This window comes from Simochromis diagramma, unplaced genomic scaffold, assembly GCF_900408965.1.
Source record: "Simochromis diagramma unplaced genomic scaffold, fSimDia1.1 OVJJ01000371.1, whole genome shotgun sequence".
NCBI lineage: Eukaryota > Metazoa > Chordata > Actinopteri > Cichliformes > Cichlidae > Simochromis > Simochromis diagramma.
In genome coordinates this window covers 3,428,009-3,488,956 of record NW_024386920.1, presented here as the reverse complement: position 1 = coordinate 3,488,956, position 60,948 = coordinate 3,428,009, and the positions used below count along the sequence as shown (strand labels likewise).

The 60,948-nt window shown below is 41.0% G+C and overlaps 1 protein-coding gene across 6 annotated transcripts; it reads right to left on the bottom strand.

The window, feature by feature from the left end:
- Positions 1 to 9,097: 9,097 nt before the first annotated feature.
- wu:fj29h11 (protein NO VEIN) lies at positions 9,098 to 55,883 on the bottom strand. Of its 6 annotated transcripts, none has more exons than XM_040036713.1 (48): positions 55,538 to 55,883; positions 55,013 to 55,183; positions 50,406 to 51,223; positions 48,789 to 48,978; positions 48,336 to 48,694; positions 47,746 to 47,865; positions 47,469 to 47,666; positions 47,189 to 47,329; positions 46,411 to 46,671; positions 44,469 to 44,649; positions 44,197 to 44,363; positions 43,906 to 44,046; positions 43,643 to 43,821; positions 42,937 to 43,109; positions 40,921 to 41,145; positions 40,719 to 40,828; positions 39,980 to 40,195; positions 38,244 to 38,370; positions 37,909 to 38,128; positions 37,660 to 37,807; positions 36,838 to 37,015; positions 36,528 to 36,705; positions 35,785 to 35,911; positions 35,555 to 35,674; positions 34,860 to 35,010; positions 34,658 to 34,770; positions 33,979 to 34,129; positions 32,792 to 33,040; positions 32,272 to 32,484; positions 27,359 to 27,540; positions 27,056 to 27,239; positions 26,476 to 26,618; positions 24,757 to 24,938; positions 21,706 to 21,965; positions 21,369 to 21,606; positions 21,102 to 21,285; positions 19,558 to 19,684; positions 19,283 to 19,369; positions 18,224 to 18,409; positions 17,881 to 18,143; positions 17,565 to 17,713; positions 16,243 to 16,327; positions 14,939 to 15,053; positions 13,576 to 13,707; positions 13,243 to 13,488; positions 10,132 to 10,273; positions 9,867 to 10,023; positions 9,098 to 9,788 (listed from the first exon to the last, which is right to left on the bottom strand). In XM_040036713.1, exons 3-48 carry the CDS (start codon positions 51,210 to 51,212, stop codon positions 9,375 to 9,377), a joined length of 8,919 nt encoding a protein of 2,972 aa, XP_039892647.1. In that variant the 5' UTR covers positions 51,213 to 51,223; positions 55,013 to 55,183; positions 55,538 to 55,883; the 3' UTR covers positions 9,098 to 9,374. The 6 variants fall into 6 exon arrangements, with proteins under 6 accessions (XP_039892647.1, XP_039892650.1, XP_039892648.1 ...); XM_040036716.1 differs by lacking the exon at positions 55,538 to 55,883 and having other exon boundaries at positions 50,406 to 50,453; positions 50,550 to 51,223; positions 55,013 to 55,515; XM_040036714.1 differs by lacking the exon at positions 55,013 to 55,183.
- Positions 55,884 to 60,948: the final 5,065 nt, after the last annotated feature.

Below are 60,948 nucleotides of genomic sequence, written 5' to 3'. Positions count from 1 at the left end.
GGAAAAACTCACTTTTAACAGGAAGCAACCTCCACCAGAACCAGGCTCAGGGCGGGACGGCCTGGTTCTGGGGGAGGGAAGAAGAAAGGACAAAAGACACAAGAGAGCTAGAGATTAATAAAAACTAACAATTAAATATAGCGTGATGTATAAACACATAGCGAGTGTAAAAAGGGTGAAAAAGAAACATTCAGTGTGTCATGAGAAACCTCCAGCAGCATAGAGCTATTGATGTGTAACTAAGGGAGGATTCAAGGTCACCTGATCCATCCATAACTGTAAGCTTTATCAAAATGGAAAATTTAAGCCTAATCTTAAAAGTAGGGCGAGGGTGAGAGGGTTCCTGTCTCCTGAATCCAAACTGGGAGCTGGTTTCACAGAAGTGGGGCCTGAGAGCAGAAGGCTCTGCCTCCCATTCTACTTTTAAATACCCTAGGAACCAAAGGTAAGGAAGCAGTCTGAGAGTGAATTGCTCTTCTGGGGTGATATGTTACTGTGAGGTAAAGATGGGCCTGATTATTCAAGACTTTGTATGTGAGGAGAAAGATTGTAAAATTGTTACATTTAAATCACTTGGAGACAGAATGTTTCTAATTTTAGAGATAGTGTGTATCACACAATGGAAATTTGTATTTGTCTTTTATAACTGGTATTATTTGTGAGCGTAGATCTTTTTTGGATTATATTGGACGTTTTTAGTGTTTTTGTATGATTTTTTTTTAATCCACTGCGGCCTACTAGCTGTCAAATGGACTTGATAAAGAAGTTGGTAGGCCCAGATATGAAAAGGAAGGAATGCGTGGAAGCCCGATTGTCAGGTGAGACAGCTCGTGTGAGGATGCCGACCCAGTCCTGACAGCAGAAATGGCGACAGTGGGAAATAACGCATGCGATCGACAGTAGGGCAGAGGTGCACAGCTGAGCTGTGAATGGACGAGCCCGGTGGAGGGACGACACAGAGATGGGAGGCTTCTCCTTGTGCTCCAAAGAGAAATTGCTCGCCTGTTTTCAAACACAAGGAACATTCGCCCTGGCTTTGTAGGACAGTGCATCGCGGGACTGTGGGGAATTTTAGTGCACAAAGAACTGTCTCACATAAAGACATCCCCAGGAAAGGAAGACCACGAGTCACCTCTGCTGTTGATCCGACTCATCCGAGTCACCAACCTCAGAAATTGCAAGTCAGAGACCAGATAAATGCCACACAGAGTTCCAGTAGCAGACACATCTTTACATCAACTGTTCAGAGGAGACCGCATGAATCAGATCTTTATGGTCATATAGCTGCTAAGAAACCACTACTGCTTGTTGCTAAGGAAAAGCAATAAGCGAACAGATTTGTTTGGGCCAAGAAACATAAGGAATGGAGATTAGACCAGTGGAAATCTGTGCTTTGGTCTGATGAATCCAAATTTGAGATCATCAGTTCCACCCGCCGTGTCTTTGTGCGACACAGAAAAGGTGACCGGATGGTCTCTACATGCATGGTTCCCACCGTGAAGCATGGAGGAGGAGGTGTGATGGTGCTTTGGTGGTGACGCTGTTGGGGATTTATTCACAACTGTGGTGTGCAAGATGGCCTGGCCTCCAGAGTCACCTGACCTAAACCCAGTCGAGATGGTTTGGGGTGAAGAGAGAAGGCAAAAGGGCGAACAAGTCCTCAGCATCTCTGGGAACTCCTTCAGGACTAATGGAAAACCATTTTAGGTGACCACCTCATGAAGCTCATTGAGAGAATGTCAAAAGTGTGCAAAGCAGTAATCAAAGCAAAGAGCAGCTATTTTCAAGAGTCTAAAATATAAAATTCTGCATTATTCCATATGTGTTCGTTCGTGGTTTTGATGCCTTTAGTGAAAATATACAATGTAAATAGTCATGAAAATAAAGAAAATCTTAAATGAGAAGGTGTGTGCAACTTTTGACTGGTAGTGTAGATCCAGGAAATTATAGGTCATCCAGGTCTCCTCAGCCTCCCTGGGAAAGTCTATGCCAGGGTGCTGGAGAGGAGAGTTCGTCCGTTAGTCAAACCTCGGATCCAGGAGGAACAATGCGGTTTTCGTCCTGGTCGTGGAACACTGGACCAGCTCTTTATCCTCTCAAGGACACTCGAGAGTCCACAGGAGTTTGTATGTGGAATGTGTTATGAAGGCATTCGACCGTGTCCCTCGGGGTGTCCTGTGGGGGGTGCTCCGGGAGTATGGGGTGTCTGGCCCATTGCTACGGATCATTCAGTCCTCATACAACCATTGCAAGAGATTGTTCCGCATAACCGGCAATAAGTTTGACTCATTCCTGGTGGGTGATGGGCTCCGCCAGGGCTGTCCTTTGTCACTGATTCTGTTCATAATTTTTATGGACAGAATTTCTAGGCGTAGCCAAGTGGCAGAAGGCTTCCACTTCGGTGGTCTCAGGATCTCATCTCTGCTTTTTGCAGATGATGTGGTTCTGTTGGCTTCTTCGGGTGATGGCCTCCAGCTCGCCTTGGAACGTTTCGCAGCCTAGTGTGAAGCGGTGGGAATGAGATTTAGCACTTACAAATCTGAGGCCATGGTCCTCAGTTGGAAAAGGGTGGAGTGCCCACTCTGGGTTGGGGACGAGTTCCTGCCCCAAGTGGAGGAGTTTAAGTGTCTCTGGGTCTTGTTCACAAGTGACAGGAGAAGGGAGCGAGAGATCGACAGATGGATTGGTGCAGCAGTCGCAGCGATGCGGATGCTGGACCGGTCTGTTGTGGTGAAGAGAGAGCTGAGTGTAAAAGCGAAGCTCTCAGTTTACCGGTCGATCTATCTCCCTACTCTCACCTATGGTCACGAGCTGTGGGTAGTGACCGAAAGAACGAGATCGCTGATGCAAGCAGCGGAAATGGGCTTCCTCCGAAGTGTGGCCGGTGAAGTTCTGCCATTCGGGAGGGGCTCAGAGTAGAGCCGCTGGTCCTCCACATTGAAAGGAGCCAGTAGAGGTGGTTCGGGCACCTGATAAGGATGCCCCCTGGGTGCCTCCTGGGTGACATTTCTGGGCATGCCCCACCGGGAGGAGGCCCCGGGGCAGACCCAGGACACGCTGGAGAGATTATATCTCTTGGCTGGCCTGCCGAACAAGCTGGAGGAGATGGCTGGGGAGAGGGAGGTCTGGGCTTCTCTGCTTGGGCTGCTGCCCCCGCGACCCGGCCCCGGATAAGCGGAAGAAAATGGATGGAACTTAGCAGCTGACTAGTGAAACCCTTAACCCAGCTCTTAGATCAGGGCTCCGGGTTGTGAGCTGTTCTGATCAATATTTGTAGGGACTTAACAATGTGACAAAGCATTGCTTTGTTATGACATTTTTCTAACTGAAAGCTTCCCCCTGGAATTATTTTCAGTCTAAAACAAAGATGTAAATAATCACACCACAGGGGAAGTCTGGTCACGTACCTTTTCGCCATAAGAATAAAAATATTGCCCTTTTTAATTCTTTAAAAAATTAGGCTGGTACCTTTAAGGGAATACAGTGAAAGTACATGTGGATACATTTAGGTAAAAGATTCATTTTAATTGTGTTAACTCTACCAATTAAGGAGAGAAGAAAATCCAGCCACCTCTGCAGCTCTGCTTTAGATTCATGAATTAATGACATATAATTATCTTGGTAGATTCTGTCAAGTGAGGAACAAGCAGTTATACCGAGGTATTTGAAACTACCCAGGCAGTATCTGATCTGTTCTGTCATGTTAATTGGAAATGCTTCACTCTTAGTGTAATTAATTTTAGAGCCCGAAACTGCACTGCATGATTTGAGGCGTGCAAGAAAAAAATGGAAAGGAATTGGTCAGTTGAGCTATAAATACTAATAGATCATCTGCATAAAGTCCAGTTTATGCTCCTCGTGCCTATTTTTATGCCTGTAATGGAGAATTTTGAACAAATAGCAATGGCTAATGTAGGGTTTTTTATGAGAGAGAAGACAAATATGCTCCTATTATAAGTTTTCCCAATTTATAAACAAAACGGTTAGAATTTCAAACTAGTTTTACATGGCACCATGGACCTCCTCTCTCTGGCTCAGAGACAAAAGGCTGCCACGCCTAGGAAGTGAACACTTTTCAGTTTGTGGAATAAACAGGATACTAAGGTGATTGGTCAAAACAGTTTAGGGTGGGCTTAGGTCTGATGTTGGCTCACGTTTCTTCTTCCGCAACTTTCTTGGCATCTCCTTATTTGGAGATGCCTCTTCAACCATTACCATGGCAACCACCTCTTACCCTCCTGTCAGACCTGCATAAAGAGAAAGGCAGACAGTTACGACTATGTTTACCTTCTGGTGCCTTCACTCCTCCTTAGAGAAGGGGGCTCCTCTACTGTACTACTATACTAAACTATAGTATAGCCACCTACTTCTAATACTACTCTACAATGTTTAACTGTGTGTAATAAAGTATAAAACACAGTTATGTGATGCTAATTATAAGATATTAGCCTTAAAGATGAAAATAAATCCCACCTTTAATGGCTCTGTAACTATGTAAAACAAGGCAGGCGAGCTTGGACATCCGTGCCTACAACCACGGGACAATGTGAAGGCGTCCGACAGAACTCCATTAGTCAAAATCCAGGATCTGGGACCATTGAAAAGCTTTTTAACAGATCTAATAAAGGAGTCCCCAAAATTCATGACCGTTAGTCTCAAAAAGAGAGCTAGGTTCAGTTCTGTTGAACGCCTGCTCAGCATCCATGGATAATATCACCAAGGGAAGCTCTCATTTTAGAAGTTTCAATTAATTCAATTCAATTCAATTCAATTCAATTTTATTTATATAGCGCCAAATCACAACAAAAGTCGCCTCAAGGCGCTTCATAGATACAGAGAAAAACCCAACAATCATATGACCCCCTATGAGCAAGCACTTTGGCGACAGTGGGAAGGAAAAACTCCCTTTTAACAGGAAGAAACCTCCGGCAGAACCAGGCTCAGGGAGGGGCGGCCATCTGCTGCGACCGGTTGGGGTGAGAGAAGGAAAACAGGATAAAGACATGCTGTGGAAGAGAGACAGAGGTTAATAACAGATATGATTCGATGCAGAGAGGTCTATTAATACATAGTGAGTGAGAAAGGTGACTGGAAAGGAAAAACCCAATGCATCATGGGAATCCCCGGCAGCCTACGTCTATTGCAGCATAACTAAGGGAGGATTCAGGGTCACCTGGTCCAGCCCTAACTATATGCTTTAGCAAAAAGGAAAGTTTGAAGCCTAATCTTAAAAGTAGAGATAGTGTCTGTCTCCTGAATCCAAACTGGAAGCTGGTTCCACAGAAGAGGGGCCTGAAAACTGAAGGCTCTGCCTCCCATTCTACGTTTAAATACTCTAGGAACAACAAGTAGGCCTGCAGAGCGAGAGCGAAGTGCTCTAATAGGGTGATATGGCACTACAAGGTCATTAAGATAAGATGGGGCTTGATTATTTAAGACCTTGTATGTGAGGAGCAGGATTTTGAATTCAATTCTGGATTTAACAGGAAGCCAATGAAGGGAAGCCAAAACAGGAGAAATCTGCTCTCTCTTTCTAGTCCCTGTCAGGACTCTTGCTGCAGCATTTTGGATTAGCTGAAGGCTTTTCAGCGAGTTTTTTGGACATCCTGATAATAATGTATTGCAGTCGTCCAGCCTGGAAGTAATAAATGCATGAACTAGTTTTTCAGCGTCACTCTGAGACAGGATATTTCTAATTTTAGAGATGTTGCGCAAATGGAAGAACGCAGTCTTACATATTTGTTTAATATGTGCGTTGAAGGACATATCCTGGTCAAAAATGAATCCAAGGTTCCTCACAGTGTTACTGGAGGCCAAGGTAATGCCATCCAGAGTAAGAATCTGGTTAGATACCATATTTCTAAGATTTTCAGGGCCGAGTACAATAACCTCAGTTTTATCTGAATTATATGAAACAGCCTCCGAACATTATCAGCTGCTTGCCTGTTTTTAGCAAAATCTGTTTGGTCTGCTTGAATCATTTTAGAAATAACTTTTTCTATTTGAAATGCTATAAAAATTAGGCAATACCTTATAGTCTGACTCGAGGAGGTTGAGGGGCCTAAAATTACCTCTGTGAATCCTTCCCAGGTTTGGGAAGTCATATTATTGTTGCAGGCACAAAAGACCGAGGGAGTGCCGCCTTTTGAAAAGTATTCTTGATCGTGTTTGTGAGAGGGGTTAGTAGATTTTTGTTAAGTCTTGAAGTATTCAGTCGGAAATCTATCGGGGCCTGGGGCTTTTTTGTTTTGTAACAATTTAACAGCGAGAAGAAACTCGTCCTCTGATGTTTCTTTCTGTTGTGCTAATCTTTGGCAGAGGTAATTCACTTAGAAATTGTTTTATTTCAGTACTGTCACTATCATAGTCGGTCTCATATAAGGCTTGATATTAGTTTTTAAATTCCAGATTTATATCTTTTGGGTTTTCTAAATATCTGCTGTAGTTTGCCAGTCTTATTACCAAATTCATAATGCTATCTAGTTCTGGCCATTGCAGCTTCAGCTTTGTTTGTACACATATTAGTGATTCTGCAAATACTTGTTTTGTTCTCGAGTGATCAATTTCCAAGGTCCTTATGTTGCTATTACTATGGTGGTGGCTATCCATGTGTAGCATTTCATTCCAAGACTAATTTCATCATGTGGACAGCAAATTATAAAAGAAAACTCCGCTTAGTATTTGTCATGTGTGGCAGGCAGGATGGACCCAAATGCAGGACTCGTACACGGAACGCAAACTTAAAGCAGCAGCTTTACTCGCTGAGAAAAATCCTCCATAAAGTAACTTTACAAAAAACAAACCAAAACCCTGAACATGGAAACTAGAATCAAAGAAAATGAGGCGCACAGAACTAAGAATGATAGAAACCAGAAGCACAGCGAAACTTACAGCACATGGGATGGTACAATGCAACAACGGACAGAGGACAACACAGGGCTTAAACACACAAGGGAGTAAGAGGGAATGGGAAACAGGAGGGAAACACAGCTGGGTCTAATCTGACATAACAAGACAGGGAGGAAACAAACCTGGATGCACTGAACACAGGACAAGGAACTATCAAAATAAAACAGGAAACATGAGACCTTCACAAAGACGCAGACTAGACACTGTGAAGTGGAGACGTGACTGATAAGGGGAACAAAGGGAACATGAAACACGGAGGCGAGAGTAAGTAAATGTGGAACAGAGGGAAGATACAGTGAACTAGAAACTATAAAAGTAACACAAGCAGAAAACAACAAAGAAAACCAAACCCATGAAAAACAATAAATCAAAGAATATAACTTAAACCGTGACGGTATTATTTGTCTTATGGATTCTATCTTTAAAAACAAGTCTGGAGTCGGATACAGATCTAAATGGTATTTTGCTGAGATCCAAGTGGCAGTATGCCCCATGCTTTAGCTTACAACAGCAACCATAAAAACAACTGAATGTTGAGTTTACAAGCTACACATGAATGCAGCATGAGTCCAGTACAGAGGGGGGCAGCTATGCAGTGCAAGAAGAGTCCCACTTCTAATATCAATGTGTTGTTTACGAAAACAAACATCACCTGCTAGTCATCTCCTTCTTGACTCATGCCTGTGGCCTCATATCACAAAACATCAGCACAATATTCAGCTCTGTGCTGCACGATATAATGACAACACTCAAAATACTTTATTGGCCCTCCAACAGAATGTAAAATGCTGCAAAGGATTGTAGACAAATCATTTCAGGACCCCTTTGCTCCTTTACAGGAATAACCCTCTACTATTGATTTATTTTGTACATTTTGTGCCTCAGTGCTCCCCGTGACTGATTCTTTGCAGGAAACAGCCCTCTGGTTACCATAAGGTTGCATCATGAGATGAAAATAGGGAGGTGCCGTTTCCCCAGGCTGTTTCTGATCTCTCCACTAGCACTCCTCACATGCCTAATAAGTGTCCTGCTTTGGAGATATTACTGTCCTACAGAAGCTACACAGGGTGTGGCTGTCAAAGAGGGGGTCCAAAGACCACCGTAGCAGGCGGGGATTTCATTAGCTTCCCTTTGCAGTAATGGTTGAACTAGACAGAATATCAGGGCTTAGTCAGACTTCTAACTATATCAGAATGAATTTGAGAGGTGAGCTCAAAACCAGAACTGGCTTAGGTACAGGCAGCCATATTACTTTAAGGCTGGACAATGTAATTCCAACTGTAATTCAGGCTGTTCTAAAAGTTCCTTGAAAAGTCTTCAGTTGGCCAAAAATGCCGAATCACAGTTACTAACATGTACCAGAAACAAATAACGAGAGGTTGTATTTTCCTCATATTAGTGCCTCTTTGTTGCCGCCTTGTTAAGTTCACACTGTTGGCTTACTTGTGGTTCTGAGTTTCTAACCAGCTTCCAGTTAGGATTTAGGAAACAGAGATGTCCTCTTTTCTTCCAAGATTACACTTCAAACTTTCCTTTTTGATAAAGCTCAGAGTTTGGGCTGGATCAGGTGACCATGAACCATCCCATAGCACAGGGTCAGACTGCTGGGGGACTTTGCCTGATGTTACATGATGGGTGTCACAAAAGATCTTTTAGCTCAGTGATTCCAAATATCAAGTCTCCAGTTATTGGTCTGACCCAAAGGTTGCCAGTGGCTTGGAAAAACATGGAAATCTGTCGTCCAACATTAAGTATTATGTAAGTATTATGCCCCTAGTCTGGTTGTGATCTTTGAGCTTTATTTTGACACAATGAGCACTTTCTTTTGGTTGAACTATTTTAAGCACGTTGTAACTGTTTTGTAAAGTGCTGTACAAATTAATGTTTTATTCTGATGCACTTACCTTCACTCGCCTCTTTTCCCTCCTCAAACATATACTACTGAGTCATTAACGTTTGTCTTCTCTCTCCTGTAGTTTCTGTTTAATCCTCTTTGGTGTTCATAGCCTCACTATGCTCCTCTTTGCATCCTCCTTTCTTGTCCTTCATCTTCCACTTGAGGTCACTTGTTAAAAGGGAGTTCTTCCTCCCCACGGTCACCAAGTGTTTGCTTATAGGGAAACATTGGATCATGGGTTTCTCGTCATGTAAACATATGAAGTACCTTGAAATTCAATAAAAGAAACTCTTCAATAGACACACTTTTATTATTTCAAAGGAATAAAGGAATGGTACAGAAAGTAAAAAAGGTTAGCAGATTGCTTAACTTCACTGAATATGGAAAACAGTTGACATTAAAAGGAGCAAAATGTATCTTTTGCTCAAAAGCAGGCAACACATTAAACATAAACGGCACAATATACAGCTAAAAGGACTCAAATCAGTGCATTTACTACAAACATTAAAAATTACACAAAATTATTTTAGGCAACTTGTGCAAATACCTCCACAGATTTTAAAAGGAACTACACAAACAGATAAAGAGCTAAGTCTTTGGTGTGGAGATGCTGCGCTAGGTTCTGAATCCGACAAAGGCGTACGTTCTGAGCATCTCCAGTGCTGTACACTCTGTATATGTGGTATCGTTCCTTCTCCTTCAGTGCAAAGTCCAGCTCGTTGGCAGACATGTGGATAAATGACTTCTCTTTCTTTATAGTCGACTTCACCTCCACATACACCACCTCAGGCTCTCCTGTGGATCCGAAGGTGAGCTTAAAGTCGTATGGCTGACCGGTCTCCCCGCTCTGATTGCACCACATGATGTGCGTGGGTCGTCCAGGGTCGCTGCTATCTCTCCAGTGGCACAGGAAGGAGTTGACCAGCTGCTCCCCCCATTCGCCGATCGCTGCCACATCTATCTCGTCTTCTGATAAGACCACCTACAAAACAGAGGAGCTATTAGGAAAGACTTGATAACCAGCGACTAGGAAACCAAAGCTTGCAGTCGGTATACTGACGGTGGTGGGTCTCTGGCAGGTGAGCTCCATGTCTTCAAGTGTGGCCTTGGTTTTGTTCCAGTGAGGAAAGTCCAGGTTCAGAGGAGGACGGATCTCTGCAGCAGCTGCTGCAGTCCCCTGGAAAGTACTAGAAAGCACCACAGCCTCAGGTACAGCACTGACAGAGAGAGACAAAGGAGAGAGATTAGAAATACATACTCAGTAAGAGTGAAAATCAACATTTTCTGAATATTTTACATATTTGGGAAGAGGAGAAGAAGCCTACAGGCTGTTTGGAACGGGCTGGCTGCTGGCTGTCTCAGCAGGTGGTTCAGATGGAGGACTCGGTGGAGGTCTGGGAGCTGCAAGGCTTTTCTCTCCACCTTCAACTGTGTCAGACCGAGTGGTCTCACTCTGCTGACGGCGCTCTGTTGGTGACAGACAACACCAAATGGAAAACGTTAGTTTTTACAGGATGTGCTGTAACAGTTTGGGAATAATGACACAACGCAGAATTACACAAGAACTTTCTGTTTGTAGTGTTGTGTCTTTGCTCACTAACAAGCTAAAATCAACATCTTAACTGGCTGAATATCTTCTTCGCCCGCTTTGAGACCAGGGTACCGGAGGTATTGGAGCCACAGCAGCAACACGCCACCCATAGCAGCACCACCCTCACCCTGGAAGAGCACGAGGTGAGGCGCATGCTGCAGGCTGTTAACCCGAGGAAGGCGGCGGGTCCTGATGGTGTGCCAGGTCGAATATTGAGGGATTGTGCAGAACAGCTGGCTGGGATCTTCACCAGGATCTTCAACAAATCCCTCGCACAGGCGACTGTCCCACTCTGCCTGAAGTCCTCCACCATAGTCCCCTTGCCTAAGAAGCCCCACATCACCGGCCTGAATGACTACAGACCGGTGGCACTCACCCCAGTGGTAATGAAATGCTTTGAGAAGCTGGTCCGCAGACACATCACAGCAGCCCTGCCCCGCAGCCTGGATCCACACCAGTTTGCCTACAGAGCAAACCGGTCCACGGAAGACGCTGTAGCCACAGCACTCCATGCTGCATTAACTCACCTGGAAGAGCATGGTAGCTATGTGCGGATGCTCTTCGTGGATTACTGCTCAGCTTTTAACACCATCCTTCCACACAAACTGGTGGCCAAGCTACAAGACCTGGGGCTTCCATACAGCACCTGCATGTGGATCAACAGCTTCCTCTCGGGCCGTAGACAGAGAGTCAGAGTTGGCCATCACACATCCTCAGCCCTGAGTCTCAGCACTGGCTCACCCCAGGGCTGTGTGCTCAGTCCACTGCTCTACTCTCTCTACACACACGACTGCACTCCTCGCCACCACAGCAACATCTTTGTGAAATTTGCAGATGACACCACAGTGGTGGGGCTCATTTCCAAGGGAGACGAGTCTACGTACAGAGACGAGGTGGAGCAGCTGACGTCATGGTGTAAGGCCAATAACCTCCTCCTCAACACTTCAAAAACCAAAGAACTCATAATAGATTTCAGAAGGAAAAAGGCAGAGATCCAACCACTATTCATAAATGGGGACTGTGTAGAAAGGGTGGCAAGCTTCCGCTTCCTGGGAGTCAATATAGAGGAGAACCTTTCCTGGAGTGTGAACACCTCCGAGCTGCTGAAAAAGGCCCAACAGAGACTGTACTTCCTGAGAATTCTCAGGAGGAATAACATCACACAGAAACTGCTGGTGTCCTTCTACAGAGCCACCATTGAGAGTGTTCTAACTTACTGCATATGTATTTGGTACACTAGCTGCACAGGGGCTCAGAGGAAAGCACTCCAAGGGATCATTAACACCGCCCAAAAGATCACTGGCTGCCCTCTCCCCACACTGGAAGTTCTACACAATGCCCACTGTTTTAAAAAGGCCCAAAACATCATAAAAGACACCTCACATCCTGGCCACTCCCTGTTCGAACTGTTGCCCTCAGGCAGACGGTACAGGGCAATCAGAGCAAGGACTAATAGACTCAAACACAGCTGTTATCCAACTGCAATAACACATCTGAATACTACAAAAAAAATGTCCATCACGCCACTCTTGTGTTAATCTATGCATGCCCTGAAGCATGTGTGTGGGAATGTATGTGAATGTTTTATTGTTACATCTTATTAGTATTTTAAGTATTCTATCTATTTTATTTATTGAATTTTATTGTTTTATTTATATTTTGATATTGCTAGGGCTGATGCAATGATCGGGGACCATTCTTCATTTCGTTGTTCTCGTGACAATGACAATAAAGTTTCTGATTCTGAACTGATAATGCAAGATGCAGCTGGTTAAGACAATAAAACTAACTTATTGTGGACGATCTTTTAATCTACCTGCCTCTCCCTCTCTGTAAGTATTTTCAGTTTCTTGTGATTATCACAAACTGAGAAAGACGGTTCTGTGTTACCATTCTGCCCTGTGCTGAAAATATAATTTTGCAAAGGTAAAACACTTAAAGCTGCACACATTTATTCTTTGTCCATTTCTAACACAAACAGCCTGAGCAGAGGAAGAAGAAAATCATTTTCATATATATCTCCTGTCTTCCTTCTCTCAGCCAAACCAGTCGCGGCAGATGGAGGTCTCTTCCTGTTAAAAGGGAGTTTTTCCTTCCCACTCTCGCCACAGCGCTTGCTCATAGGGGGTCATATGATTGTTGGGTTTTTCTCTGTATGTATTATTGTAGGGTCTACCTTACAATATAAAGCACCTTGAGACGACTGTTGTTGTGATTTGGTGCTGTGTAAATAAAACTGAATTGAATATAAATTGCTAACAGTCAAATCCATCTTAAAACTGTGATGTTTTTTGTTTGTTTTTTGTGAAAATCTGACTCACTTGTGTGTCAGATTCTAGTAAACAGAAGTGTGTTTATTTTTGGCTTCAGTTTTGTTCTATAAAATTTAGTTGCATTTGTTGCTATTGACTGAAAAACGAAAAAGTCCTAAGCTGTTATCTCTCATCCAGAGGCCCTCGCTATACTGGAAACCCACAAACCTGCCTGCAGCGGCAAAATCACTAAACCACCTGAAAGTTTACTAGATTAGGCTGGTTAATAACTCTTTTTTTTCTGCTGCAGCATAAATATGGAGAAGTGTCACCTCTGATATCAGAATGTTAACTGGTGCAGGAATCTAATTATTCAAGTGGAGGTTTCTTCCTGTTAAAGGGGAGTTTTTCCTTCCCACTGTCGCCATGTGCTTGCTCACAGGGGGTTGTTTGATTGCCGGGGTTTTCTTTGTATTATCGTACGATCTTTACCTTACAATACAAAGCACCTTGATGTGATTTGTTGTGATTTGGTGCTATATAAATAAAACTGAACCGAATATCTGTGTTTTTAAGGATCTTGAATGTGTAACCTGGCGGTGGTGGGGTGTTTGCAGCAGCAGCAGTTGTGTTAGCTTGCTCTGGATGACTGGGAAGCCTCTGAAGGCTGGGTTGGTCTGCAGGTCTGTTGGTGCTGCTGCTGCTTCTGGGTGGATGGTTTCCTTCGTGGCTGCTTCCTCTGGGTGCGACTTCCATCTCCAGGCCTTGTTCTTTCGGTCCAGCTGGAGGAGGCCACATCTTCATGACAGCCTCCACCACTTTGCTATCTTCCTGACCTCCTGACAAATGTGACAAATGAAACATGCACTTTTTATACCGCTAATATAAACAATTTTTTCTTTACTCTGAGCATCTGCATTAAGTACCAGCTCGACTGCCTCCTGTGCTGTGTATTGGTGCTCGAGGAGGCCAGCAGACAAGCGTCTGTTCCCCGTCCTCTTGTCCAGGGTGAGATGGCTCGACTGTGGAGCTGGTGGAGGAGAAACTCCTTGACAGCACTGGAGGATAATAGTTTCAGTTAAATCCAAAGAATATAAAGGAAACATTGAAATGAAACCTTAAATAAAACACCAATCATACACAGTGTGAGCCTGTCTCAGAGCTGTTGTGCCATGAAAGCAAAATGTGTAATGAAAAAGTCTTTGATCATATTAATCCTTGTAAAATGTGTGTGTATGTGTGTGTATGTGTGTGCTCTCTGCTGCAGTATGGGATCTGCTCCTCTTGCTCTTTGAGCCCTGGCAACAGCTGCTCTTTTATGTCACCACACACAAGAGTGAACAAACTCGAATTAGCATATGCGAGAAACACACCAGTTATGTGCACTGTGTGTGTGTGTGTGTGTGCCGAAGGAGAGTGTTTGTGTGAGGCTGAGACTGCGAAGAAAAACACTTTGAATATTATGAAATGATAATGGAAATGGGGGCAAGTGTCACAGAGAGAATTGGAGGAACTGCAGATGGAAGCGTGAGAGGAAGCAGCAGTGAGTTTTAGGATTCAGCTCGTGTTGCAGTTGTAGCACTGAGCTGATATTCTGCATCAAACTGTGATTCTCATGCACATCAACACTGGGCTGAACACATGGATTTTTCAGGCTGTTTTTCAAACATTCTGCAATTTCACAAAGGTAAGTAAATCAGTGAGGAGCACTATAGAGTAACAAAGAACCTTATTTACCGATATATATTTTTGGCACTATGGCTCTGTTGTGGGAGAGCAGGTGTTAATGACAAGTCCGACCCATGCAGACAAGCCAAAATGAAAGAAAAACATTGGAGTGGCGCTGGGTTGCAAAGCAGCTTGCGGATGTGCAGCAGGTGTGGCCAGGTTACAGCAGCTTAAATCGCATGGTGTGTGTGAAAATAGCCAATTAGAGGTGTAGAAGAGTGTAAAAAGAGCCATCGCAATGACATCAAGCAATGCTACGTTCAATTAAATTGTTATTTTAATCAAACCTATTTCGCTTTGAGAGTTAATGTGTCTGTTATGGTGGATAAATGAATGGAAACAAGTGGAAGCTTTGACTTTTCAACTTTCACCTTTAGTATTCTGTTCGATCAAATTCCATCAACATAACGATAACCTATCGGTTACGCTGTTTTTCCAAAAGGTTACTACCTCTGTGGCCTAGGGCGTCACTGTTGTCCTGACTGACAGATATGTTCTGATATTAATGTAAATCCAACATTTCATGTGAGACATGTTTTTTCCACCATGTGTCTTCTGTACCTCTTTCAGGGGGAATGTCTGGTTTGTAAGGCTCTGGGACCTCCCACAGTTCCTCCTCACTGGGCAGCTCTCTGATTTCCTCTTTGGCCAAGAATCTCTTCAGGGCTCTTGGGTCCTGCATATGTATTTATTATAGTTATTGTAGTTATTATAGTATACACGGCATACACATAATATTAGGCAAGGTTGACAGACTGTATAAAAAAGATGGACGTAGCAACATGATATCACCAGTGGTTTGTGGACTTTGTATTTTAAAACTAAAACACTTACATTTTGCCTGCTGCCATGTTCTTTTTTTTTTTACATCCAGAAATAACCATAATCAGATGAGACACAGGAGTGCTAAGGTAACTGCTACAGCTAACTAACATAGCTAACAAGCTGCATCCGTAAACTGTACCAGGTGCAATGTACAGACAAAGCCTTAGGAGCCTGCCTCAAATGGAAGGTACTGCAGTTTTGGCACGTCCGCATGCTTCATGTTTATTGTTGCCTGGACAGCATATAGCATTTGTTTTGTATCAAAGAACAAAACTAACTGCATTTCATTATTTTATTCACACTGGAAGACCTGTGGGACTTGCATTTGAGTTATTTAGGAGGAACACAGAGGTCTGATCCATTCATCATCTGTCTGATTCTCCCTGTTCCTCCTTATAAAATCACTACATAATAAGACCAGTGCTGACTAGATCTGAGGTCTCTCTTTTCAGATTCTCTTGCCAACAGTGGCAACGACAGACATTCTCAGTAAAACTCTGATGTCCTAATTAACACGAACTTCTAGTCATCAACTTCCTGGGATACTCTAAGTAACAAGTGAATATAATAAGTTGGGAGCCAGATTTCCCCTAAGCCTCTCATATCTGTCTGACTGCAGTGTAAAGGGATGTTACGCTACAGAATCATATCATTTAAGCCTTTAATCAGACACTGAAGAATTTCATTTTATTGACTTTGGAAAATCCCAAAATGGAACCTAAATCAAACATATGATCCAGATGTCAAAACTGATTATATAACGCAGCTCTGTTCTACTGGAAAACCAGAAGAGAATGATCAGTGGAGCAGGATCAAAGCTGAGGCCAGATCTGAGCATCTTTTGCTGCTGCACTGCTCTGTGAGTCGGCAAATAATGCAAATGCAACTGCTCTCCAAGGAAACGGCCGTTACCCGGCGCTACGGTCAGCTATGTGGTGAGTTTGTGCAAGTGGCAGGATGAAAAAGTGCAAATGACTAAAGACTCTTTTCACTGGTTGTGGATTAGTGATCGATGCTGGAAGGAATAATATATCACTTACACTGCGCGAGGTTATCAGGCCAGAAAGGAAATGTGTCAGCTCCTTTTGGTGGCTGCTCTCTGTGCAAAACAATTTCACCACCTCCCTGAAACACACACATCATTGCAAGCTACTGTAAGACAAATGCCAAAGCATGTACAGGGTAAGTCTATGAACAGCTTACTCAGGATATGTTCTCTTTATGAGACTTAAATGCATGTGAGGGAAGGACTTCTGAAATTCAGCAAAGATCAATATGAGTCTTCATCATATTAATAAAATCATGTGGATGCATGGATCTCAACTGACAGCTAAGACTCGATGCCATATTAAAAATTAATTGTAAAATAATCTGATAATAAAAGGGTTTATTAATTCACTTATATCTCAATGAGAAACACTCTGGGGAAAATGGCTAGAACGTCAGTGCCAGAGCTTGCAGAACTTAATAGTTTCTGTTGATATTAGTATTTCTTTAATAGCTGTTCACATGTTCTGAACACACATTACGTGAATGATGCTTTGTTAAATTACATCAGGTTGGTCCAAATTGCACCTGTTGATCACTTAGTAAAAATCCAAAATCCAGAATTGCATATTTCTTCTTCGGTCACCTTTCTCACTCACTATGTGTTAATGGCCTGTAAATGGTAAATGGCCTGTATTTGTATAGTGCTTTTACTAGTCCCTAGTAAAAGTTCCTTAATAGGCCTCTCTGTACTGAATCATACTTGTTATTTATCTCTGGCTCTCTTCCACAGCATGTTTTTTATCCTGTCTTCCTTCTCTCACCCCAGCAGATGGCCCCGCCCCTCCCTGAGCCTGGTACTGCTGGAGGTTTCTTCCTGTTAAAAGGGAGTTTTTCCTTCCCACTGTCGCCAAAGTGCTTGCTCATAGGGGGTCATATGATTGTTGGAGTTTTCCCTGTATGAATTATTGTACGGTCTACCTTAAAGTGCCTTGAGGCGACTGTTGTTGTGATTTGGCGCTATATAAATACAACTGAACTGAATTGAATTGAATTAGAACAGAACGTGTAAATATGCTATAGTAATGCATATAATGATGAGGTTCTACTCTGTGTTTCCCTCCAAATTCAATTCAATATTTTTCTAATGACTACACATAAAACTGCAAAACGAAGGAAAATAAAATAGAGTTCTGTGGAGTTCATAGAAAAATAGTTGGACACCAACATTTAACACTGAACTGTTCTACAAGACTTTTCCTGACTTAGTGAAGGTTGAAAAACATCACTGATTAAGACATTTAAGACATTTAAGACATTTAAGAATCATTTAGATGGAGAAACTAATTTCTGAGACCGTCCATCACACACAAACCTGCAGATGTCCAGCTCAGCTGAGAGATTATCTTTCTGGATGTAAAGCTCTTTTTTATCCTTCAGCAGACAGATGACATCCACCAACTCAATCACAGGGTCCTCATCGTCAGCTACATCCAGCTGGTGGCGAATGTATAGCTTGCCCACCTGTGAATAATCAGACAGAAACAAAAGAGTGCATATTTGTTGTCATTGTTTTCATGCTTTCTTCCTTTCAGAGCTTTAGGTGTTGTGGATGCACCTACAAGAAGACTCTTAAGAGGAAAAAATAAGACAAATTAGGGTTGACAATTCCTTCAGATTTATCCTCTTACCTGTGCAAAGGAGAGGTGCTTGATTTTTCCTGCTATGTTTTGTTCAGTCAGCTCTGAATAGACTTCATTCAGTTCGTCATGGTGATAGAGAAACCTCTGAACGTAGGGAACAATCCAGCGCACCAGGCTCTGCATGGACGGACAGGGCCTCAGGTTCTCAGTCAGAGGCTCACTCTTGACACATTTGGAGAGCTGACGAATACCACAGATGTCCAGAAACAGTTGTCTGTCTTTCTCACTGAATGCAGTTCGATCTGCCGCGTCTATTAAGAGAAAAAAAATCATAAAAGTATCAATCACAGTATATTCTAACGCAAACAATAAAAATGTAAAAGCACTATACCAGAGTTTCCTGTCTTGTTCTTGAGCGCCGTCTTCTTCTCTGGTGGGGGCAGGTTGAGCAGACGCACCTGCTTATGAGGTTTGAAGATCTTCTCCAGCTCTTTGCTGTCACTGATCATAGGCTTATGTGCCAGACTCACCCAGTTGTTATTCTTAGTAGGGAAGACCTTCTTATCAGACACCATCCCTATCAGACATGCACACAACCATATAAATCAGACACGTAACACATAAACAGCAAAGGTACACACAGAATAAGCTGTAGACATTTAGCATGACTTTTTTTCTCATTGTACTACAAAAACTGCGGGTTGGTTGTAAGAGGTTCACACTAAATGCAGAGTTCGATTTAGCATTTCATCTCCCATCCACTCATTTGAAGCCAACTGTCTTTTGGTTGCCCGGCAGGTGGGCGGGACTTCTGTGCTGACCATATAAAACATATCTGCGGTCAGCATCATATAGACACAAAAGTAGAAAGAACTGCCTGATGTTGACTGTTAAGTTGGTTCTCTGTGTGCTCATATTTTAATGATTTATGATGCAAGTTGCAGCAATCTGCACCAAGGTTTACTTTAATTGACTGCTTTATTAACTTTGACACATGCTGTTGTAACTGCTGACCATACTGGTGATCCAAACTGCCATAACAACTTTCCATCATTTTAAGAACACTAGCATGCACCCATGTCTTTTACCTCACACAATATCTTTGCGTCACATCTTTCACCTGATGCTTACATTCAGCTTTCTGCACATAGGATCTGCTGAGTATTTATATTGTTTCAAGTTTATCATCTGAATAAATATTTTTCCGCAGGTACTACAAGAGTATTGCTAAATGTAAAAAATATAAACATTCCCACTCCAGACAGTGCAGTCTGACTGTCTTCAGTCCCAAGTTCAAAATGCTTTAATGCTGCAGCAACAAATTCATCCCAGCTGCATTTAAAGCATGCGGCACACTGACAAATGGCAGATAATGCTGGATTTCCAACAGAAATTCTGTGTGAACAGGTAAAGAAAGGTGCGTTGTTTTTGGAATAGATACATGACTCACCTTTCAAAGTGGAGCAGTAACTGTGATTAAGTTTGGACTGAGGATTTCTTTCCTGGTCTCCGGACATTTTGGACTTACAGTTTTTAGCTGTTAAAACAAATACAGCTAAATTAAAATATTTTATGTAAAGAAAAACAGAGGAAGGATCAAGTATCAAATTAAGCTAGTCAATGGAGAGACTGTTGGGCAGGAAATAATGAGCTGCTGGCAGATGGGACATCAACAGTAAACAAATGTATGAGTCAATGAAAGAAAGGCAATCTAAATGTTCTTACCAAGTCTGGCATAGAGGATCGAGACATCCTGTAGCACTTCAGCAGTTGGTATGGGACAGGAGGAACAGATCAGTTCCAACAAGCCAACATACTGGTTCATGTTGGGGTCGTTTTCCACATTCAGCAGCTATGCATGAGAGAAAGAAATGCAGACACAAAGAGTTGAATTAGTATTAGTATTATTATTAGTATATAGTACTGCATTTTTGTTAACAGTCGGTCCTCCTTTATTTTTTTTAAACTCAATTTGATTTATATCAAATTGCCAAATCACAATTCATTCAAGGTGCTTTAAATTGTAAGGTAAAGACCCTAACAGAGAAAACCCCGAAAGTCATATGATCCTCTCTGACAGGGGTGTCACCAAGGGGAGGCCAAGGCAAGCACTGGCTGCCACCTAAAATTTGCTTCCCGCCCTTTGGCAAGATGGTCCTCTGTTGGTAATAATTCTAATACACATGAGCAAAAGAGAAAGGAAGACACCCTACAATGATTTGAGACATTGACTGCCTATTTTCAGTGATATCATCTTTAATAGCAAGAAATTAACTAGGCATATAATTATTTTCTTTCTCTCTTTTTTGTCATATTTTTTCTAGTAACCTAAATTTGACAAGAGCATAATAAATCTGGAGATTCTGTTGGTGTGCCACCCCAGTGTTTTTAGTTGCCCCATATGGCACCACTAGGCACCCCTGCTGTATGAGCAAGCGCTCTGACGACAGTCAGAGCAAGCCATCGCTCAGAGCAAGCCATTGTTTAAATGGCTAACTAGCTAGCCAATAAAGTTTTACTTAACACAATCAGTATTTGCTATGTAGGAATAATGGAGCTGCTTTACTTTAGTTATTAAGGAAATCTGAAGACAAATCTACAATAAAGCAGACAATTGTGATGAAAATTCCCACTCTGAAATTTTATAGGTAGTACTCAAAAATAAAAATCCAATGGCTCTCTAGCCCAAACACAATACAACCACACAATCCTTTTCAACAACTACCCTCTAGGTGACCTACAGCCAATTCTAGCACAAGAACAGTAACAGAAAGTTTAAGACTTTTAAATGGCTTTTTAAAATTAATCTGAGTTTGTATACAATGATATCTTAGTTATACCAGGAAACCTGACAGTTGCACCCCAAATGCTAAGTACACCAATGGACACCCAGACTGATGGGAAGTAAACAACCTCTCTGTAGATAATCAGTAGGTCATATTTTACACCCCGAGAAAGAAAAATCATGTGAGCTTTGTTATTTGAAAAATGACTAAAGCATTGAATCCATACCAAAATACCATTCAGTATCCTCAGAACTAACTCAGAGCATGGCTACACAATCTGTCTCCACACTGATCTCACTGTGCTGAATAAAACCTGCTTTCTTGTTAGCTTAACAGAAGCAAATCTGCATTATTCTCATGTATTGATTCAGTGCTTTTACTGATTGACAGTAAAGCTGAAAAGCTGACAGTGACATCAAAGGGAAAAAAAAGAAAACAAAAAGAAACCTTATGTTTCTTTTCTTCTTTAGTAGGGCAGCTTACCCTGACGAAGAAGTCTTTCATGTCTTCCAGACGGTGATAGAAAGGAAACAGGACTTTGGGCTCCCGGACAGGGCTGTCTGGTCTACGTGTGAGCTCTTTGTAGCGCTGGAACATGTTTGTTGGGTCGCCCCAGCACACCTCTTTCAGGTGGTAGAACCGTCCAGTGCACCAGTCCTCACTGCGCCTGAGGAAACAAAGTACTGCTTGTGGTTTTCAGGTACTTTGAGAATAATCTGAAAAGGTATGCTGAAAATGATGATAATGTACCTTTCGTTCTCTATAAACACAGCAGGTGTATGCTGGAAGAGCTCCTTCAGGCTGCCCTGAGAACAGTTTTGTTGCAGGTAGGTGTAGACGTTGTGGATGTGCTGAATTGTGGAAGTGAAAGTTCCCCTTTTTGACTCATCCTCAGGGAGCCTCTGCTCCTGAACATCTTCCTCTGGTTTGACGCACCACTCTTTCAGATAGTTAATCAGAACATCCACTGAGATTGTTTCTCTCATCCCTACAAGAGCAGGAACACAGTTACAGACTCCTTTACAGGACAACCAACAAGAATAGCAATGGACAAAAGTAATCTCCACTGTAAAAGACACATTTTTACCAAGAGCTCTGCTGAAGTCGCTGGAGCTAATGTCCACATAGTCGACATGGGTCCCCAGCAAGTTGGTGACTTCAGGTGATGACAGGTAGACAGAGCTCGGACAGAGGTACTTTCTGTCCAGCTGGCCTCCTTGTTTTGGGCGATAGGCTGGCACCCATTCAAGACGACACAAGGAATGGTAGAAGGAAGACTTGGTGCTTTTGATTGGTTGCCCATCACTGTCGATCACCTGGGCTGTGAGGTACTGAGAGTAGCAATGTCTGACAGAAAGAGACATAGAAAGAGACTGTTTGAGATGTTTTCAACCCACTTCTACAGTGGATTGAAAACACCACACGTTACAGACTACCCCACGCGACACCATTAATGTGGGGCCATTACAGTGCATGGTTGACAATTCTCCAGCTGTCCTGATTTAATGACTCAGAAAAGTGACAGAAGTGTGTGACCTACATTCTCAGCAGCATTGTGAGATAAATATACAGATAAATTTTCACCAACCTGATCAGTGCAATAGATACCAGTTAAAAAATAGTATTCTCTGAGTCAATCTCATATATGCTGTGGAACACTTTCCCCATCCTGTTACCCTGTAGAAGGTAGATATTGTTGCTTAAGCATTTTCCACGTGCCTTTATGGGAATTCTCCCACCTATGGGTGCTAAATATCCTTGGGCAAGATACTAACCCCAAGTTGCTCTCCGAAAAATCCACTGGAATGTGTGAATGTTAGATATGGGTGAATGAGGCAAGTTGTGTAAAGCGCTTTGAATGCTCAGATAGAGTAGAAAAGCTCTATATAAGAACCCGTCTATTTACTGTTTTAATGGTTTGAGGTGAACTGAGCTTCTTGTCTTAAAGTGATGTTAAACTGATACATTCATAGGTGTGTGAGATTGTGTGTATAGCATAAAATGAATAGAATAAAGCACTGCATGAAGGAGTGCATAAGTAGGTAAACATGGCTAGAAAAGTGATTTATAAATGCCAGTCTATTTGACTTTCTTTATTAAAGTGGACCTACTATGCGAATTTCCAGCCATTTGGACTTTACTAGACTGACTTTGGATAATTCATCATTCAAAAAATCCAGATTTTTCTTACATTGGGCCTTGGTGAAGCCCCTCTGTTCACCTACTTTCTAAAACAAACTGTTTTGCATTTAAGCCAGCATTTAAGCCAGCTTTCAAGTCAGCTTTCATCTGGTTGGCTGCCCTTTCATGATCAGAAATGATATCACCATATTAGGGTTATCCACTCACTGACATCATACAGGGCAAAGAGTAGAAAAAGCAGATTAAAATAGGAGGAAAAAGAAAAGAATTACACCAGTTTCTAGAGCTAGTGAATGGTATGGTATATATAAGGGACATGTAGTACATTAGTACTAAGTATTTATTTATTTATTTTTACTCATTCAATATTTGGAATTTGATTTAAAGATTAATTGTTAACTATTCATTCATTCTATTTTCATGTGCTTTAGTCCCTTTTTTCAAAGGTCACTGTTTTGAAACTGAAAATGACACTACTGTGATGCATTTGAGAACTGTTCGGGAGCCACACCATCTAAAACAGTGCAGTTGATAAGGACTACAAGCATAAACAAAGCTGCTGATAATTCAAACGAAGGAGAAAAAGCAAAAGTAGACACACAGACAGGCACAACGAATAGCTGTAATTTAAAACCTATAGGGTAGTGCTTGGCAGTCAGCCAAAGTCTAAATGATAAATGAGTTTTAACACGCAAAAACAATTTCGGGATCCTTTAATTATTCATTGAAATGTGATGTATAGCAACAGCTGGTACGAAAATCTACACGAGAAATAATTCAGCTGTGTGCTGCTCACTGGCATGAGTTTGGGTGACCTCCTTACCTAAACTGCTCTTGTCTGTTCCCACACAAATATAACAGGAACTCATGAGATGGGACCGCACTAAAAGCACCTAAATCCAGATTACGAATGTTATGCCTGTGTGAGCTCAAGCCCAAACAAAAGCTCGGTGTGTCACTGCTTTTTTCCCTCAGGAAGAAATGATTTTGAACTGCTGGTGCTGGGGAGGTCAGCTCTGTCACCTCACAGCAACAGGTCCAGGGCTCCAATGTATTCTGGGGTCTTTTACACACAGAGGCTATTTAATCCACTTTATATTAAAGACTTCATAACACCATATAAACCCAATGGTGCACTTGACTCTGAGACTGCAGGTTTACTTGTGGATGCTAGAATGCCAGCTCACAGTTTGGATTCAGGAGACAGACCCACTCTCTACTTTTGAGATTAGGTGTAAAACTTTCATTTTTAAAAGTTTATCTTTAAGGCTGATCAGGTGACCCTGAATCCTCCCTTAGTTATGCTGTAATAGGCCTAAGCTGCTGGGGGCTTCCCAGGAGGCCCGACTTTCTTCCATAGTGTGTCTTTTGTCCTGTCTCCCTCCCCTCACCCCCCTTCCTGAGTCTGGTTCTCTTGGAGGTTTCTTCTTGTTAAAGGGAGTTTTTCCTCCCCACTCTCACCAAGTGCTTGCTCATAGGGGGTCATCTAATTGTTAGGCCTTCCTTTGCATTATTGTAGGCTCTTTACTTCACAGTAAAAAGCAAATCTAGGCAAATGTTGATGTGATTTAGAGCTTTATAAATAAAATGAAACTACACTGAATTTCGGTTTCCTCCCACAGTCCAAAGACATGCATGGGGTTAAGTTAACGGGTAATTCTAAGGATAAATGTTGTCTGTCTCTATGCTTTAGCCCTGTGACAGACTGGTGACCTGTCCACGGTGTACTTTCTCTCGCCCTAGATAAGCTCCATTCTCCCCACAACACTGAACTCAATAAGCGGAAGAAAATGGACGGATGGATGCCAAACAATGTCTGCACTCTAACACAGTAATCACTTAATGGCCACAGTAGAAACAATAGGAATTGCCACCTGATGCTGACTAATCCCAAACCCATTAGTCTGACCATTTGTTTCCTGAAATTGGGCAAAATCCACTGGAAAAACATTACACAGGAGGGGGAACATGGTGTGTTTCATGGTGTGATTGTTACCCAGTTTCCCAGTTGGCCTCCAGCAGCTCCAGCAAAGCCATTCTCTGCTGCAACAAGAGGGAGCCAGGCAGTTCTGCTGTGGCCAGAGCGTGAAATTCCTCACACGGGTAGTCGTCGAGTACATAGCCTTCCCCTGGGACTTGGCGCCACGTTGCACTTTCGACTGACCAGGGGCTGGAGGCCTGGTGGAGGAGTATGGCAAAAAAGTAAGCTTTAGCACTGATATCGACATCTCTTTTAAATGTTCAAATCCATCTGAAGTTAAATCGACTGAGGTGTCCTGCATGGGCTTACAGTAGCAAACTGAATGTGTCTTCTCTTAGGTTGTTATCTACTAAAGCCAGAAGAAGAAGAAGGAAATCTGATCATGTCCAAGGAACACTGATCGCTGGCGGCACATACAAAGCCAAAACCAGTTTTTTTTGATTGGTCCAAAACCTGCTCGCTTTAATAATTAGTGTTTACTTTGTTTTGTCAACTTTTATACAGTTACAGTATAAGACACCAACAAACAGTTGTTAAGACTGTTAGATTTATGTGTTTCAGGTTGCCTATAGTTGCAAGTAAAGTAATCATAGACAGTTTTTTTCTGCTAACTTGCTTGACAAATGGCTTAATGAGATAAATCAGTTTTAAAACTACTGTGAATCACTTTTGATTCTGACTGTTCAACTGACAAAAAAACACAAGGTCCAGTTCTGGTTCTGCCAGAGGTTTCTTCCTGTTAAAAGGGAGTTTTTCCTTCCCACTTTTGCCAAAGTGCTTGCTCATAGGGGATCAAATGATCGTTTGTTTTTTCTCTGTATGAATTATTGTAGGCCCTATAATGTAGGGTCTACAATAATACATCTACCTTACAACTACCTTACAATATAAAGCGCCTTGAGGTGACTGTTGGTGTGATTTGGTGCTGTACAAATTAAACTGAATTGAACTTAATTGAATTAGCCGTTTGAGTCAGATAATTTATACATTCACAATCCTACAACAAGTGGGCAAACTCTACTGCTAATAGGCGGCATAACACAACCAACAGCTCTAGAACAGTTACTAAATGGATCTTCTGGAAGGATTTCCTATCATGGCCCTAACCACAGAATGAGCAAAGCCTACTTTTGCTTTAACATAATTAACAATAGCATAAAAAATCCTTAATGTAATGACTTGTTAATAGCATCTGATGCATACAGTGTTTTTAAACAGGAATGATGTTATCACAATTTTCCAGCATTGTATGTAGGTAGTATCAGTCACACCATGACTGATAGTATCATCACAAATCCTCATACTTTCCACTGTAGCTGTGGCTCAGTCTAAAACAGGCGTCAGGAATGTGTGAGCTGCACACCTCCGACTATGCCTGAGTGACATTTCTCAGCAGCCACCTGTTTTTCTTCTTATCCTCAAAGCAGCCATTGATCTTCCTAGTTCTGGTGCGACTCATAATTGTTAGTCTTTTCGTCCTTTAATCACTACCTTACTCATCACGATGACTCACAGATGCAGACATATGATCTGGTCTTCCTCTGGTGTCCATGGAACCACTAAATATTTTGCCCTTACAAAACACATCCATAGCCTTTTATCACCTGTGCTTACATGCAGAGCCATCGTGACCTTTGTCTGATCTTTTTCTGCCAATCTGACTGGATCAGTGCAGCGTGAGCTGTGTGTCATTCTTTTCTAGCTGAGGTAACAGTTCAGGAATATCGTCCTCACCAGTTCTGTAGCAGTGAGTGTTTGTCTTTGTTTGCAGATGATGAGACCATCTTTGATTCCCAGTTTACTGAACAGCTCTCTCCATCCTGCCACATCACCGTCTGTCTGCACATAGCAGGGACTCAGCAAGATCCAATCATAGCCTGGTGAAAGGGAAACACAACAGTCAGCAACACGAAGGTTTACAGAAGGAATATCAACAAAGAAATGCTGAACCTGGTAACTGAAAATGTAACTGATTAAAATGAGTTGTTCAGTCATACAAACAAGGTACCTGTGATGCATGGGCCTTTGTTACTAGAATATTATAAGAATAGTCACAGGAACACTGATATTTAGATTTGGTGGCAAGGCTGCTGCTGTCCCTTTCACACGGCAAGGGGAGCAGCAGCAAGACCCGAGCAGAGAAGAGAGCAGGTATTATTGACAGCAGACTTAATCAGTGTTAATTGATTATGTAGGAAACGTCATGAAAAGGATAATTTGATGTGAAGTTGGGTTGCAAAGTGGCTTGCAGTGTGCCTTACACAACACAAGCTGTTATTCTTTCTTTTAATAAAAGCTGTGGGATTCTCCTTACCAGGCAGCTTCGATGGTAAGTTGACGTTTCCGTACTCTTCAGAGAAATGCACCCTTTCATTGGATGGGCACAGCAGACCCCTGGAGGTGAGGACGGGTACTGCGGTGTCTGAGTACTCCTGGCTAGAGGACGAGTGCTGCTTGATGAAAACCAAGTAACTCACAACCACAGGCGTAGGCTTTGACTTCAATGAAAAGGGTAAATAGAAATAAGAGAAAGAAGAAAGAAAATTCATCCAATTTTTTTTTAAAAAAGATCACTGATCATTTTTTTTTTCTCATATTCATTTACAGTGTTTGTTACCTTCCATTTGTTGTTCCTTATTGTAGGGTAGATGTGCTGCTCCAGCAGCTCTTGAGGCTCTAGCTCATGAACCCCAAGTCTTCTGAGCAGCTCATGAACCTGCTGACTTTCCAAAGGCTCCAAACAGCTCAGCAGGGACGGGTGAACCACACTGACATCCTTGTACAATGCAGCCAGTGGTCCTGTGAGAAGAAAAGTACAGGTTATATCACCAAACTGGTCACAAAAACAAAACCTACTGCATGCTCCTCATTTACTGTAGGGTTATATGTTATATAATAACCACCCTGTTTAAAGTTGAGTTCTTTTGAGTGAACCTTTTCATCAGACTCTAGAAAGTGTCACTCCAGTTCATTTCATTTCATTTCATTTCATTTCACAGACTCGCCCTTCAGAGACTCGCCTGTAACAGATGTGAAGAGAGGCAGAAGACTGCTGTTGTGGCAAAGTGCTAAATGTGGAAGACGTTTTTTTCTGAACAGGCATCTAGTCTCATTTTGTCCTGGATTTGGGAAATACACAATTCTTGGTAAATCTTGAATTACTCATACACTGTCTTAATTTTTAACACAATACTACAATAAAACACAGCAACTACCTTTAAGTAAAAACCTCCAGTGACCTACTTTTCTTCCTTTTAAGGCTTGCATCTGAAGGAACGCTTTCCCACTGATCTCTGCGCTGCTCAATATTTCAGAAGAACACTGTGTTTAACTTCGCTGTCTCTCTAAACCCATCACACTCATCTCTGTTCACCTCGCCTTTGAGCAGAGCCTGAGGTTTATGCTGCACCGAGGCTGATTTAATCTACAATCACTGACCCGAAAAACCAGCTAGAGTAAAGATTTCACTCTGACTTTTATTATTTCCCCATCAACTTTCCAAACATTCTTTATTGAGTCTGTTTCCAGTGACAAAAGCTTTTCATAATTATGAATAGGAGCCTTGCACTCAAAATCATGTTTTTCACTAGCCAAGAATTTGTCAAACTTTATTGTTCTCAAACACCGGTGGCGTGCACTGGTGATTTAGTGCTCTTACATGAAGCAGTCGACCCACAGGAGGCAGATCAATGCCCAAAATCAAAGCCAGCCTTACTGTTAGTCCTCGTGCAAGACCATGCTTCTGGCAGCAAATCCTAAAATCTGAAACCTCACTGGTCACACACTTTCTGTCAGACTTACTACACAAGGCGAATTACTGTCCACAGTGTTCCTATATGCTAATTAACCAACACAGAAGCAGCCAGTTCATTTCAATAACAACCAATGCAATGCATCAAGAGCGGCACAAATTAGCAGGTCAGATGAGGTAAATCTACCAACAGCACAGGTTCAGCTGTGCGACTTCTAATGTGATGCAACTGTTTCTCTCTGGAAACGACACGGCAATTCATACCAAGGAGCAGGAGTGGAAAAATAAACGTTCTGACACGAGTAGCACGAGGGAAATCTTCCTTCAAAAAGTGAGAGGGGCAGCATGAGGTCTTTAAGGCAGGAAAAGTTTATGTTTGGATGAAATATGGGAGCCCAGGTGCAATGGAAGATTTATCCAGAGAAGAACTGCTTTATTAGAAACGACTTCCCTGTATTGACCTGAAATCTGTGTCTAACAGCTGACCTATAGGAAGGAACACGATTGATTATCAGATCCAGTGTACTATCTACTCTTTATATGTTTTTTTGTTGCATTCATTTTTTAATGACTCACGACCAGCTGTGTTCTAGATAAATATGATGGATCTGCCTCCCAAATAAACATCTGGTGCAAAAAAGCTATTTTGTAATATTTTTTGGTCTTAAAACAATGGTGGAATTTTCTATAAACTTGATAAATTGATCCTTGGCAAGCCAGATGTCATTCTTTTAAATGCCCCCCCCCTTCTAAGGAAAGTAAGATATTTGTCTAATCTAAACAATTTTGAAAGACAGACATTGGTGATGCTTATGTGAGCCACAGATTCCAGAGAAACACGACAGCAGCAGAGGGAGAGGGGAACACGAGCACTTTGGCTCCTTAAAGAAACACTAAACCACTTAGACTGCACATCTATTAAAGCCAGCAAGCTGCAGCGGCGGGATGCTTACATCAAAGTGTGAAAATCCATTATTCATGCTCGCCATTCTAAACGTCTGCTTTGGGTACCATTTTCAAATACGATGACGCACAACACAACACCGGTGCCGTTCCTCAATGCTTGTGCGAGCGTGCTCCGACCTGAGTGGCTACATGCCTGCTTATTCTTGGAAAGAGGTCAACTTCATCTGCAGACTGTACAAGTTTGTCATACACCTACTTGGCTAACCTGCATGTCTGAGTCTGCTGACTTTGAAAACAGAAGACAAAGCTACTGACGCAGATCCTTTTAACCTTTTCGAGAGCTCAGAGTCTTTCCCCCTATGCCATTTCTATATCTACTCAGACATTAAAAAAGAAAGTTTGAATGTGTTCTGTAGTCTGTTACCGTGTCTGTTTACTTAAGTGCCTTGATTCAAATGTACCAGGTAATGCACTGTGCTATTTTTTACTCAGTTTATGAAGCTCCACAACAATTTCCAGCTTTGCAAGGATTTCCTGGCTGAGGTTTGTGAGCACAGATGGAGAGTGTTACATGTGCACTTCTCACCATCAGCAAGGTGATACTTATTTATCCGTTTTTGTTTCTCCTACATCAGTTTGTTACATTTTTAGAAAATGAAAACCTGTGAAAGCGTACTGTTCTATATTCTCACTGCTTTCCTTTCTCCATCTCTACTGCTGGTTCACTGTTTTTTGTTTTGTTTTTTTCACGCTTGTTTTAGCAAAGTGCAATCATCACATGCGTATCTATAAATTCTCTGCAGGTGCAGAGCAATTATCTGCACCAAAGCAGCAAAAACACAGAGACATTGCTGCTGACTCTTTCACAATTCTTCTTTAATTCTACATGCAGCTGTACACTGTATGCTGGGCCTGTCTTTTTATCACAATACTGCAGCTATTCATCTGTTAAGAAACAGTATTAAAATATGCAGTAGTTTTAATTTTACTTATGTATGTAAAACACAAGCTGATGTGGCCATTGTGAGGTTGCCTATTTCTTTGTGGATTATACTTTTAAAGCCTTTTACTCTTCACATTGGTTTTAGGAGCCAGAAGTTGCCATATTTGGATATGAGTGTGCAAGGCTAAGTTCTCAGCTAATGTTAGCAAATTTGTTTAGCAACCATTGAAAGAAAAAAACAAGCTAGGTATACAGCTAGGAACTAAAGGCGCTTGTCCTTGTGTCAGTACCATAATAGCTTCCACTTTTTTACTCACTCCATATTTCAAGCTGAAGCTGTTAGTATTTGGTCAGTGCAATGTATTTTTTTTTTGTATAGTCAAAGATATCGTATTTAGAACAGCGCTTGGAGTGATAAGCTATCAGCTAACAGGCTAATTTAACAAGTGCACAGAGACACATATTTGCAAATTATAGCAAAGTAACAGTACATGAAATAAACAGCTCCACACACTGCAGAACTCACATTTCCTTATTTATTGCCTCTAGTAGTGTATGATGTTCAAGCACATCGTGTAAGAATCGTTTAACCTTTTCTATATTAAAAAATAATCACCCCCGCACAGTTGTTAGAGGGGCTGAAATTAACTTTTAAGAAAACAAGTGCTATTTTTACTTGCCTGTAAAAATGCCTGCCTGTTTTTTTATGCTAAAAGTAGAAAATGGAATGCCTTGTAGGGGTGGGTTTTTATAATCGATTCATCGATTAAAATCGATTCTGGCTTGGATAATGTAAAATCGATTCATTAAAATCCTGAATCGATTTTTTAATATAAATTTATTTTGTCCGAAATGCCAGAATCTCTGGTGACATCTCACAAAATTTCAAGAACCACCAAACAGTAAATGAGAGCAGGTACAGGGATTCTGCACATAGACTTAAACACACAGCGCGACTCGCGGATCAGAATCAGTTAGATGTCGCCTTTCTCACAGTCGGGGCTGAAAGCCGACAGCTCGCTGATCCGGGTCCGCGCTTTGTGTTCACGCCCTTTATGCGCTGATTCTAAAGCTGTTAGTTTTATCTCTCTCCAAACAATATTGACCGAACCAGCAGCAAAAGAAGATCCAAACGCTTCACATAAACATCGTCATGAATTCACTCTTTTACTGTTTTGTTTCCATTGCGATGCGCAGCTCTCTCTCTCTCCCTCTCTCCCCCCCCCCCCCTCTCTCTCGAACAGTTTCGCTTTCTTCATTATTCGCTTGCTTGTTACGCACCAGTCTACTGTTGCTTACAGCGCTGTCGGCCGCTGTTTTTTTCCCTTTTACATTCTTCCGAAAAGAAAACCTCATTTCTGCTGTTCAATACTGAACAAATTGAAACTTTTTAAAATTATTCAAAATGCAAAATGCTTAGCCGTGTCTCTAATAAAACCGCTGTAACGTCAGAGGTAATGTTCATTAATTAATGGTTTTCTTTTGTTTTTGATGTACTGCAGAATATTTTTATAAAATCCCAGACCAGGAAAACCACCTTCATGTTTTTCTGTGTTTTATCTTCAGCTACTTTGACACAAAGGCATCTGCTGTGATGCTCACACCTTGGATAAAGTCTTGCGAGTGTCAGCTTCCTTTTTATAGATACAAAAATATGTAAATGTTCTGATCTGAATTCTGCTTTGGAGCAGCCTCTAGTGGCCATTGGAGGAAGTGAAGCTGTTTGGACTTCTGCAAGCTTCACTTTTCAGCCCCAAACTTTAGGCTTTTCCTATTCTATTCTTTGACTTAAAGCAAGGCAAAGTTATTTCAGAAGGACACACATAATCAAGATATCGGTTTGCAATTTAATCACCGATCACATTTCACAGATCAAGCCTCTTAGCCACTACATACTGCCACTAATAGAGTTATGAAGTCAGAGTATTACCTGTCTGTGCTTGAGCTTTCTTTTTCTTGGTCTTGCTCTCTTCCATTGGAAAGAACACTCCTTCCACACTTAGTGCCACCGCACGTCCGTCAGCTAGAGGGATTATGGGTAGCTCTCTGAGCGTCTGCAGGATGGAATCTGCCTCTCCGTATCCATGCTCCAGAGCTCGGAAGTTACAAACCAGCAGCCTGGCCAGCTGATGTAGACCTGCATCTGAAAGTAACACAATTCAATTCAATTCAATTCAATTCAATTCAATTTTATTCATATAGCGCCAAATCACAACAAAAGTCGCCTCAAGGCGCTTCATAGATACAGAGAAAAACCCAACAATCATATGACTCAGTCTGGTGTTCAGATTTGCCATTGGATAGGCAGAGAAAACATCAGTTTGTTTCTACTGAATGAAAAAGAAATAAAATGGAATATTTTAAAGTTTAGCCATTTATTATAATGACAATATAACTATGCAGCATCATATTGCCCTCACTGTGAGATGCCAGGGTTGCTCTGCACACACCTGAATGGATACCTCCCACTGTCATCAGCTCCTTGGCCATGGCTGTGGTTACTATGGTAACATCCGTTCCCCGCAGGTATCGGACTCCCAGGTGAGTGAGCAGGGAGGTGGGCGGTGCAGGGCTTAGATCCGGATGCAGATAGGACAGAGACAGATGCTTTTCCAGCTCACCTCCACCAATCACTTCCCGTATCACAGGGTCCTGACAGACGGCCACCTGGGAGGGCAGCTTGTACACAATCTTACCATCTGAGAGAGAAAGCAGAGGAATGTTTACAGTGTTACAGTGAAGAAATAATCTTTCATATTTCTTTGACATGCTCCTGTTTCTGCTCTGGTCTAACCCCAGCTCAACTTGTTTGGTTTTTCGTTTTTACCTTTACCTGAGCTGGTTAAACTTGTAGTTGACTCAATGGAAATATCCTCTGGCTCACTCAACATTTTACCTGCATGTTTAAAACTGGTTTACCTGTGTCTGTGTCTCTGTATGCGAACTGTAATCAGTGCTTCACTGGTCTCTAGTCAAGTCCTTGCTTATTCTAAGAATGCTGTCATCTTCCACTTTTAAAAAAAGCCAACCTTGAATCTTTTCTTCTTAGCACTTACACATTAATCTCCAGTTTATTATTTCTTGCAAATATTTTATAAAAGCTTGTAGCTAACGAGCTGACAGATGTTCTGGATAAATGCAGTATTGGGGTGATCCAGTCTGGCTTTTGCATTGTTCATCTTACTAAAACAGCTCCTCTTTAAAGTGACACTTTGACGTAAACTCGTAAAAAACTAAACTCTGACCACCAGGTTTTGTCGATAGCCTGAGATACTGGGTTCGGGCTGGTATCGGGCTCCGCTTTGGTTGATTGATTCTCCTCATATCTGCCTGAATGATCCTTTTCTGTGTCCTGTTCCACTTCTCTTGCCTACAGTGTGCAGCAGGGTTCCATTTTGGGGACCTTATTGTTTATGTTAGATCTTCTCCCTCTTTAGGACACTCTGAGGTTATTTCTTGTTCCTTTTGACTCAGCTTTAACTTTAAATGAAGTGAAATCTTTGGTTCATTTGAGCTTTTTTCATTCAAGAAATATTCCCAAATTGAGTTAATCTGTATCACACTCTGCATTAGAAATTGTTGGTCTTGCTTTCATTTTTCACATCTAGTTTTAGTTTTTAGTTTAGTTTTATAATACCTGAACTGAGAGTAGGCAGGAAGGATTTGCCCTTGAGCAGCTGAATGATCTGCCCGGCAACAGGCTTGAAGAAGTCCAAAACCTCGTCAGACAGGGGGATAAACTGAAGGAACTGGCACAGGCCCTTCAGTCCCTTGAACTCTGGGTGATTCTGGAACAATGAGAAGATGGAATATGACATAAAAGAAAAAGCTCTCTTCAGACGGAGACACAACCAAGATCTAATATTAGCCTAATAATACTTTATGTTCTAGACTTTTTCTTTAGTTACCTCAGCTACAATAAGAACCAAGCCTTTATTGGAAATAGACAGACCTGTAATTTCCTGCTACATACCAAATCTGCATATTATCAGATTTCATAAACTTCAGTGCTCAGAATTTATTTTACACAGTAATGTATCAAATATGCAGTTTTAACGCTCTCTTCTAATAGAATGATTTAATGTATCTGCCAATAATTTCTGGTTAGTATGACTGAGCAAATTTTCAAATTTTATCCTCCTGCCCAGATATGTCACAGTAAACGATCCTTAAATCATATTTTCTAAATCAACTTGCATATTAGTTTCGAATGATTTCATACTGCAACATAATGTGCATACACATTTCATACACATGTATCATATAATATTGCACTTTCTTGGTTATTGTTCTCTATTCCTGCAGCTATGTCTTACAGTGAAGACATCCATGGCCTGGAGGAAGAGCTGTGCTATTTCAGACCGGAGCCACTGGTTCCAGGAGCTGTCTCTGTCAACATCTTCACGAGAAGAAGGGATGTCAAAATCACCTAAACAAGAAACAGACATCAGTTATTGACTGCACTTGTTCTTCACCCAACGGCGCCCGTGAATAAACTGCTCTCATCTCCACTCTCACCCTGGATGATAAAACGGAAGCCAAAACTGCGAAGGGGCAGGTAAGCAAACACGGGCTGCTTCTGAGGCTGGCACACAATGTTACTTCCTGTGGAGTCGCTGCCAAGCTGGAAAGCCAGAGCGAGCTCGGTCGACTCTACATCCTCTTTGATCTGAAGGAGGCACAAATCAATGTCACAACAGAGCCAACAACTTGCTAACAGGCTGACTTCTTGCACAAATGGGTTTGCAAAAAGTGAGGCCACTGGAAAAAAAGAGAAGAAAATCAAGAGCACAGCGTGTCTCAAATAGCCTCTGTCACTCAGCTTTGCTCATTCTCTTACATAACCTAACTGCAGGTAACAGGACGCTGCCTCTGGGAAATAAAAGAAGGAAAACAGCTGAAGGAGTAAGAGCAGGTATTACTGAACCCTTTCAGCCTGACAGATCATTAAAATCAGCTCGGTGGTGTTTGAAAATACTATCCAGTGAATAAGTTTTCATAAAGTCTGATGGAAACCCGAGAAAAGACATTTGAGGAGCAGAACGATCAACACTCATATTTACAGGAGTACATCAGAGAAATGCAAATCCACAGCAGATTTTATTTATGCCCAGGAGGGATGGAATATAGGAACAGATGGTTAGCTGTTGTTCTGAAATCCAAATATGATATGTGCGCCTGAAAAGTTGTGGGAGTTAGCTTGTGTGCATCACCTTCTTGGGCTTCAGTGTGGTTTTGACCACTAGCCAGCGCTCGGTACCCTCCGAGTGTTCCACCTCGAGCACATTGTGATTGAGATCTTTACGAGTCATCGTCATGAAACGCTTCTCACTCTGCACATAGACACAATAAATACAGTAGCAACAAGGTCTTTTATTTCTAATCAATTTAGGTGGGTTTATGTGCAAAAACACACATGTGCAAGCGCTTGTTGTTGACTTACCTGATTGTAGATGGTGATGGAGCGTAGTCGATGCAGGAAGAGCAGCAGCGAAGGGTGCACGTCATGAAACAGGTTCCTGGTCTGATGGCTCTCAGTCCGGAGAGGAAGGCTGATCTTAGTGGTCCAGCTGAAAAGAGAAGAAGACAAAAAATTAGACCATGGGTCTAATGTGAGCAGCAGACGGCTAATAAAGTTAAACAGATGTTTTGGCTTCCCCATAACCAAACTAAATTACCCGTATTATAACAATAAACAAGGAATACAACTATTTATACTAGAGTGGGGACATAAACAAAGAGGGTCAGACTCTGACGCAGGGCAAATTATCGTGAGACCACGCTTGCAAAAAGCAGAGGAACGTTTAGCAGCTGACCTACAAACAATGTGCCAATTTATGCACACAGACACAGTCAGCGTTTCAGCGATCCACTGAGAGCCCCACAGATTACAGGGCAACAAATGAGCAGACCTGACCAAGAAGCTGACAATGCAGATGCCGTTTGTTACTTTGGATCTCACAAACATGAAGTATATAGGGAGAGGACTGTAAAGATGGGTTTTAGCTGCACTCTGTAGTGTAGTTTATCACAACTGTGTAATATTGAACTCCAAAGTTAAAATAAGAGGTTTGTTTTTAGAAACAGCTCCAAGAAAGGCACTGGTGTAAATACTGAAACTGGTAACAGATCAATTCAATTTAGCTGATCGACTCTCAGGGTACTGGGATCAATAAGTCATCTGACCTGTGCTGATTTATGTCCCTCAGTTGTGGATCCAGAGGCCTCGTATCTTCAGTCCAGTGGGGGAGGATGTATCCCATGGGGCCACAGTTCTTGTCAAAGTGCAAGTGGAAGCCATTGGAATGAATCTCAGGACAGTCTGTGACCTTAAACACTGACTTGAAGCCAATGCCCTTCTGTCCTGTACGAAGTAAAACAGGCGAACGTCATTTGTCTATGTGGTTTTAAGTTCTCCAACACTACACACAAAAAATTTAAATTCCTTTACACAGTTGTAATGGTGGAAGAACGAAAGAGGGCCAAATGCAGTTACCAATGTATCCATATTTGTGTTTTCCCTTAGTGCTGCGGCCTACATCACAAATAGCCCGAATGTTCTTCTCCTGGAAGCCGGTTTCATTGTTGAGGACAGTGATACAGTCTCGCTCCACCATAAAAGCGAGCGCTGGAACAACACCGGGCTCTGCCGGGTAACTGTTGTCGTCGGCATTCTGAAAGAAAGGAAAACAAAGAGTTCGGAGGAAATTGGACAAAATTCAAATCAAAATACTAAAGCAAAGAAGTTTCCTTTCATAGAATTTTAGACCCACAATCAAACTGCTGTTTTTTGTTTTACAGATCTTTGAAAACTATTTTTATCCTTCCTGATTTCTTATTTTTTCTTATTTGTCACACCGGCCACGTTTCGGTTCATCAGACAATTTTTAAGATCCACCAAATTTACCCACTCTTAACAGTATTGCTTTAATTTCCAAACATTAAGCTCATGTCAAAGCATCTCAATCGGATTTAACTCAGGACTTTAACTAGGCAACGCTAAAACCTTCATTTTGGCCTTTTTTTAGCCAATCAGAGGTGGACTTGCAGGTGTGTTTCAGATGATTTCCATACTGTATTACCCAAGTGCGACAAGACAAGTGAGGCCTGCACTTCTTTAGAAGTTGTTCTGGGTTTTTATGATCTATAATCTTGATTTAAAAACTGCATATTGTATTAACTCGGGTTATCTTCATATAATCTTAAAATACGTTTGATGATAAAAATGAAACCTGAAAGTGTGACAAATATAAAAAATCTAAGAAATCAGGATGGAGAAACTTCTGGAAGCTTCTGATAAACATGTTCAGATTTCTACCTGAATGAGCTCCAGGACGAAGTGTGTGTCCTTGCTGTAGAGTTCAGTGGAGAGGCGGTCTAAGCTGCGGCCCAGTCGCTCCTGGTGGACCTGCATCAGTTTCTGGCCTTCAGCTGTCAGTTTCACCCCGATGCCAAACTCACTTTTCCTGTCAGAGAGAAAGAGGAGACCAAAAAAGAGTGACAAAGCAGCCACAACCAAATCATGACACTTAAACGGACAGAGCAGTTATGGATAAAGGTGACAAACCTGATGTCTTCAATGACGGCTCTCTGGATTGTGTCCTCGGACTCACAGCTGTCACCCTCCTTTTCATCTCCGTCAGACATTTTGAGCTGTTCCTCGCCCTGGCCTCCTTCAGCGTCGCTGCTGACGTCTGATATCTCTCCGTTAGGCACCGAGGCCAACTCATACAGCTGCTCTTCATCCTCTTCCTCCTCCTCAGCCTCTATGTCTTGCTCATCGTTGACTTAAAGAACACATTTGGTAAAAGATGTCAAAAATGGAAGCAGATTATAATTTGTCACAGTATGAAAACAGTAATAAAGTTCAAAATCCTGCAGTGGAGAGCCACTTTCAATCACCTTGGTGTGGGCTGTGGTACAGCTGGGAGGATTCAAAGCTGTTGTCCATGATGTTATCCTCAAGAAAGTCATCTTCACTCATGTTGAGAGCTGACAGACTGCTGCACTCAGAATCTGTCAAATTAGACTGAAGACATAAGAAAGGTGAGAAGAATACGTTAATAACAGAAATATGCTGCTGAGCAACAGTGTGCAACATTACAACTAGTAGACAACATTGTTGAGCATTTCTTCACATTTCTGTATTTTTACTGCTTTGTACTTTCCACACAATTCAAATAATTAATTAATAAATTTACTGTGCTGTCACTGACCAATCAATCTGATCAATGTGACTTAATGGCACCTCATTGGTTACTGCTGTTTCCTCACAGCAAAATGGATCTGTGAGGAGCTCCACATTTTTATACTGCATGATTCAAAGTTCAAAATAATCCTTAGTAATTTAATAGTGGGCCTTTGTGTAGCCGTCCAGTTAATCCACTGTCTGAAACAAGCTGATTTCCCTTTAATTGTACATTTTCTTATTACCCTCTGCAGAATTTTAATAAAACCACCAGGAGGCTGCTCACGTGCAAACAGCCAGAGTTGCGTGCCTAAAATGACTTGCATCAGGAATATCACTGAAATCTACGAACAAGTATTTGGGCCGTGTTAAGAAAAAAAATTATTATCGACCTTTTTGAGAATAAGGTCGAAATTGTATTTCGAAAAAACAAAAAGGTAGAAATGTGGAGATTACAGTTGTTGTCTCAAAACAAACTGCCACAGCTGCCCTGGGAGTGAAATCAAACTTCAGAATCGTTTTCAGTAACAAGGAAGGAAATGATTTCTCTTCAGAACGTAAACATATTGTGTGATGAGAATAAGGATGCAGAAAAACAGAAAAACACACGAATGTGGGAGAGTGGATTTGTACAAAATGAACAGCCTGGTAATGGACAGATGCAGTTATGATAGTTATGGATATGCAACCAAGACGATGTATGTTGTATCACAAGTTGGCTGATCAGTTTGTTTAACAGTGCATTTTGTAGAGGGTTATATGTAGATGCAGTTATCTCCACATTTCAACCTTTTTCTCTAAATACATTTTAGTGTTTAATCTGGAATTTCAAATTCATTTTGAAAATGATTAACAATATATTTTTTTCTTGATGTGACTCTGTCCTAGAAATCATACAAGAGTCAAGAGTGGAGAAAAAATGTCTAGAAATCCAGGTTTTTGGCTCACGGGACCTATTTTATATACATTCTATTCAAACGTTAGCTATCCAGCAGTTTACATCTGCCCTTTAAGAAGTCTCTGATGCAGAAGAAAATATAGATATCTCCTATATCTAGTGATAATAAGTCTCAATTCTGAACCTCAAGAGTTCCTTTTGCGCAGTAAAAATGTTTAAACAATGCTGCTTTGTCGTGGCAGCAGGGCTTTGGCATCATACCCTTAAAAAAAGCAGACTTTCCACTAGAACCAGTTCTTATATGTTGCTTTTTTCCCCCTTTTTTGTGTTTTTCTCTTACTATTACTGCTTACTTTACAACTCGGCTATCATATACCGCATGCCATTTTTTATGTTATTTGAGCAGCAGTGAGATTCCAGTATACTCTAAATACATAGTCCATAACTTTGTGGATTGATGTTGTGCTGATATATGTCACTGACAAAAAGGACTCTTCAATTCCAGTGTAATATATAAGCTACATTTATAGATTCCCTCGCTTGTGTTCTGACCTTGGCTTGGTCCACAGGTGCTGAGTATGTGTTACAGCTCTGGCTTTGAGGTGGGTTCAGCTTTTTCTCGTAGTCTTTGATCCAGTCTGGGATGCCTAGAAGGATGCCCAAACGATGCAGACAGTTCATGTACCTCGGCTCCGACTGAGCCACGGTCATCAGGACCCGTTTAGATTTGGCCTGGCCCAGGACACGGGAGAAGGGCTCCAAAAACACCTGGAAGAACATAAATGCCAGAATTTTAAATGCACATGACCGTGATGTTTGATTACACATATTTATTATGTACATTGTATTGTACAAATTGTTGCAAAGCAAAAAGAGACAAGATGTTGCAGACAACTTGAGAGAGCTTTATATCTGAGATGTCCAACAAGCCATCTAAGTCTGTGGTTGGCATGACAACTGAATAACAGCCTCCTCTTCAGCGATTTAGCTGAACAAACTAAATTCAGAGGCTAAAGCTGCCCACTCATGTGTTCCAGGACACACTGAAATGTTGTCGCATGTTCCCTTTTTGTTGGTTGAAAGCTGTTTACTGGAATCATCAACACATAGTGCCAGCATCGATGTCCAATAACACTAAATATGATCAAGGGTTTATGTTGTGCCAAAGAGCACAAACTAATCAAAACATCAACTAGATTTCAGTTGGATATAAATATATAACATATCAGATCTTGAATTTCTAGCCTTCTGCAGAAGACATGAGATGCATTTTTCAGCATCCACTCCTGACCTGCAGCAGAAGAGCCTGACAGGTTCTGGTGGGGATTCGTGTGAGACACTCCAGGAGGAACTTGGCAACTTTGTCGTAACATGACACATCCTCCTCAGCCATGGACAAATCTAAACGACACAAATTCTGTTAGTCCAGTTGTGCTTTACTCTTTTCTATGGAGCAAAATGATTTTCCATCATCTATCCTGTTTAATACCTACCTTCTTTAGCCACAGCTGCTGCCAGAGAGCTTTGCATGTGGTTGCTCAGGAGGGCTATGGGAGCATTAACTATTCCGTCAGCTACCACCATGGACACAAGGTGGCCAGCTGTGCCCACAGGATCGAGGGCCGTAGTGGCACTAGAGAAGTGCTTGTCTCCTGTGTCTGTGGTGACCCTAAACAGCACACCGGGGGTGACCTCTAATGCTGCTAGGCCCGTATTACCTGTGCAGTAAGTAAAACATGAAATCACCCATTAGTTGTTGATGCCTTTGTATTGCTGCTAATTGCTCAAGAGGACACATCAAATTTAATTATCAAAGCCTGGATACCCAAATGATGCAGACAGCTTATGTGTCTCGGTATGGAAGAAGATTACGGCAACTAGGAAAAATACAAGTGGGCACGTCTTCTTTTTCTTTTCCGCAATCAACTTCTGTTGTTTTTAATTCAAATTCTGAATTATTTTTTTCTCAGAATTCTGACTTTAATCTGCGAATTCTGAAATATTTTTTTGTTTGAAATTCAGCTTTTATTCAACTTATATATTTTTTTCATTCAACTTCTCTTCTGTGTTTTTCAACTTCTGTTGTTTTTATTCAGCTTCTGTTTTTTTTAAATTCAACTCATCCCATTTTCATTCAAATTCTGAAATGAAAACATCATGAAAAGATGATGTAATCAAATTAGTACTCAGTTATCTAAAATTTGCTTTAGAGGTTGCTGGCTTTTTTAACTGTTCCAACACTAAACAATAAAAGAGACACTAGATTCTATATGTCTTAAGAAATGTGATTTAGTTAACTAAAAATAACTGCGAACTAAAACTAGAAAAGCATTTTTATTAACTAAAATAAAACAAAGTAGCAAAGTAACTAACAGTAATGGTTTTTGCAAAGTCCTTGTTAATTTGGTAAATACTTTATCACAGCTCTTCCGATGAGGCTGTAACGGACGTGCTTATTGAGACTTTGGATGTCTGAATGAATGTGAGTCAATTGCTTTCATAATGTTCTGTGTTTTTATTCTAATATCCATACTGATCTCTGGCATTTATTCTCCATATAATAACACTACAAATGTCTAATAAAAATTAACAACTGACTAAACTACAATTAAACATCTTCAAAAGCTAAAGTGGAAAAACCAAACCAAAAGGTGAAAGGATAAATGTTTCTCTGTGCAATGTGAGACACAGTGGTGATCATCCTTTCCTTTAATGTTAAAACTTTGAATATGCAAACTAAGGCCTTCAACAAATAAGGTTATATTTATCTTAGTAAGAGCTTGCAGGAGCTCAAAGTGCAGGACCCAACTGCAGCACAGCCGTAAAAGTGGGAGCAGCTGTGTGTGGCACTGCTGCAGTTTTCAGCTACACTTGTTGTTGCAGTCACAGCAGTGCTCACTCTGTGTCTTCCACATTTATTTTAAAGTATATAACTTAATCTAATCATCTGTTTATTTTACAGTGTGTAGTCATGTTTATGTTGAAATGAGTGCACTGGTACGGTTAGTTACGTCTCACCTTGTATCGACTGCCCTCTTGTGGACTTAATGTGATAATCAAACATGATTTCTACACACGTTTGGCACTTTTTGACAGCAGAAACAAACATTTTTTATTTATATCTTTAAACAAGGCTTTGTTTGTGCATAATTAGCTGAACTGAATGGCAGAAGGTAAAAATAATGCACTCTATATTACCAAGGATTCATTCTGGATTCAGTCTACACATATACCGTATCACTGAACGACGTACCGTACCGTAACTCATTTTACACCGTTCACTGGTTTATGGGAAATGGGACACCTTGTATAAGGTTAAGTTACATTTAAGCACTCAAAGTGCTTTCTACAATATGCCTAAGTTAGCTGACTCAGGAATACGGTATGCTGTAGCTCAGCAAGTATGACCTGCTATATCTCCTGAGCTACAGCCACCCCATACATCACATTTAGTTGAGTTTAAAAAGTCTAAAAATGGTCATGTTCAAAGCAATATGCCTCGTGCCTACCTGCATTTTTTTCAATGAATTCCTTGAGGGAGCCGTGAAGGGGTTTAAAGATCAGCTCCCACTGGCTCCACTCACTTAAATCCTCCAGCAGAGGGCAGGAGAGCAAGCTGGCCAGGGCCTGGTCCTTGGACATTTCACCAAGCCGACCCACTGACTCAAATCCACCTTCAGCACTGTTCATGGATGTGAAAGACAGAAGGATAAAGGCAACTGACATGAAAACTGGACCTGTGAAATGATGGGGAGTTTATCTTTAAGTCATTCATCCTCCCATAAGGTTTTCTCATTTTAAAGGGGACCTAGCATGCTCACTTCCAGCTCTACATATTTATTGTTGGACTCTACATGTCCAGGCAGAGCGGCTTTGTTTGATTCAGAGTTCATAGCAATCCTTATTTATCTTAAAACTAAGTCTTGGTACAGTGTGTCTGAATCAAGCCATTTCACCATGTCTCCATTTAAGGCTGCTGTCCCTATTAGCTAACCTCTTCTAATTAGCTTCTCCTCACAAACAGAAGGTTTGAACAGCAGGTGGGTGGAGCCTCTCACTGACACACCGTGCCAGAAGTAAAAAAACAAACAAAGCCTGAGTTTTTGCCTCCACCACTCTTACAGATATACAATAAACATAAGGAAAAGCATAACATTACAAATCCTTCCCATATACTGAGGTGCATTTCTGTCTGTCTGGTGATAGGCTTCTAACCTTGATTTGCCTTGTTTAGCAAACAGGGCTGATTCATAGCAGACTGGGCTCAGTCCTCCTCCACCCAGTGCTTTTTGGCGTTGGACCAGGTCAGCCAGTCTGTGCAGAGGACCATGCCCCAAGTCACGACTGTCCCGGACCCCATAGTGAGACCTCAGTGCTGACTCAATGTAGGAGAGCTGAGGAAACACAGTTGCAGTGTAGTTTTAGAACATCTACTGTGAAAAAAGGTTGCTGTATCTGTGTCTGTTTTTATGACTCACTTCATCTGGATCAGTGGAGGCTACGTCGCCGCACTGTTTGATGAACTCAAAAACATCTTGTTTGGAGGGTCTGAAGCCACTGCCGGCTCGCTCCATGCTGCTGCCCAGAATCAAGGTGGACCCCACTGTGTCCTGCAGCAGCTGCACACAACCAGATGAGAGACACTGAATTTGGATGATTTGGTGCAACTTGTTATCTCCTTATTATGACCGCAAATTCTTTTGCTTTGTTAATTTGGTCCCATACCTGCGATTTGCAGAGTTAAAGTAAATCAAAAATGAGAGAACTACCTGAATGTTGTTCACCAAAAACTCCAGGAAGCTGCCTTTCTCTAAAGACAGGAAGTCTTTCACGTGGAAGTGTTCAGACAGTTTTTTCTCCAAGGAAGCAATGTGTGCCAAAGTGATAGCTGAGTTCTGAGCAGCCAGTTTGTCCCTTAGATACTGCTTCACTTTGGCTGAGAAATAGAGAGCAGAAATGTGCATTTGCCATTTAAAAATATAACAGATTCATGTTTAGGATAGGATACGCTAATATATGTGTAACATCTTGCGTTAGAAACCTTCGCTTGGGAGAGATTTGGTGGATTTGTCCTCTGGTTTAGTTTTTTCCGTGGGTTTGGAGGTCTTGTCTTTGGGCACTAGGTCGTGTGGAACAGCCAGGGATCCCCCACAGATGGCCAGCTGAAACAGAGCTGTTTCCAGCCGATTACCTGACACCTGCAGCAGGAAGTTCTGGACGTGCTGGATCAGAAAACAAATAGAGCTTTGTGTCAGAGACGTCCCATGAGCGCAGAAATAAAACAGGCACACCTAGCTTCTCTGTTGCTTCTCTCTCTGCTCAGAGCAAACGCAGACTTCAATCTCGTGTGTGCCATTACTGTGTGTGGAGGCTGTTTATTATATCTAAGAACTGACTCTGAAAAAAAGAAACAAACTAGAAAATCTTTTCCAAAAGTCTAGTTTTTCTGATAAATGTGGACGGTGTGAAATCTGAAACCTGCTTTGCTATTACCTGCCAATTTGGACTAACACATTTCCAACACAGTCTTGTCTTTGTTTTTGTTTTTCACTTGTCTGTTCTGGGGCAGAATGTGAGGTCTTGCTTGGTTTACAGCAAATATAATAGAAACGCAGGCATAGTTTGGGCACTGATGCTCAATGTAAGAATTGGTGTGTGTTTACTTTGAGTAACAATCCCACAACTCTGTGTTTTTTCCATTCGTCTTTTCATATACAAGAGGTGAAAACCACCTTTTCCATGGAGTATGTGTCACTGATAATTCCTGTAAAATGATCCACAGTAGGTTGGTTTCTCTGATGAAAACCGGCAAAAGCTGTTTTACATGCAACCAAAATTCTTTAGGAGGCGTGCATCACCATTCAGATTGGGCCACATTTGTATAGGCTTAGTAAGTAATTACTATATATAGACAGCACTGCAGGCCAGTAGGCCAGTCTTTTACAGGCCTCATGTATTATCTTACTGGTCTGCAGAAAAAACAAAACATCTACTAGTATTTTAAGTACTTTAGATGCCATCTTAATTTATAATCAAACAGCATTACTAATTACTATACTTCTATCTTATATGAATAATCCAAATCTGTAAATTAAATAGAAACTACATTTTTAAAATAACAAAATAATAGATCACTAATAGAAAGAGAGGGGAATAGGTGCTCTCAGCAGGCAGCAAAGTGCACCTTCATATGTCATGTTATGTTTTTGAGTTTATGGACTTTTGTTTTGTTGGTGTAACTTTTTTTGGGCATTTATTCAACACCCCGGACAGGTCACCAGCCTGCTGCAGGTCTTCTTCATGTATTTAGTCTCTAGTTCCTGGTTGTACTTGGGTTTAGTTCTACTCTTAGTGATTGTTTTTTCCTCCTCGTGTGTCACTTCCCCTGTATTGTTCATTTGTGCATCTGTGTTTCCCTGTTCAGTTATCACTGCTCACTTCCTGTTTGATTTTGATAGATATTTGCTCCCTGTGCCTTGCTTTTAGTTTTATCTTCCAGTCTCTTGTATGTATGGACCGAGCTGGGATGTATCGTATAGACATACTAGAGACAGCTTTCATTTCTATTTGTTCTTAATACAAAACAGTGTTGGCCGCTTACTTTTCTTCATGTTTGAGCTTGTTGAACAGGAGTTTTTGTCATCACATAATATTATCCTGACTATATGAAGAAAACAAAACAAAACTACTTGCTAGTGAGCGTTCACCTCAGCCAGTTGGATTCACAGGTAACATATAAAAATAAACATATAAACCACTTCTTACTAGTTATGTGCCGTCAGTCACATAACTCAAGTTACAGCCCTGCTATAACTCATTCACACCTAAATGCTTTAGTCTAGCTATTAAAGTTGTAACCAACTAACACACGCTCTCACTCAAACTTTGATGGATGCTTTAGCGTCATTCTGTGACCCTCTTACTGGCGAATGACCCAGTCCAGATTCAGTAACACAAGACATCTGTCAGTGTGTGACACCCACCTTGGCCATCCTGGGGCTGAACACCTCCCCTGCATTTGTAAAGACCGCCAGCACGACCTCGGCCGCTGTCATTGAGGCATACTTCTTCGAGAGATCCGAGCTGCCCGCAGAGGAGAAGGAAGCTGCTCCTTTCAGCGGCTCCAAGATGCTCTTTTTGAGTTTCCTCAGCCGCTCATATATCTCCTCCTCCAGCTCTTTCTGAATCACCTCCCTGGCACGCTCCAAGATGGTGTGCTCGTTACGGCCTACCTTCGAGATTGTCTAGAGTAGACAAATGTGTTTGTGTTTAATATGAGAATAATGGCAAAGTATAGCAGGTTAATCTTTACCCAAAATACAAGTGAAGTCGTTTTTTTTGTTATAAGTTCACCCAATGAGATTTCCACACATCTCACTGTTTGTCATAGTTAACACTTAACAACGCATGGACAGTGGGGTTCACAGAGAAATCACAGCATTATTCATTAAATTTAGCAGTTACTTGAAACTACCTTCAGCAAAAGAAATAATCAGTGTGGTCCCAAGCGGACACAGACCACAGCCGGAAGCAGAATAAAACAATAATTCATGCTGGCACTTTAACTCGATCCCAAGCCTCCCTGTATGTTTGCCAAGAAGGTTCATCTGGGAGGATACCCAGGCTGTGTGGGGTATGGCTGTGGATGCACATGCAGCTTGTGTAACCATAATATATCCCAGCAAATATGTCCCAGACCTCTGCTGATCATAACTCATCAGTAAACCGTCCTGGAATGTAGCAGAACATTGTGCTTCTTACCGATATGGGCAGGCCAAGACCAGTTATCCTGATGCCCAGCTCGTATGGAGAGTCACAGTTATAGTGGTCAGCCAGATGCTTCATAAACTCAGCCAGGTCCACTTTTACCTTCGTCTGCTTCCTCCTAAAAACACGAAGTTGCTAAACAAAAGAATGGAAACGACATATATTTATGACATATACTGTAACTGTAAAACATAATTTAACAACAACAACAAAATAAGCTCTTATAAACATTAAAGCTCAAGTGCAAAACAAAACTGAATCCCTGTGAATGCACCTTTAAGATGTCTACAGTCTCGATCTGGTGGATATCGTCATCTTTCGTGTTGCTGTCAATCTTGAATATGCGGTGAATGAAGGGGAGCTTGCAAAGGGGGCCGAGGTTTAGCTCTTCGTAGCGCTTCTTGTCCTTGAGGCCAGCTAATGACTGGCCCAGCTCATACAGGGTACAGATGGATGTCACTGCTGAGGTGGTCTGGGAGAAAGAGGACAAAATAAAATTCAGTTTGGCAACCTGACAGTGAGAAAACAGGTGAAAACTAATGCGTGCCAACCTCTATGAACATGTTGATCTCTCTAATGAGGTACTGAAGATCTTTTAGAGCTTTAAGAGGCAAGTGCTCCACCCCTCTTGGGTCCAAAGAAGGCACCAGCCTGCATACCCGGGATATCACCTGGAAGCAGGAATGAAAGGCAGTGAGAGGACAACAACGAAATCAAACGCAGCGAGTTAGTCCAAATGTAACAGAGTGAAACATGACTCATTGTGGGAAGCACAAGCCTAGCGCACCCGTAGTGATGGTGCCAAGCCCAGATAAATGGGAAGGGCCAAATCAAATATCCTCTTGGAAACTTGACAGCAGATGAGAAACAAAGATGCAGCTGAAAAACAGCTGGTGATAAACTAAAGGAAAAACAAGACGGAAGAAAACTGCAAGCGAGAAAACTGGCGTAAATAAATATGTGTGTATATCAGGAAGACCAAAGATATTGATGGTAACCTGGGTTAGAAACAGTGAGGCAAGCAGTGTAGTCTGTGAGAATAATTTAATGTTGCATAACAGACTAAATGATTAGGAAAATGATCAAATAGCATATTATGCACAGCTACACAGTAGAAAAAATAAGTATAGTTCGTCCTCACCTTCTTTGTGGTGACCAGCTCTCCATCCCCAGCGATTTCTCGTATGACACTCTCCATCAGAGTGTTGATCGTATCCTGATCCATGTCCCTGTTTCTCCACCTCCCATTGAAGTCCTCCTGGTCTGCTTCCATGGCCTCCACAGCTCGCATATTTTCTCCAAGGAGCTCCCTGAGCTGTGCATGATAACCTTTATTAAAGACAGGGCCACTGCCTTCTCTCGGGCTGGAATCCCTCACTTTGGTCTTCTGCTCTTTGGTCAAACTCCGATCTGCCCCCAGCACTGGAAAATCAGAGGCAGACAGGAAGCTAAGCCCACTGGCCTGTTCCTGTTCTTTTTCAGGTTTAGGACTCTGTGTTGCTGTGGGAGGATAATACAAACTATTTAATTAATATGGACTATTGAGAATCTTTGCCTTTTATGCTTGAAATGGAATGTTTTGATGTTTGGCTACCTGCAGCGGTCTGCCACACCCCAGTCTTGGGATGAGTTGTTGGCTGAGACTGAGTGGGGAGCTTCTTGGCTTCCCAGTTGTCGTACAGTGACATGTACTGGGCAAGAGGAAACTTTTCACCAAACTTCTGAGAATAGCAGGTTTGAAGCTGTTCCATTGATGGAGCAGTTAGCTGGTACGTCCCCATCACCTGAAACACATCAATAAACTTTTACACACCAACTGGTTTCCATAGGCAAATAGCTGCTATAACACAGTGTACTGCAGAAGCCAAAGTTCAGTTTTAAGAGTACATTGGTAGAAGATGAGTTCATTAAGATACAAGCTTGTAATGCATAAATGGAAAACTCTATTAAGAACTTCCACAAAGCTCTCTGTGTCTGGCAGTTTTTTGCATATTTCAACCGTTTTAATGTAAGACAATCTCACAATACATTGAAGTGAGCAAAGCATGCTTTATGTTTTCACATTCTTAGGTGAGAAAACTACTTACAGATAGCTTCAACCAAATTAAGTAGTGAGAGGGAAAACGAGCTGTCTCTAACTGCATCCTTCTATTTAGTTTACAAGCATGGGTGTGTTCCCACTATCAAATATAACTACATTAATGGGTTTATGGAACTGGATAATGTGCTTAAAGCAGTAAAACTGCTGATTGCTGAACTCCTCTATGTCAACGGTTGTGATGTTGCAAAACTGGAAAGGAAGGAACGATCAGCTAACAATATTAGGAAAACTACTGATGGTGATGCCAGTGTTATATATATTTATTAGGGTTTGTGTATGATCGACTGTTTTCTTCACTATATAAGTAATACTGAGTAATACTGAGTAATATTACGTGTAGTCAGAGGTATGAGGAATGGAAAATGTTGTCAAAATCTAAATGAAATCAAATGCTGCAAATACAAATGCAAAACTCTGCATGGTCAATCTGGGACAACCTTGTCAAAATTTATGTACTAAAAAAAATGTACCGTATACACAGGTAGTGTGAGACATGTTTACGCTAAGTGGACTTTTTAATTCATTTATCCTCCTGCAATGAAAACTCATTACTCTGTAAATTAAAATAACCCCACCAGGAATATTACCCCCCAACCTAAGCATGTCAGGGAACATTTTAGGCCTCTTTTTATATTTTCATCTTCGCGAGCTAACAGAAACAGGACTGAGAACTATCTATAAGAGGTGGTAGATGCTCAGCTGTATTCTAGTTTACTGTTTAGGCTAACCAGTAAACACATTTGAAAAAAAGCATTCTTTACTATGTTTACATTAAAAAATTCAGTTTTTTATCTTGTGCTTTTGTTTTATTGTTCTTCATTGTGTCATTGTTCTATTATGTGTTTTATCCTATTGTACAGTGTCCTTGGGGGTCTTGAAAGGTGCTTTATATATAAAATGTAGTTTATTATTATTATTATTAATAATAATAATAAATTATGATTCCTTTAATGTCTGTACCTTTTAACTTAAGAGGCAACTATTAGCCTCAAAAGTATTGCAGATTTTTACTCGTTTAAGATGTCAAGATAGTCAGCATCAAACTGTAAAGATAAAAGATGCCTATATATATATATCTATATATATATAGTATCAGAGTGCACAGCTAACCTCTAAGATCCTCTGGTAGAGCTGCTCTTGGGACAATTCCTCAGCTGGCTGGGGTACAGTAAGAAGGGGAATAACAGGAACATAATGGGAGGAAGATACGGAAGCAGTGGAAATCAAAGGAGATCCAAGAAGGTTCATTCTTGCCTGAGTGGGAGGAACAATCTGAGGACTGGCATCGCGCTGTGGTAGAGTACGAAGGGCAGGGCTACTGCTCCTGATAAGCGAGTCAGGCGTACGTGGTGTTGTAGGTCTGCTGTTCTCTTTAGTCTTCGTGAACATCCCAGCCTGAGGCTGATTGTGAGGCCGGTGACTCTTATGGTACACCACATCCTCCACCACAACCAGATCTTCATTCAAAGAGTCTACCAGGCTGGAAACTGTTTTGAAGTCCATAGAGACTAAGGAGACGTCATGGCTGTATTTCTGTTGATAGGCTGCAGTCAACAACTTCAGAGGGATCCCATCCGGATGTCCTTTCATCATTTTCACAATTCTCTTCAAAGTCTTACATCTTTTTTTCACTTCGGGAGCTGTTGCTGATTCCTTACTTTGAGCTGCAGCTCCACATTTGGATCCAGCTGTCGCCTGGTTTCCCCCACGATGGTCCCTGTGAAACACCAGTTCTTCTTCTAGAACCAGATCCCTCTCCATCGAGGATACCAGGCTGGTCATGGAGTCAAAGCCCAGTTTGGATAAGGTCAAGTTCTTGTGATATGTCTGGCTATAGACGATAGCCAGCTTTTTAAGCGGGATCCCATCAGGGTGCTCCCTGACAATGGACACTAGCTCCGTCCGAACTTTTTCCATCTTGAGTCACACTATCAGGGAGAAAAGAGACCAGCATTAATGGACAATATGATTATCTGCTAGAAATATAGCTTGCTGTATAGTAAGTAAATAAGTAAAACTTTATTTATATAGCACCTTTCTAGATAAAAGACCACAAAGTGCTTCACGCAAGGATAACAAAGTATAAAATAAAACAGACAACACTTAACAAAATGCAATTCTAAAAAAATGTGCTTTTAGTTGTTTTTTAAAGGAAGCTACTGAGTCCCGAGATCTTAAGCTCAATGGGAGAGAGTTCCACAGTCTGGAAGCCACCGTGGCTAAAGCTCTGTCTCCCTTAGTTCTCAGCCTTGTATGATGAATGACAAGTAGGCCCTGATTACATGACCTAAGAGACCTGCTAGGGATATGGGGCTGTAGAAGTTCAATGATGTAGGCAGGAGCATGTCGATGAAGAGCTCTATAAGTCAGAACCAGAATCTTGAAATGGACTAAATTCAATGGGGAGCCAGTGCAGCTGTATTAGCAACAGTGTCACATGTGAATACTTAGATGTTTTGGTCAGAAGTCTTGCTGCAGCCTTTTGAACCATCTGTAGATGCTCCAAGGAGTTTTTGTTTAAACATGTGAACAGTGAATTACAGTAGTCCAGTCTTGATGAAATGAAAGCACCAATGACAATCTCCAGTTCAGTACGAGATACAATGGGGCTTAGTTTAGAAATGTTTCTTAAGTGAGAAAAGCAGGACCGAAGTTAGTGTTACTGTGTATACTGTGTTTGGCAGTGTACTTAATGTGTTAACCAGCTATTAACCAGTTTCAAAATGGTGGCGCCACTGCTCTAAGTAATCGCTGATAAATTTATTTTTACAGCCAACTGTAAAAATGTCCAACTCACTGAGAGCATGTTCTTCATGTTGTGTGTTCATACGGTGTTTAAAATTACTTACACATCAAGGTTAGAATCTGTCTCTAACACATACGCCCTGAAAGCTCCAGTGTAAATGTGGCTATAGTCAAATATAATTATATAATTAATTATTATATTATTTTGATGTATATTTCAATGGCTTCTTATGTTCTCCAATACCATGTTTTAGATTGTATGATAAATGAATATGTAAATAAAGGCAGGTATTTGTTAACCCAGAGAATGACTCAACTTTACATGTTCATATTCCCAGCAGTCAGCTGTTTTATCATAAGGTTACAAAGCCATTGCCAAATACCTGCCTGGCATAACAAGACAGACAGCCAAAACTAACAGTTGCTGCAGATTGCCTGTTGCTGTTGAAGCTGGTGGCTGCCAGCTGATGCATGCATGAGGACGGTGAGAAGGTAATTCATAGGTGAGGTGTCTTTTTACTAAGAAGGGTTTGCGTTACTTTCTAAGATGCGTAGTGTATTTACTCAACACTGTGAGCTACTGTTTTGTTGCTTTGAGCATTTCATTGCATGTATCGCATGTCTGAACTTAACCGTTAAATACAACAATAAATATTCAATAGTGTGTGATTTAAGCTACAGCCCAAATTTAGCAAAAATTTAGCTTAGTTTGGAAAAAGAAATGCCATAAATTCCTCTTGTGAAATTACGCTGCTGGTGTGAACGGCTGCATTAAGAAGAAGTGATTCCGAAAAAACATTTTTAATAGACCAAATATTCACACAAATTTTACATGTCTGGTGTCTAAAGGTCTTTATTATTTATGATCACACATGATCTGAAATTAAATCTATCACTCCCTCTCTGTAAATATAGATAGATGCTTCCAATTAACAGCACACATACAGTTCCACAAGTCTTTGGACAATAAGACTGTTTATAATTTTGCCTCTGAACACAACCACGGTAGATTTGATTTTAATCAAGCACCATGGTGTGAATGCAGTGCAGACTTTCAATTTAATTCAAATGATTTAACAAAAGTTAAATTAACTGTTAAGGAATTACAGCCATTTTTATACATACTCTCCCATTTCCAAGAGGCTGATCGTTAATGACTCTAACACCAGTATTAAAAACACTCCTTTATATTTAAAGTTAAGACGGTTGTTTGTCCAGTTACTTTTGAGCTACTGGCTTTTCTTCTTCAAGGACTTTGTGTCAATGTGTTTTACTTAAATTAAACTAGCGAAATGTGCAGGTTTTAATGCTCAAATGTCCAAGATTAAATTAACACTAAATCAAACTGTTGTGGCTACTAATCCTGTGCACTAGTCAATGTTTTATCACTGGTGGCAAACACTAAATGTGCAGCACTGTGAATAAAATGGCACTAGTTATATCAAAATAGCAATAAGTGAGAACATGTTAACCACAGAAGCAGATTATGTTTTATCCAAAAGAACCACAATGTGTTTGCTGATGACTACCCTTTGTGAGTTTACACTGTTATCATCTATGAAAACCAAAAGGCTCTATAAACATATAGACTATATAATAGTTATATGTGTGCATAAAATACAGCCAATAGTACAAAAGTGCTTGAATCAGAGCAATCTTACCTGTTCCTTCAAAATGATAAGATCTGCACTCATCTCTCCCTGAACAAAGACATGAACCTGAAACATCCTGTTCAAGCTTAAATACTCTCCTCCTCCTCCCTTCCCTCCCACCCTGCTGTGTTTCGTTTCAAGCATGAAGAGAAATGAAACTGAAACCAACAGCCATGCTCATGTATGCATGTATGTCATGTCTCTGTCCTTAATTGCGATGTACCCACACTCACATTTCCAGAAATGGTCAAAGCATTAATGAAGACTGAGAATTTATAAGACAACACAGTGTAAAGTAAGAAAAACTGTTCTCTGATTGGACACTGGAAATTGGGGAGAAAACAAAGAGGGCATGAGGCCTTAGGTTTCACATTCCTGGCTTTTGCTTCAGCTGATTTACATCAGCTGTTGGGTAATAAGCCATGTGACATGATTAGGCTCAAAACAATCCATTACACAAGGAAAGGAAACAGAAAGTAATCACAGCTCTGTGTAGTTCTGGATACAAATGTACATACTTGTGCTGTGCATGTAATAATTACATCATAACTAACCAGAATATTTGGCTCGCACTGAAAAACTTACAGCACAGTAAGTTTTGATCTTACTAAACTCTGTCTGTTACATTACTTCCTGTCAACCTGTGGTGATATAATAAGGCGTGGGGAAACAGAAACACACACAAGAAACTTCAGAGGCCTAAGATGTTCCTGCCAGTCACGTTTGGTTGCTCAACTCCTGTGACGTTCAAAACCCTCTTGGACTATAGAGGGGTAGCTCACAGTCCAAAAAAGTAATCAGTTATCTCAGCCACACCGTTTTCATCCAGTGTCTGAAACAAGTTCTTTTAGCTCTCTTTTCCTCACTTGAGATCCCTCACAAACCAACAACACAAACAGCAGGTGTGTCACTGAATATATACGGGCGATATTACCTTAATGACATCATGCTGAGCAAAGAGCAATAAAAGGTGAAACAGAGCAGTCTGAAACACACAGGGATTACTCGTACATACCCTGACCTCATTATCTGAAACTCTTGATATGTTTAACATGAAATATCAAACTAAGGACAATTAAAACAGCTCCAATTTAACATGAAATATCAAACTAAGGACAATTAAAACAGCTCCAATTTAACATGAAATATCAAACTAAGGACAATTAAAACAGCTCCAATTTAACATGAAATATATTGGAAATTAGAGGCTGGATAGCTTTTAATATAGGCAAAAATGCGGGGCTATTTTACTGACACAGAATAGTATTTGTATAGAATATGATAGTATAGAATATGTATAGTCTGTCAGTGAGAACATACCTTACAGTGATCAGTGTGCTTCGATCTTCTCAGTGCATCACAATAAACCACGAAGAGTAACAAGTCTTAACTAGTTTACCTCAGCAGAAGTAAAATAGTTATGAGAGTCCATGTGACTTTTGTCCCAGTCTTGTGATATATGATAATTACCCAGCTACCTGAAACAGAGGTCTCCAACCGCCCGTGCAGTTAGACAAGTAGTGTCAAGCAGACAGTATATCTGTATGTCATCAGAGCTCTCTTTAATAAGAGCAGAAATGACATGTTTATAACATTATCTAATCAAAATGTAAAACTACAGGGTTTACAGTGTGTCATTTAGTACAGCGCAAGTGCTTTTGAGCCTTCGGAGAACAAGAACAAAACATCCACTAAGAAACGACTACTTTACACTAATGTACCTCGTCATTGCATTGCAACTTTTATATTCATATATTCAAAATAATTATTTTTGTTACGAAATACTGTGGAAAAAGAAGCAACAACCTAGAACGAAATAACTAAGTGAAAATGCTGTCCATCTACCTGTTATTACGATAACAACCCTTTAGTTACAGTTGTGGGGCGTGTGTCTTAGCCTGCATTCAACATCTCTGTCCGGCAGGATATAAGCATGACAGATACTTATGATGGCTAGCAACGGCGCTATGCTGGCTAGCATTCGAAACTAACAGCAGAAATATTATGAAGTAATAACAATGACATTAGTCGGTCAATATAAAGAGTTACAGCGATTAATCGGGGCGGCACTTGTATTAGGGAATCTTAACACTGTTAAAAAAGTCCAATTTAGTAGAAAATCTTAAATCGAAACTCATTGTGCATGCTAACATCTTGGCCGACTAGCTAGCTACTGCTAAGCTGCATTCACGTTGCTCGATAAAGGTGGTAAAACACCGTTCTCTGCTTTAGAGGCGTTCATGTGCGAAAGCTACTCACAAATAGTATATCACTCACAATCAAATTTGTCACTATTTTGTTTCTAAGTTTGACATATAAAACCAAACAGACATATAAACAGTTTTCAGAGACGTGTGAATGTATATTCTGAGGTAGTGAGGTAGCCTTAGGGCAGCTTTTGTGTTAGACAGTGACATTATCAGTAACTGCTGATCTAGTGTCTGAAACAAGTTGTTTAAGATCCCGTTTCCTCCCCCTTTCCCCCTTTAACACTCCCTTTTCAGTATGAGATTGATGAATACACGCTTTATATTTTGTGTAATCCCCAGTATCCTATTCTATAAATCATCTATTTGTAGTGGGTGTCTGTGAAGAACAAGTATGTCATAAAAAACAAAACAAAAACAGTTGTTTATGAGTTCAGAAACACATACAAACAACAACAAACAAAAAAAAGTGTAAAGTTGAACTTAGGCTTTACCATTTCTTTGGTTGAATATTTAAAAACGCCGATGACAACAGCCTGATAGACGTCAAACAAACTGTCTTAAAGGCTTAACATGTCTCAGCTTGGCATGCAGGTGTGTCACCTGCTACTCAAGCCTCTTGGTAGTCAAAAGATCGTTGCACTTACTGTAGGAATGTCGTTTGGTGCCTCAACCAGTTCAACCACGTCTGACTCTTTGACTTCAATAAACGTGTTAAACTTTCACTCTTGTGCACTTGAGTCCTCTATTCCTGGAAGCATGTACAAGAAACTTTGAGTTTAAAAGTAAACTCTTGAGTTGATTAACTCTGAGATCAGCAACTCTGAGACCCCATTTGCAGTGGATGGAGGAATTGTATGTTTGTGTCCGTGCTGACCATGATATTTAACTTACAAAACAGGAGAGGAAAAAATAGGAGAGTCGTTTTAATCGGCTTGTTATTTTGTTACAGGCAAAATACAAGTGTGGCATAAAATATAAAATGTTTTGTAATGTGAATTTTCATTAGATGCACAAATTTTGCATTTAGTTTTTAAATCTAATTATTGAGCTGTGCCCCTGACAGGGCCAAGTGTAGGTCACAACAACTGAAGATAAACATCTGGAGAAACAGATCAGACGCAGACAGTTGTGAGATTAGTTGCCCAGATAGCAACACACTCTGGACAAATTCAGTTTCAGTTCAATTTATATAGCAGCAGACAGCAACAATAGTTCCCTCAAGGCAACTTTTACTGCAAGTTTAACACCGTACAATAATAGACAATAACAGACTCCAACAATCAAACAGCACCTCATGAGCAAGCCCTTGGCAGTGGTGGGTAGGAAAAACTCCCCTTTAACAGAAAAAAGCCTCTGGGACACTCAGGGAGGGGCAGCTGTAATATAATTAGGATAAAAAATAGGATAAAAGACAGAGTGGAAGAGAGCCAGAGATGAATAATAACTAATGATTAAACACAGACTGCTCTATAAACACACAGTGCTTCTTGATGTCCCCAGCAGGGGGAGCTACAGTGTCACCAGATCCAGCCCTAAATATATGCTTTAGCAAAAAGGAAAGTTTTAAGCCTTTTTTTGAAGATGAGAGGGTGCCTGTCTCCTGAACCAAAAGTGGGACCTGGTTCCACGGAAGAGGGATCTGACTTCCCTCATTTTTTTAATTAAATAAAATCTGTTTGTGCCCTAATTTGTGACCCTTTCGTTGTTTGGACAATTATTCGGTAAAATACTGAAATCATAAAGGGATGGCACAGCTGATCTTCTGCTCAGTCCTACAATGATCTCTGGCTCAATTTTACGCAACTCAAGAATGCTGAAGTATTTCCACAACCGAATGCCAATTTTTTGGGGGGAAAAACGAATGAAAAATATATGAATTGCTTATAATTGTATTATTATACAATAAATTAAAAGAAAAGCTGCTCTAACTTTAACTAAGTTTGTGTACTGTTGGCTAATACAAAGTCTTAACAGTGGAAAACTTCTTTTACAATGCGGCACCAAGAAATCGCTAATGTTTTAAAATGTTAAATTGAAACAAATCAAACACGTTAAGCCTTTTACACTTCTGACAACACTCACTGCATTTTTGGGAAATGGAAACCACATCAGTGTCACCCTGAAACGCAAGCAGAATGTGTCATCAGGGCATAGCTGGACTGGCCATCGGGCATACCGGGCATTTGCCCGGTGGGCCGCTGGCGATTTTTTGTTTTTATGGGCCGATGGATTTTTTTTTTTTTTTTTTTTTTTTTTTTTTTTTAGGAAGGGTATATATAATGAAAGGTGTTGGATTGGCCAATTGGTCATGATCGACTGTGGGCTGGACCAATTACAGCCGAGGAGGCCGAATGCACCCGCCCCCTTGTTTAGCAATCACGTGATGTTCGCGCATTGCATGCCGGGAACTCGTGGCAAAACAATCCAAGTACCGCATCAAATGCAAGCATTTGCAGCACCGCAAAACGTTCATTCTCCGGTTCCAATACCTTCTTGTTTTTTCTTTGCCGCACAAAAAAGGAATGTACAAAACAAAAGGAGAACAATGCCGGTCCGTACAAAGACAGACTTGATGAAAAGTCAAAGAAAAGATACGAGGAAAAAATCAAAGGTGTGAAAGGGTTAGACCCTTACAAGCACACAGAGGGACAAAAGACATTAGCGTGCTGCCCAACTTTCACCACGCTCATATTTATAATTATACGGTTCTTGGAGTGAGTGCATACACTCATGAAGTTTAGTAACTTCAGGTCACTGCAACAAGCCCAGGTACAGTTTACCGACGGATGGGTACAGGACCTTGAAATGCACCGTGTAGAACGAAAGACCATTGTACGAACAAAGGTAAGTTTACCAGTCTCAGAAATCGTCTTCATAAATACACATTCGTTAACCGTTTATTAATATAACCTTTGAGCTCAACTGTAATTAATTAGTAGTGGAAATAATTTCTGGTTCATTACAGAAATGTAGCAGTGACAATAATATTGTATGCTGTAATCGCACTGGACAATTAGTGATACAAAACAACTGTTTTATCCTGTGAATAAAAGTATATGTTTTTGTCAATGTACCATGGCAATAACAGAAGTGAAACGCAATATTGTGTCAGGACAATTTACTATTTATGCACAATAAACAAAGGAGCATAGCGCGACAATTTCTGTTCAGCGCCAGACTTGCTTGTAACCTATATCACCAATTATGTTAAGAAAAATGACGCATTAACTACTACAAAACACTGACCTTTGTGGGAATGCTTGGAGCAGACTAACATGTGAGCTGGAGTGTTCTGGGACGTTATATTTGGTATATCCAGACCATCCGTCGGCTCTTACTTCGGAAACATGGCTTAAAACATTTCTCTTCAACGACGTAATCCGATTAAAAAAAAACGATCGGCTTCCCGTGGCTGTCATGCGACCGGCTGTTGCAGTTAATAATACAACAGCTTCTTGCCATTTTTTGTGTTTCTTTTTATCGCTGTGTAACTGAGTTCAATTGAAAGCCTGCGTGCGCTAGTACCTCTTGCCACAAGTTCCCAGAATCCTTTGCGGTTTTACCCCTGAATGACGTCACATTTTCAATCTTTATCCTGGTGGGCCGGTCTCTAGTCAAAATGCCCGGGCCGATTTTTTGTCCCAGTCCAGCCTTGCATCAGGGACATTACACTGTAAAAACTGGTGTGACATAGAATGAGGCGCTAATTGGACAACTGTTCTTTGCAAAATAGCAAAAGGACTGTGTACTGCAGGACAAAGCACAGTAGTTTTCCTCTGACTTTAAGTGGAGGAGAGGAAAGATTTTGCAAGTGTGAGTAAACGGAAATACAAAAAATTAAGTCATTAAATAGTTACATATTTACAAAGATTGCAATCTGTTACATTTGAAACAAGAAAAGAAAAGCGGTGGAAACTATGGGGGGGAAAGAGGCATTCCATAATCGTTACTTATGATTAGTTTAAGTAAATTCTTTCCCTACGCACCCACGTGAAAGAGCAAAGAGTTCACGTTCTGACAAAGAAAGAATTTTACAGATATAGATTTCTTTCTAAACTCCACCCTGCACTTAGTTATTAGAAAAAGGATTTGCAGTAGTGATTCAGACAACTACAAACAATTATGGAACAATCTTGCGTTCAGTTACAGCCAGCTTTTACAGCATGACCTTTCAAAGGCTGTCTGTTCAGAACCACACACAAAAAAACCCCTGTCTAAACCATTTATTGGTTTATGAGCCAAAATGACTTCATAATGATTGCTTAGTTAAGGTTTGCAGCTTGCTACTGAAGGTTAAATAGCAAGCTAAAGAAGCAGATCATTTTGGGTCTGCTAATTCTTTCTTGACAGTACCTTCTTTTCTGTGAGGCTGAGCAATCCCACTGCTGTGAAAGCAAACATGATAATCAGTATGACACCATTAACCGTCACTGGTTTTATCTTCTCATACATTTTGTGTTTTACTCTGTGTCTTTATGGTCACTACACAGCCCGTCATGGCAGAAGACTGAGTCCGGTTCTGCAAGATGTATTTTCATGCTTAAATAGTTCTTCCTTCCCACTCTCTCCAAGGGCTTTTTCATAAGGGATAGTCTGATTGTTGCTGTTTTCTGTCTTATACTGAATGATCTTTACCTTATAATCTAAAGTGCCTTGTTACATCCCCCAGGAGGATGTCTCTTCTCCCTACTAACCCTTTGTTTTGTCCAGGCTCCATCTCCTCTGTCCTGATTGGATGCTGCGCAGAGTCCGGCTAATTGGTAATCAGCAGAGCACTATTTAAGGTCTGTGGAGCTGTGCTTCTGTGCCCTCTGGCTATTTTGGTTGCCATACCTGTGCAGGCTTGCATGCCTTTGGATCTTGTATGAGCATTGTTGTTTTCATGTTCAGACTGCTTGTAGGGGAGAGCTGCCTTTTGTTTTGACAACCTGTTTTCTCCTGTTTATGTGTTGTTAGGTAGGTTATGGTTATAGGTTGTATATTTTGTTTCTTTGGAGTTAGGCAAGTTTCTTTTATTTCTACATCAGGGATGTTTTGTTTGTTATG

Bases quoted from the DNA above. Each gene is read 5' to 3' on its own strand.
- wu:fj29h11 (XM_040036713.1), bottom strand. From the start codon at position 51,212: ATGGAAAAAGTTCGGACGGAGCTAGTGTCCATTGTCAGGGAGCACCCT. The intron at 27,541-32,271 runs GTAATACTCTGA...TTCTTCTCACAG, and splicing joins GAAAGCTCAAGCACAGACAG to GACCACTGGCTGCATTGTAC. The intron at 13,708-14,938 runs GTACAGAAGACA...ATTATCCTCCAG, and splicing joins AGACATTCCCCCTGAAAGAG to TGCTGTCAAGGAGTTTCTCC.